The 72080-nt window shown below is 33.5% G+C and overlaps 2 protein-coding genes across 5 annotated transcripts; one reads left to right on the forward strand and one right to left on the reverse strand.

The window, feature by feature from the left end:
• Positions 1 to 13554: 13554 nt before the first annotated feature.
• On the reverse strand, positions 13555 to 32276 carry LOC149945469 (nose resistant to fluoxetine protein 6-like). 3 transcript variants are annotated; one of them, XM_090175673.1, is made up of 14 exons: positions 31898 to 32276; positions 25381 to 26447; positions 25232 to 25319; positions 18160 to 18254; positions 17909 to 18085; positions 17368 to 17461; positions 17210 to 17299; positions 16567 to 16732; positions 15801 to 15880; positions 15099 to 15221; positions 14917 to 15037; positions 14308 to 14494; positions 14109 to 14251; positions 13555 to 14040 (listed from the first exon to the last, which is right to left on the reverse strand). In XM_090175673.1, exons 2-14 carry the CDS (start codon positions 25490 to 25492, stop codon positions 13804 to 13806), a joined length of 1713 nt encoding a protein of 570 aa, XP_090031799.1. In that variant the 5' UTR covers positions 25493 to 26447; positions 31898 to 32276; the 3' UTR covers positions 13555 to 13803. The 3 variants fall into 3 exon arrangements, with proteins under 3 accessions (XP_090031799.1, XP_090031801.1, XP_090031802.1); XM_090175675.1 differs by lacking the exon at positions 25232 to 25319; XM_090175676.1 differs by lacking the exons at positions 25381 to 26447; positions 31898 to 32276 and adding an exon at positions 22076 to 22235 and having other exon boundaries at positions 25232 to 25320.
• Positions 32277 to 39168: 6892 nt separating this feature from the next.
• LOC149945470 (O-acyltransferase like protein-like) lies at positions 39169 to 47607 on the forward strand. Of its 2 annotated transcripts, XM_090174869.1 has the most exons (12): positions 39169 to 39381; positions 43338 to 43432; positions 43507 to 43683; positions 44085 to 44178; positions 44247 to 44336; positions 44825 to 44990; positions 45676 to 45755; positions 46130 to 46252; positions 46314 to 46434; positions 46857 to 47043; positions 47100 to 47242; positions 47311 to 47607. In XM_090174869.1, exons 3-12 carry the CDS (start codon positions 43641 to 43643, stop codon positions 47545 to 47547), a joined length of 1284 nt encoding a protein of 427 aa, XP_090030995.1. In that variant the 5' UTR covers positions 39169 to 39381; positions 43338 to 43432; positions 43507 to 43640; the 3' UTR covers positions 47548 to 47607. The 2 variants fall into 2 exon arrangements, with proteins under 2 accessions (XP_090030995.1, XP_090030996.1); XM_090174870.1 differs by lacking the exon at positions 39169 to 39381 and having other exon boundaries at positions 42948 to 43432.
• Positions 47608 to 72080: the final 24473 nt, after the last annotated feature.

The following is a 72080-nucleotide window of genomic DNA, read 5'->3' on the forward strand; positions in this document are numbered from 1 at the left end:
CTCTTATGGTGCCGCGAACCCGGGATAAGTACGGTCGGTTTACGCGGAGTGACTCGTCGAGTAACGCGTCGGACGCCCAATCGAAAATTTCTGAACTCTCGGTAGAGTCTGAACAATCAGCTAGTACCGGACTATCGGAAATATTAGAACTCTCGGATACAACGGAACAATCGGATAAAAATATCGGTAAAATGACAACTGCACTTGATTAACAAATTCGGAAACGCAGTGCGATCCGTAATTTAACGAACGTTATTATGAAATCTATAACCACGGAAATCGCTGAAGAAGATCCAGATACTGACATTCTGGAGGAAGCCATCATGCAGCTGAAAGCCAAAGAGAAACTTCTGCTTCAATCGGACGGAGAGATCGAAGATTTGGTCGATCCAGCGAATTTCGACGAAGAGATTCAGCATGCCCTAGAATTCCAAGAAAAGGTAATTCACGCCAAGGCTACAGCCAAGAGGTTCCTAGAAAAAGTCAAAGAGATGACACCAACGCCAGAGCCAAAGAAAACGGTTAAAGTAAACCTGCCGCAGCTGGAAATCGCCAAATACAATGGAGACCCGCAAGCCTGGCCTAAATTCTGGAGTTTGTTTGAGTCTACGATCCATAAAAATAATCAGCTCCGCAACGCGGATAAGTTCTTCTATCTACAATCGTACCTGGTAGGACCAGCCGCTCGAAGCATCGCTGGATTCAAGCTATCCGACGCCAACTATGAGCCCGCGATCAAGCGCCTCAAGGAACGCTACGGAGACAAGAAAGCTATCGTCAGCGCTCATCTCGATGCCCTCCTCGCCCTCGCTCCAGTGAGCCGCGCTACGGACCTCTCCGCGCTCCGGAACCTGTACGACACGTGCGAGGTGCAAATCAGCAGCTTAGAAGCGCTCGGGGTAGAAAGCGACACCTACGGAGGAGGACTCTTAATGTCGGTATTGACGAAAAGAATTCCGGAAGATTTGAACTTGCAGTTTTCGCGCCAGTATGAAGATGAAGCCGTATGGAAAGTCAAAGACTTCCTCGGATTCCTTCGTAAAGAAATTTAGAGCCGCGAAAAAGCACGTGCAATGAGCCGGAAAACTACGGATTCAGTCGCGGCCCCTTCGGCGAGTCAGTCAAGCTCGCGCACCGATCGTTGGAGAGACAGTCGGACGGATCATCGCCCCTCAAAAGGCAATCCCCCGTCGGCAGCCGCCCTTCAAACCGGGGTCGAAGTGTCTGGCCCTTAAGATGTTTTCAAAAGCATGTTTATTAAATTAATAAAGTATATAAGCTAATTTACTGATTTAATTTCTATTAATCTTGGAGGTCTACGAAATTTTACAATTAAATACAAATATTTTTTGGGCTCTGAAAGCTACATTCATTTAATTAGCGGAATCTCGATAATAAACTAATTATTGATACACGTTACATCTTTCGCAATTAGGTTGAGGCTTTGCAGCCACTCGATTAATATTAACGGATCCTTGGTAAAATCGTGGATTTCATAATGATTAAAAACTTTATTATTATACTATATATATTGCGTTAAATAACGCCTATAATCACTCTTCTCGTGGCCAGAATTCACAGAATTAGAATCTTCCGAACTTGTGGAACTACGCGTAGACCCGCTATCGGACATGGTTAGCGGAAAATGAATTCGGTTTATGAAATGTTTATTTCCTATCTGTATAGTAGCCCACCGTCATTATAATCCTTTAACAAAAGCTTTTTTTCGGACACCGTCATTTTAATCCTTAGACCCCACGTCTACTACAGCAGCGTATTTTGCGAATATTGTGGTCCTACTGGCGCCATTACCACTCCCAACAAATAAAGATAGGCTGATATTTAAATTAGTATATTTTTAAAATTAATTATTTGTCGCTAATAATTTTTGAACCATTAGGTCCCCTTTAATAAGTATGTTGGTAAGGTGGAACTAATAAGTGGAAAATATGTGGCGGGGATAATTGTTCAAAATAGCCATGTAAGTTTTAGAAAGTCTATTAAAATTATTTTGACTATACCAAATATGTTTTCTCGAGACACCAAAATATCACGTTATTATAACTGTTATTTATCATATTTATATCAATCGAATAAAACTCGCTTTATAATTAACAAAAAGATACGCTAAAATTTACGTTTGGTTAATTTTGTTGGAGAGCGAAAATCTTCAAGGAATTAAAAAAAAATAATTAAAAAAATCTTAAACGTGTTTATAATCCTCGGGAAAACTGAAATTAGCCTCTCTTACTTAGACTTCCAGCGCAACAAGCGATCTAAACAAAAACGATTCATACGGGGAACGTTGAGTGTAGATGCGGGGAAAATATTGTAGTGCTGTTTGATAACAAAAGCGTGTTTAAAGAATACAATTGAGCAAATAGAGAGGTTAAACAGAACGCTTACTAAGTTTGAACCAGGGCCGTTTTAACCTTTCCGTCGTTGGCCCTATTATATGGAATCGTAGGCCCTAATGTCTCTTAAAAGTTTCGTAGACACTAGGCACCTTGCCTAGTCTGCCTTATAGATAAGGCAGCCCTGGTTTGAACGACAACATCGGGAGCCACCTGATTATATCCTTCATGGCGTTCGTTTCGCGTTTCTACTTCGGACTTGAAACTCTTCATAACTTAATAGAACATGGGGCTTTGTATTAGCTAGACATTTTATTCTTTTCGTCGTGTACCCAAGTTTATAAAACCTTTCTTAAGTGTTTTAAAATTATATTGGTAATAAGATTTGATGAAGTTTAATCATTAAAGATCCAAGACAAGTTAAGTTAAAAAGAAACTGGTTTATTTAACTAAAACGCAAAATATTAAAACACATCAAAATTCATAGGACAATGATAATACAAGATTGAGATTGCGAGTGAGATTTATATATATATATATATATATATATATATATATATATATATATATATATATATATATATATATATATATATATATATATATATATATATATATATATATATATATATATATAGTTAAAAATTAAACGTTATCAGATAAAAAAAACTTCGTTACTATGTACAAACAATTAAAGCAGGAGCAGAAAAGAGAAAAGTGCAACACTTGTCCTCGATGAAGACTTTTTTCTGCGTGTGGAGATTTAATCTCTGGCGAACGCGTAAGACAATTTCGTTTCCAAGTGGCTTGGTGTAAAAATATAAGCCAACTGGTCTTCGGATGCTGATGTGCTTCGTGTGACGGTGGTAGAGCTCGGCATTTGGATAAGAAATAATCACTTTATTTATTTTTATCCACAAACGAAAATTATCCGAAAAAAACCCGATTATTTAACATGTCAAATTGCTATATAGCCGTGGATAATATCCATGGATAAACAGTTAATCGTAATTTTTATGGTTAATCAAAACTAAAGCGGTTAATTTATCTGTTTCGCCGAGCTCTAGAGGTTGGAACTCTGGATTACTGATTAGTATGATAGTTCCACCACCTTAGGCCTAAGTCATCCAGCGACTTTTCTAAAGCCATTCATTCAGGTGGCCGGCTTTCAATGCGTAGGAGGGTGGTGACAAGCCCTTCGCGCCACGCGAGCCAACAGCTCCCTACACTAACTATAACCGGTACGTCGATGTCTCTGTCTCCTTGAATGTCGTAGAGAATGCCTCAGAGCCAATAGGTATCTTTTGCCGCCTCTGTTGCTGCTACCAACTCGGCTTCTGTCGTAGAGAGAGCAAACCAAATGACATGTTGCTTCCTGCTGGCACTAATGACTGGCGTGGACCCCAAGAGACAAATCGATCCCGGATGTTGATAATCTAGTCTTTCCACAGCCTGCGTATTCTGCGTCGCTGAAAAGTACGATAGTCACACTGCAAATTTGAGGTACATTTAAAGAACACAATAAAAACACATTAAGATCACCTAGAACGGTATCGATTTAAGATCACATACATTTCAGGAATGTTTGAAGAACACCTACAAAGTGTCCTAAAAGAGCTTTAATCATGTTCTTAGCACTTTTCAACGTTCTTAAAACGTTAACATTATATGAACTAAAAATGTTCTTATGATCTAAAAGTGTGCTATTAAAGTGAACTTAATATGTTCTGAAAGTGTATGGTGCACTTAAATTCCCAATTTAAGAGCACCTAAAGTGTTCTACAGATGTTGTTTTTGGAAGTGTACTTAAAAGGTTCCAGGAAAAATAAAAATCAATTTAATGGAATTTTATTTACATTTAATTACAAATAAAATAAAAATCAATTCATACCGGAAGGGTCAAATTCTACTAAAACAAAAAAACTACAACTGGAAGCACAAACAGCCAACACACTGGTAACACACGAACACAATATCTGGAAACCACTAAAATAAAAATAAAATTCTAAAAATTTGAGCCAGAAATGTTAAATAACATCGTTAAAAACTTAACAGGCACTCCAATTTATTATATTAAAAGTACCCAACTTTGCAAGTTAAATATTAATCTACAGTTACAATATGCCTTATACGGTAGTTATGTTAACTAAATGATGTTAAGAGTATTTTATAAAAAAAATCACAATAAATATTGTTTTTTTAAACAGTGTAGAAACAATTAGTGTAAAATAAAAATTCACTTATGCAGAGACAGAATTGGTGTATGCGATGTAAAACCTGTGATGATAATATGCCTGAAGTTCATCCAAAACCAAAACATAAAGTTGGGTAAAACTTTAGATGATATTGCGTCAGGATTCAGAATATTAAATTTTTCATTTTAAATACTTAAAATTTAAACTACTGGCAGTTCTATTACTTAATTTTGGTGTTTTGCACTAAAATAAGTTGAGAAATAGCACCTAGTTGGCAGTTCTTGACCATTCGTAATGGTACAGTACTGCCACCAGGTGCTATTTCTCAACTACTCAGTGTGAGGCTGTGAGCGACCAAAATAATCTAATACTGCTGGCAGTGGATAACAAAAAGTATAGGAAAAAAACAATTTGTTTTGGAATGGTCAAGTACTACCACCAGGTGTTATTTCTCAACTATTAAAAATGCGAAACACCAAAATAATCTAATACAGCTGCCAGTGGATAACAAAAAGTATGGGAAAAAAACAATTCTGGTTTGTAATGGTCAAATACTGCCACCAGGTGTTATTTCTTAACTATTCAAAGTGCGAAACACCAAACTAATCTAATACAGCTGCCAGTGGATAACAAAAAGTATGGGGAAAAACCAATTCTGGTTTGTGATGGTCAAATACTGCCACCAGGTGTTATTTCTTAACTATTCAAAGTGCGAAACACCAAACTAATCTAATACAGCTGCCAGTGGATAACAAAAAGTAAAGGAAAAAAACACTTTGGTTTGTAATGGTCAAGTACTGCCACCAAGTGTTATTTCTCAACTACTCAAAGTGCGAAACACCAAAATAATCTCATACAGCTGGTTGCAGTACCTGATCATTACAAACCAGACTTTCTAGACTTTTATGTAATCCACTGGCAGCTGTATTAGATTATTTTGGTGGGTCTTTTTGGGTTAATTTGCTGTAACTTAGGTAACTTCTGTTTGACCCTGGGGAAGGGGGGGGGGTTATTATTTGAACCACATTGGGTAATTTTTCCTCTTTTGTTTCCAAATCTTTGGACTGGAACAATAAGGACCTAGATTTTGGTTCAAAATTTGACCTCACTTTTTTTAGAGTGTGTACCTCAGAATTGTGAGCGTGACCTAATTCCTACTAAAAACCCTTAAAAATGGCTATGGGAGGCCATTTCGCACATGTAGCTTCAAAAATTTAACTCTGGAAGAAGAATTTTCAATCAACTGTACCTCAGAATTTTTGGTGGAGTCTTATTTCCCACTAAAAACTTTTATTGTCAGTAACATCTGCTTAAACGCCACCTCTTACTATTAGCGCCTGCCGCCAAAAGAGGGCGTACTTAGAGATCGGTGGAGCAGATAAATTAACTGGCAAAATTTCAATTAATCATAAAAATTGCGGTTAACCGTTTATCCATGGATATTATCCATGGACACAAACGATTTAATATGGGAAAAAGCCAAAAATAACTGATTATTTTTTGGATAATTTTTGTTAATGGATATTATCTAAACAAACGGTTAATTGTTATCCAAACGCCGACCTCTAGGCGTACTCATTATTCTTACATGAACACAAACAAACTAATCATGTTAAAGTTTTGAACATTAAAATGTGTTCAAAACCTTAACCCGTTTTGCCTGTGTAATATGAAAAACTGGAGACATCTCAAGATCACTTTGAAAAAATAATGTTCTTGATATGCGAAACAAACGTTCTTGAAATGCAAAATGTTCTGAAAATTTTCATTCTACAATTTTAGAACACCTAAACACTTAAATACCACCATGATTTACAAGAAGAACACACAATGATTTTTAAGAACATTGTGAGTTCACATAGACACATTACAAGATCACATTGGAGCACATAAGTGTTCTCGACATGTTATCTAAATGTATATCAAATTTGCAGTGCACTGAGTTATCAAACACGGACAGTACACTGCAAAAAAAACTTTCACTAGTAAATCACTAAAAGCACGCTAAAAGTGCGCAACAAAATCGGATCACTATACACCAAGAGATCACATTTGGAACATAGTACTTCGTGTGTGTGTAACTAGTGTACTATAGTGATCTACAAGCGTGAATAATACGTTCTTTAAGCAATTCAAAAGTGTGTACAGGTGGATCACTAAAAGATCACCAGCGCAACAAAATTGGCTCACTTGCTCACTTTAAGCACACTTAGGAAACATATAAGAGAACACTACTGTTTAAGTGTTTTTTGGTGTGTTTTTAGTGTTCCTGAGTGATCTTGTAGTGTTTTTTGGCATTCTGAAAGTGTTTCAAAAACAGTTCAAAATAGAGCACTGCGCAACAAAATTGGCTCACTTGTTCACTTAAAGCACACTTAGGAAACACATAATAGAACACTACTGTTTAAGTGTTTTTTGGTGTGTTTTTAGTGTTCCTGAGTGATCTTGTAGTGTTTTTGGCATTCTGAACGTGTTTCAAAAACAGTTCAAAATAGAGCACTAAAAGATCACCTGCGCAACAAAATTGGCTCACTGATCAATTAAAGAACACACCGGAAACACAGTAGAAGACTTAAACAGTAGTGTTCCCTTATTTCTTTAAGTGAACAGGTGAGCCAATTTTGTTGCGCAGGTGATCAATTAGTGCTCTAATATTGAACGGCATTATTTTTGTTTGCAATTTATTAACGTGAATGATATAAGTATCTTTTTCTGCTACTACAGATATATCTAAAAAAATAATTTAGACACACTTTTGAATTGCTTAAAGAACGTATTATTCACGCTTGTAGATCACTATAGTACACTAGTTACACACACACGAAGTACTATGTTCCAAATGTGATATCTTGGTGTATAGTGATCCGATTTTGTTGCGCACTTTTAGCGTGCTTTTAGTGATTTACTAGTAAACCTTTTTTTGCAGTGTACGGAGTGACATTACCGCATTCCAGGGATCAGTCACTTCGAAAAATTGTGTACAAGATTCCAAATCAAGGAATCATGATCCATGATTCTTAGATTCTACTGGGATTCTGGAAAAACGATTTTCGAACTTTGAATCCGCGATTCCTATATACTCCTGGTTGATTCTCTATATTTCATTAGATTCCACTTCCTATTCCGTTATTTCCACTATAGATTCCACGATTCTTTAACTGACTCTTTGATTCTTAGATTCTACAACGTTCCAGTAGTAATATATATTATTTGAAATCGATTTTTAAACTATTAAATTAAAAGCAAACCGGCTTCATATTTTGGTATTTTGTAGTCGGTTTATCGTTTAGGAAAATTTTCTATTTTTGCTAATAATGTGAGCTTTTCAAAATTTAATCTAGAAACACTCTTTCTAAATTTGCAGTGTGGGGTAAGTGTAATCAATGTTAAATTTTCGTAAAATAATTTATGGTTTTTAAACAACTTTTTATAATTTTTATTTAAATTTACTAAATAAAGGTAATGTTAAGCTTTAGCTATCTTTATACGCATCTGGGTACTTTAGTTTAAAAACCTCGTAACATTAATAATTAAGATCCGAGAAAATCAACTTTGAAACTGATTTCTATATGATATATATTATAGCTCTAGTTCAGTATTATAAGTTTCATATTTATTATACGTTTATTGTTAAAATGCGCAATTAAATATAGAGGTCGGGGATGGTTAACTTTTATTCAATAGATAAAGCTCTCAAAATTATTCGGAAAATGTTTTGATCAAGTAATTTATATTTCTGTACTATCCGATTAATTTTTTGATAAATTTGTAAAATTAATCGGAAAAACGACGTTTTTTTCGATAAAAAGCTCAAATTTTACGAATAATACATGTTTTTTAATCATTTTCCGAAATATTAACCGGTAAATTTCTTTGTTTACATTTTTTTCCCGAAAAAAATCAATTTGAACATGGCTAATGATTAACCGTCCCCGACCTCTAATTAAATAGTTTAAAGATTTCATTTGTTTTGTTTTTTTAGTCTAGTCTGTATTGTCACAAAAAACACATTCGTGTCCATGGAATTTAAAAAGTGGACACTCGACGGAAATATGTTCTATATATGTCCTAGTAATTTTACAAGTTTACATTTTAAGGGGGGTGAAATGTGAATTTTTAAAACCTTTAACCTAAAAGTATCGCGGAATAATTTCAAATACATATTTTTATAGGTATTTGACTAAAGCACAACCCTCTAAGTTTTAAATGTAGTTAGTAATTAAGGAAATAGTTAATTTCAACTGGATACGTTAAGAAATATAGTCGAAATCAATTCGGACGTTCCTTCGTTTTTTTCATGTTGAAAGATGCGAAAAAGGCTTGAAACGATTTTAATGAAAGTTCCTCTTTGTTCAGATATTGAGGGTTCTTGAGCATTGCTTTTAGTATTAAACCGTGATAAGAACCGCGTAGGATCAAAAATGTAATTTGAACTAATTTCAACATTTTCCCCTCCCCTTTTACCCGCATTGTTTTCCCCTTTTACCCGCATTGTTCCACCCCGATTGTACGAGATTGTTCTTTAAACAACTGCCTATAAAACGATACCTTCAATTTCATCATGTGATGTTCCTTTTAAGAGATATGGCAACATTTTGGTTCAATAGGGGTGAAAATTCGAGAAAAAGCTGAGAGTTTTTAAATTTTTGCCACCTTTCCGCCCCTTTTGCCCAACTCTGAACATAATTGGTTGTTCCTAAGTCAAATACCTATAAAACGATATATTTGAAATTATTGTACATTGCTCCTTTCAAACGCTACGGAGACGTTTAGGTTAGAGGGGGTAAAATTCAAATTTCGACCCCCCTTGAAAACTCCACTGGTTTAAAATAAAATAGAAACCTCTGAAAAATAATACTAGGACACATAAAAATATATTTCCGTGGGTGGAGTTTCTACTTTTTGAATTAAATGTGACCACACGAAGATATTATTTTAGAGCTACGAAAAAAATATAGCTTGTTGGGACACCATATTTCACCTCTGGATGTAATTTCATAGTGATTGGTCAAGGATTTCACGTGATCACCATCCCCCCACATTTTGGGGGTAAGTGTGATCAGTAACAGAGTTAAATTAAATAATTAATATTTAAATAACTATTTACTCGATATTAATTTTTTTGCGTAGTTGTGTAGGATAAAGTGCCCATATTAATGGTGCCAATTCTTAAGAGTATGCTATTTTGTGTTTAGGAATAATTTCAAGTAAACTCCCAAAAAAAATATTTTGATCACACATACCTCCATTGACCCTATCTCAAAATATTTCAGATAAAAAAATAAAAATATTTCAATAGGGGTAAAACAACAATTACTTTCTATTTATATCTGGAGCCATTTTAAATATGTTTTAGTATAAATAAAGGTTAATGTATTCCGAGGGGCAGATCACTTTTTTACCAGATGTCCTAATAATCATGATTAAAAATTTAATCCTGGAAATTAAATTTTAAAAAAGTTTGATTGCCGATACCCAAAATACCTTATTTTTAAAAAAAATATTTTTTGGTCTCAAAAGACTGTACTTGATGTGGGCTTTTATTGTATTAAAATTTGTTCTTGTGTATTTTGGTTTTAAAGAAGTGACATCTACCCACTTTTTAAGCGTTAAAAACGAGTCTCTAAAAATTATTTTTCTATAATAATGGTCGTGAGGTAGTCTCTTAAAAAATATTACCTTGTGTTTTTCATTTGTAATAATTTTATAATCTCAAAAATATGATTATTTTGTTCGCAATATTTTTGTTTTATTATTTCTAGCTATTATTAGTTAACTTTTGGTCAAATTTTCCCTCAAAATTGACAGGAGGTAATATTCCCATGAAATTTGATTTTGAACTTTTTTTATTAGCGAAAGGCCCTTACCACATTTAGTGCTTCGTACGATCCCCTTCAGCTTTTAAAGATCATTCACGAATTAAGTACAAGTTTTTCCGTACTTTTAGTATTTTTATGGTTTCATAATGATTTTTATTGAAAGTTTGAAATATATCTTAATTATCAGACACTGTTTTTTAAGTTATTAGGTTAAATGAAAAATAAGCGACATCTTTTATATAACTATCTAAACAACTACTAAAGAGAATCTTTATTTTCGCGCTTTATTTTTCGAATCTCTAAAATAAATTCCACATTTTACTACGTGCCGGAAGCGATTTTCGTGCGCGCCGGAAACGAGTTTCTTGCACGCCGGAAGCGAGTTTTGACGCGCGGCTTCTGGAATTGGCGCGTTGTTTTTTTTTCAGCGCGTCGAAATATTTTGATGACCGCGATTTTTTTGCGCGTCGAAACGAAATATAACGCGTTAAATTTTGCTTTTGTCGCGTTATGAAATGCAAAATGTAAGATTTTGCACTCGCCAAAAATATTATTAACGGGTGAAAATTTAGCGCGTTAAAATCTTGCACACCTGCCAAAATTTTAATTTCAAAAATTGGGCGTGTCCTAAATAAGCCAATAGCGTGCTCGTTTACAAATATCAACCAATGGGAAAGTGCAAATGACATTGAAGAAATTAACCCGCAAGAAACCAATTTTGCGCGCTAAAAGTTTTGGCGTACTGAAATGTTTTCTACTATCGCTAAACTCCGCCTTTACGTTCAATTCAAACCTAATTGGTTGAATTTAAATTTTGATATGTAAAGTTAAAATTCATTGGCTTACAGGCCTTGCGCGTTAAAAAGACTCGGTATTTTTAAATAAACCTCCGAAATATTTTGACACGCATCGAAATATTTTTGCACGCAAAAATTTTACGCATTTGATTGGTTAAAAACTTGTTTTCTGTGCCCGGATTGGAGAACGCGATTTTGCGCGCCAAATTTTCCAACGCGCATAATTTGGGCAAATTGTGACACATTTGGCGTTCCATAACCGAGCACCACTGGGACTAGGCCACTTAGAACCAAAGGTTATGTATTTGACCCGATCGTAACAAGCATTCAGCTCCGAGAAGAAGTTAAGTTCCAAACAAGACTTAAAAGAAACTTAGGGTTATCGGCTCTGCAGCTTAGTTTTGTTCGAGCCTCCTGTGCATCAACGGAGCGAAACTATTCTCATCACCAAATCGTCGGCCACGAGCTAAATGGTTATACCTCTTTACGTATGATAAATAGCAACATCCGTATGGTTTTTGTTATTTTTGAAGTTGATAGATTATTTGAGAACACGTGACTCAGTAGTCTAGTCATAGATGCGGCTTGGAACGATTGTAGTCGCATTGTGCATCTAATTAATTTACTTTTTTATACTCTAGTTTTTGGTTTTGCATTGTCTACTCATTTGCATAGATCATCCCGATTTCTTAGAGTAGGGGCGCTGGTTCTTTTCGGGATCGAATTTATGGCGAATGTTCGAAATTTCCTGTTGGTATTTTGAAGTCCTGTACAATAAATGAAACCGGCTAAAATATAAATGATTAAATATGGAAGCGGTGGCTGTTACATTGGTTGAGGTTGGTCATCCTTCAGCGCAACTGCTTCCTCCAACACGCACTATTCGGGTAAGAGCGCCGTGATTAGGGAAATACAAAGTATCGTTGCTAGCATGGGTGGCATCCAGTGCGGATATCATGGTGTACAACTTACTAGTCAAAACATGTAAGTTTTTATTGTTTCATGGTCAGATGTCACCCCCAAACGTCCACAAACGGGTGGCACCCGGTGTGGGTTGCCCCCACTGCCCCCCCCCCTATTACAGCTGCGCCAATGGAAATACCACTATAAAAAATGAAATAAGTAATATCAAAAAATACCACGCAAATAAATAATCAAACTAAAGGAACACTATCTCGTCCTCCAGATGATAACTCCTTTCTCTGAAACTGGTAAATTCGAACTTGCGCTGTTAGCGCCCCCTTTTTCCGTGAACCATTTCGTTACTGGGTTTTCTAAGAACCAATAAGCCATTTCTTATGAGTTTTTTATGAATTGTATTTAATGTGTCATAATTTCATCGTTCATATTTATTAGAATTAGTAAATTAACGTAGTGGCTGTCACTGTTCAAAAGAAAATAATTTTTCCAAGAATACAAATCAATGACTGTTATTTATTCTTCTATTAATTTTCCAAATTTCTTACAGGAAAGAAAAGTTTAACGGAAAGCATTCCGAGGTTAGATTTTAATGCTCTTATTTATCCTCTATAGCATCAAATTATTCCTTTTGACGAGAAGTGAATAAATACTTATAGGGAACTAACACTCCGTAGCTTTGGCTGTGGCCGCCATGTTGGGTAGAATTTTTTTTTCAATAGGGTGACGTCGTGAGACGTAGAACTGTTAGCTCCCTATTCATTTCTAACAAAAAAAAATTTAACATTGCAATAAGCGATGTTTTATGTAAAAACTATAAAGAATAATTCAACCAAGAATTTAGTAATATTAGTAATATTAGTATTTGGTAATTAATTACAGGAATCATTCTGCAAATCCCCTCCGTACAAATGGGAAAAGGGGCGTGTGCTTCAATCCTGTTGGGAGTCTTTAGTTTTAGGGAACCAATGAGACACCGGGCTTCTTACACTTTATAGGGGAAGGATATTACATTTCGAGCATGACGGGGATTGGAAGCAACGCTAAAAAGTTTATCAATTAGGACGTCACAAAAGCGGAACCAGTATTTCTGACAAAGACTTGAGCAGAGCACGCGCCAAGAATTTTTTTCCAATTATTTTAGAATTAATGTTTCCATAAAATCCATTTGATAAACTTATGATCAGGTATTATAGAATTCATTTTTTCATACAATTATTTCATTTATTTATGGTCAGATATTATAGAATTAATTTTCTATGAAATTATATAAGTAATTTTTATCAGATAGTATAGAATTAATTTTTCCATAAAATTATTTCATTAATTTATGATCAGATATTATAAAATTAGTTTTTATATAAATTAATTTCAATAAGTTGTGTTTAGATATTTTAGAATAATTCTTTCGTATACTAATTATATAATTTTTTATTTCAATTGTGTTCAACGAAAAACAACTTTTGTACACACGGCGACAAACAAATTTTCTATCAACAAAACATTCTCTGGTTAAAATTTTATTTATTCCACATAAAAGGAGACCAAGTTTGGAAATAATTCGAAATTTCAGTCATAGCGTGATGGCTCCATTAACAAAAGCTTTATTTAATATTCCACCTATTATATGTGAATTTAATCTATTTGTAATATTTAACGTGTTCGTTTTGTAGGTTGTTTTGATGGCCAATCCCAATATTAATAATCAAGAAATTATAGTCTACAAGTGTATTTTGAAGGCACCATTTACAACCGCCTCTCGCTCACTAATAGAATTCTTCCTCATGTAAATGTCTTCGCTTTGGTCTTCCTTGACCTTCTTGGACTTGTTCTTGGTGCGACTTGAAAACCAAGAGAGAAATACGCGTTCAAGCTCGATGCAAGGTGCCTCATAGAACAGTCTCAAGAACACAGCCAAGATGTGGCTCGTGACCAACGTTCCGAAATAATTGAAGATCTTTGAAATATAAAAGGTTCGGTTGAAGGTAAAGGGTACTATTGTGCCAATTTAAAAAATCCTCTTACCAATGCGCTGTTCGAGAAATCTTGGTTTCCCAGTCTGGAGGCGTGGAAGACCTGGTAAACGGGTACGTGGACCAAGTACAGACCGTAGGATATTTTGACAAGAGGCTGGAAGCCGGGCCACGATAATATGCTGTTGATATACCCTGTCAATTTAATTAGTTTCATTGGCGTGTTTCTAACAACTTATTTTATGGCTAACCTCCTTTGCCGACGTAACAGGCGTACACGACCCAAGCTAAACAAAGAGCCCAAACTGTCCGTTGAGTCGCCGAGAAAAGCACGGCTTCCAACGTCGTATATTGGACATCCACGTTCCACGGATAGACGGCGTATACTACCGTAATTCCAACGCAAACGGACATTATCCAAGCAAGTGCGGCTTTACCCTGTACATTAAAGTAAGAATAAAAATTAGTAGCTTAACGGTCCCGGCTATCCCGAACATTTTACAGGTTGAAGAATTATTTGATCGTTCTCTTTAGTCATCCCTTTCTGAACGAAAAATATGCGCTGCAAAATTGAAAGCAATTCAGAATCGACTCATTATACCGAAATTAAAAATATTAACACAAAAATACACGATTTTGTTTTTATAAATGTTGCCAGGACAATTCATTGAAGCGGTAGACTAGAGTTTTATTTTTAGATAAATTTGTTAATCTGTTAATTTAGACCTTTTACAAATCTGATAATAATCTGATGTTTTCCCACAATTTTATCATTTAGATTTGTCACATGGTATGACTAAACTAATTGAAAACGTTTCCCCATTGTCGCTACAATCTTGGATTATAGCTTCTTTACGTACTCGTGTTACAGAGGTATTTTTGTGCCTTGCCAGGTACGTTCCCAGGAATAAACCGATGCTGTACACTCCCAGGTGAACGTGAGGTAGAGCGTACACGTTGCGGAAAAATTCTATAATAAATCTGTGTTGGACATAAAATAATGTAACACACTATCATTTAATTTTAACCTTAACGACTGTACCTTTCATCCACAGCGTTGACTAGGGTAGCTGGAGGATAGTCCATTAAATAAGTGACCAGTCCAGTGGAAACAGCTGATGTGGACATGCAAATTCCAAGGAACACCTTCCCATAGAGTGGCTTTCTGTAAATATTACGTTTCTTTAGATTCTTTAATATAAATCGTCTCGTAGTCACGTTTTTACAAAGACCCATGCACGTGAAATTTCTTAAATTAATGTTTTGCATTTTAATTTGACAATTCTGACCACTAGGCTCTCGTGTCTTGATTCTACAATAATAATAAGCAAGGCTAGGCTAATACCCAAGGCACCACTTTAGGCCCAAGTCATCTAGTGACTTTTAATGCCTTAAACTGGTGGCCGGTTACAATTCTGGGCACAAGGCTCTCTGGTATCTGGATCCTGTTGATTAGGCAACCAAAAATATGCCGTTTCAAAGTGCAAACTGTTGCATCATAACACATGTGTAATTGGCGTCAATTCTCAGAATTTTAGGAAAAGAAAGGTTAGGACACATATTGCATTAATATAAATGATTGTAATATAAACTGTTGTCTCAAAAAAGTAAAGACTAGGGTTTCGTACCCTTATTAGCTTCAGATTAGAGCCATCTTCAGTATATCAGACGGAAAGAAACAAGACAGGGCGTCGGGAGGCGTGCTTAGGCCTTTATAATAACGAAGACAACGATCGTACTGTACTTGAATAGAAGGTAGTAATAGACGATACTAAGTGGAAATAGTTGCATGTCAACGGAAACGTACCACAAGTGTTGCAGGCACTGCAAAAGCAACCACAAAACAAAGTTCATTATAGTTTGTATCATATGTTGCATTATCCTTTAAGAATGGCATTTCCTATTATTAAGTGCTTCTTTTATTTTTATTCAACACTGAGCCTCTCACCCAGCTCCAACTTGCGCTAGCAAACGAACTGAGTATTATATTATCGTCTTGGGTAGTAGTATATTTGGCCTTCAGCATATTTAGACACCAGGGGGCTTTGTGCTGAACTAAACCGCAATAAGGATATCTTCGGTTTCCCCTTCCATAAAAACTAATTGAGGTTAACAGTAATAGTTAGTGTAGGGAGCTGTTGGCTCGCATGGCTCGCAGGGCTTGTTACCACCCTCCTACGCATTGTAACCCGGCCACCTGATTTAAAGGGTTTAAAAAACGCTTGATGATTTAGGCCTATGGTGGTGCCTTGGGTATTAGCCTAGCTGATATGCAACTTTGAAAATCTGCTCAGTGTTTTTTTTTTTGTTAATTGCAATACTTATTCTACTTATCTTTGCATTTTAGACCCCAACAATATTAGCCCCGGATTACATCCGCAACAAAACCACTTATCAGGCCCGAAAATATCCAAAGCCACACGAGAAAGTGGAACCTTTTAGGTTGTGTTCCAGAGGTACTAGAGGTTTTTTCCCCTTTATAAATGATGGGTTTAAAAAAAGGTATTTACCCCAGAGCTAAAGGGCACAAAATTGGTGATGAAAATTATATTGGTCCACCATTTCATTTCGCAATTGTCGGCGATGTCTACCATGGTCTCTTTGAAGTGTGGTCCCGAAGATATTAACGGCAAAAGAATCATTACACCCGTCATCACCAGCACAATTGGCCAAAACCTTAAATGGTAATACCGGTATTGTTAGTATGAGCAAGAACAAATAGAGGCAACTGAGAACAAACCAACAGCTATCCCCACTCTTTTTGAATAGTTTTAATGTAGCTTAATTGAGAATATGCCAAGGTCGGCATTTGTAGGTCACTAAGCTAACCATATTTAACAATTTTTATTATATTTTAATAATATTTTAAAATATTAAAATGTTGAAATTTAAAAATGATAATTATAAGACAATGATTAAATAACGTATTCTAATGTTTAAAATATGTGTAAATATAATTCGATTATATAGTTGGTAAAAATATTATTTATATTAAACATATTAACATCAAAACAATTTATTTTTTTTAGTCAACAGAAATGTTTAGTAGACGAAGTCAGAAAAATAAGTAGGTCATCTCTCCACTAGATTTCATAGCTACGTTTGTTTGATTTCCGTTGCCGCGAATTTAGAATGATTAAATGTTTTTTGAACCTCCAAATCCTGTGTAAGAAGTTGATGATTGGAGTGTAAGATCGATTTTTGTCGAAATGCATGACGACGTTGTACGAAAGTAAGACTCCGCTGTGCGTATTAGAATGATGTTAGTCCAGTGTTTAGAGCGTCTTTGCGGGTATTAACTTGAGACTTACGTGATTAAGAGGAAAGATTCGACGGACACGAAACCACCCGTGATGGCCGTAAAGAAAAAGTCTTCCTTCATCGCTTTAAAATTGAGCGGTTCTCCTGAACGTTAAAAATCATTTTCATATACGCTCAAGCAGGAAATTATATATTTATTGACTTGGAATGTCCACAAGCTTGTAAAAATTGGTGTGGTTAAAACCACGTCATATTTTCATAATAGTTGGCTGTCCGCCATCGCTAATGGAAGACAATCACTTGGAAAATAGAATTACCAAAAATCTCTGAAGTTCTTGGTTAATTTATAATGTTTTTTACTCAGATTGTTTAAAAAGAGCACAGCAGGAAATGTAAGCTAGGTATTCGAGAGACAAGGCTTAATCTCGAATCGACGCAGATTTTAGCCAATCACATCATAAGCGAAGATCTCGGCTATAAACCACACCCGTTTCTATGGAAATCTTCGTTGCCTTAGACATTCCCAGTGTATAAATATATAATTTCCTTGTTCAAGGGGTAACAATCGTGTTTCGGTCCTAATAATCCTACTTGATAAATTTCTGTTTAAGATGAAATAACCGTGAATCAGCATCACCCAGGTGGCCGACAGGTATCGGATCCCATTCAAAGCATCCAAGGAACGTTTGGCGGATGGTTTAGTACCAAGGAATTTTCTAAAATTTTCAACTATCGAAAATGATTGCGTAATTCGTTGAGTGTAGCTTACTGCGAATATAAATGATGAAATATGAGAATTTAGAAACTGGGCCCGAGTTTTGGGAATCGAGTGGTCAACTTACTGTCCTTTTCCTTATCCACCCCGAGACTGTGTTGATGAACTTCGGATATCATGGTTGCCACCAGACATATCATTATAAAACTTAAAAGCAATGCCCTAAATGAAAAAGTTTAAATTTATATTTTAAATATTTCTACTATGTAATAATACTAGAAGTTAAGTAACTGAAGTTATTGAAATGGTCCGGAAAATGGCAGGCTACACTTTTAAAAATAAAGGCGTTATAAAGGTGTTTAAGGGTGTTATAATGGTTTGAAAGGGGTTTGAAAATGGTGTATAGTCTCTTGTTAAGGAATGAAAAAAGTCTCCAAAGGGTGCTATAAAGGAGTGAGATAGGTTTAAACACCATTATTACACCTTTTGTGGGAGTTACAATACACCCTTTAGGGCAAAAGTAAGGTGTTAAAAGAGCATATAATAAAGATGTTTTAACTTATAAAAAGCTGTTTTGGGACACCTTTAAAAGCGCCCTTGTAAAGGATTACCTCTACACCCTATACTACGAAAATTGAAACATAAATGGTATTAAAAGCACCTTTTAGGAAGGTGTAGTCACTCTTTTTATACTGTTAAAAACACCCTTTTGAAGATCGAAGTGACGCCCATAAATGATTAAATTAAACCGTTTAGGTTCTAATTAACACCTTTTAAGATCTGAATTAACACCTCTCGATATCCAACTTAACACCGATTTGTCAAAGTGTTAATACGCCTTTTTAAGAGTTAAATAGCATCTTTAAAGGTGTTAATAGGCCCTTTTGTTAGAGTTAAATAACACCTTTGAAAGTGTTAATACGCCCATTTTAAGAGTTAAATAGCATCTTTAAAGGTGTTAATAGGCCCTTTTGTTAGAGTTAAATAACACCTTTGAAAGTGTTAATACGCCCATTTTAAGAGTTAAATAGCATCTTTAAAGGTGTTAATAGGCCCTTTTGTTAGAGTTAAATAACACCTTTGAAAGTGTTAATACGCCCTTTTTAAGAGTTAAATAGCATCTTTAACGGTGTTAATAGACCCTTTAGTTAGAGTTAAATAACACCTTTAAAAGTGTTAATACGCCTTTTTAAGAGTTAAATAACACTTTTAAAAGTGTTAATACACCCTTTTTAAGAATTAAATCACACCTTTAAACGTGTTAATACGCCCATTTGTAGAGTTAAATCACACTATAATACTACACGTTTAAGCACAGCGTTAACTAGGGATTTTTCATATTTATTTATTAACTAAAACAAGGTGTAATTGTTACCATTTTACACGGTTAGGGGTAGTAAATCCCAATAAGGGTTTCCTAGAAAGATAACGTTTCTGTCAAAAATGGATTAAATGACAACCAAAAATCGAATAACTGCACTATCTAGTTTTATAATGTGCATATTCATTAACGCATACCGTGCCAAAATGTTTAATTGCATGTTTAAACTATATGTATTTTATTTAAATATATACATTTTGTAAATATTTGTGAATAATTATCTGTTTTTAAATGTTATTGGAATTTCAATTTATCGTATTGTTTAATTGGCTTATTCGTTTAAGCAAGAAGTGTTAAAAAGTTCTATAAAATGCGAATTCAAATAAAAATAATAATTAACTAATTAAATATGATGTTTTTGATTGATAGTGACACCTATTATCACGTTAAGTCGAAAGTTTCAGTCCAACCTGGGCCTTAGTGTCAATTTTTGAGTTCTACAACGCCTGGGCCAATGAAATGATCCACAACCCCAAATTTGCCCATTGCGCAAAGCATATCAACATCCGTGAATTCTATTTAACAGAGCTGGTCCGAGATGATAGAGGTGGTTAACTTTTATTCAATAGATAAAGCTCTCAAAATTATTCGTAAAACGTTTTGATCAAGTAATTTATATTTCTGTAATATCCGATTATTTTTTTGATAAATTTGTAAAATTAATCGGAAAAACGACGTTTTTTTCGATAAAAAGCTCAAATTTTACGAATAATACATGTTTTTTAATCATTTTCCGAAATATTAACCGGTAAATTTCTTTGTTTACATTTTTTTCCCGAAAAAAATCAATTTAAACATGGATAATGATTAACCGTCTCCGACTTCTATGTGATGATCAGCCATTACGCCTTAAGTAATATCTTCATCGAGGGTGATTAGTTAAATAAAATACGATAAAGATATTTTTTCGTGCTTAAGCTATCCATAAGTTTTTTATACATATTTTATCTCTCCGTCATTCGGTTTTTTAACAGATAAGAATACTTTTTTTACACGTTTGGTTTTCGGTGTAAAACACCCTTGTGTCGCAGTTTTATTAAAGTCTTAGGTGTAGCCGGTTCGTTGTCGTGTTGCTTTAGTAATACTGAACATTTTTAAAAATAGGCTCGATCACGGAAATAGCTGTAAACTTTAACACTTTCTTCATTGAAGAACAACTTCTTCGAATTAGTTTAATTGAAATCATGTGAAATGAAAATATATATATTAATTTAAAAACAAATATCAATTTGTATACAACTACACTAGTTTTTTGGGTTTTCACTGTTTCTATTGGTAAAATAGTATTTATTAGAAACACAATTCCTTTAACAATCTTTCAAGGGTGTTTTTCAAACCAACAAAAGGTGTTATTGAACACTTTAATATGGCATACTTAAACCATTACAATTGTTAGAAGTGCAAGGTACCTTTTAAAACGTCATTTAAACAGATTTATAGGTTAACTTATTTATTAAAGGTGTGATTTTACTCTGTAAGGGGCATATTTACACCTTTAAATCAGTGATTTTACTCCTTAAATGGGCATATTTACACCTTTAAAACATATTTATAAATCTAAAGGTGTGACTAAGCTCTTACCAGGTGCAACTAAACTGTTTTAAAGTGTGCATTAACACCATTGAAAGTGTGATTTTGCTCTTTAAAAAGGCGTATTTACACCTCTGTAGGTGTTATTTATCTCTTACCAAGTGCAATTTCTCTGTTTTAAAAAGAGCATTCAAAAGAGGGATTTTACTTTATAAAAGAACCTAATTACACCTCTGTAGGTGCGATTCAAATCTTATCAGGTGCAATGTTTATCTTTTAAAATGCGCATCTACACCTTTTAAAGTGTGATTGTACACTTTCAAATGGCGTATTTAAACCTCTAAAGGTGAGATGTAACTCTTACCCGGTGCAATTTACACCTTTAAAAGTGTAAATATATTATTTAAAGTTGTTCTATAACTGTTTAAAAGGGTTTTGAACTCCTTCACGGTTTGATTTTACTCTTTCATAGGCGTATTGCCACCTTTAAAGGCGTGATTTAATGCTTAAAGGTGCTAAATGACTCTTTAAAGGTGTATTTTCTGCCGCTAAAAGCTATACATTGTAATTGCATAATTTTAAAAGTGTATTTTCTGCCGCCAAAGGGTGCAATTGCATACATTTAAAGGTGTAATTTCTGTTGCAAACAGGAGTATTTTCGTTTCAAAAGGTGTACTTTGTATAACGAAAGGGTGTACATTAAGTATCTGGAAGGTGTCATATTTGTGGCGAAGAAAAAGGTGTTATGAAGCACCCGTTTTTTTAAGAGTGTATAATGTACTTCTCATTTTTTCTGGTGGGACGCTAAATCGAATTTAGGAAGCCTAAAAAGGGCCTCTTCGAGCTATATTGTAGAGCTCAAGGCAGGGCAGTTTACTTTGGTGATAATTGTTTATTAAAAGTGAAATTTAAAACTAGTTTACAATAATAAGAGGATTATTTACGAAAAGGAGCGCTTTCACAACCACCCTCTTCATGTAGAACAATATTTCAACTACCCTTTCCTAAAAAAGCACACTAAGCAATCACAAGTTCGCCAAGAAGGTTATAATATTATTTCGTGGCCCGTGTTACAGTTAAACATGGCTGACATAGACATAAGTGGAGCTTACTAAACGAAATTGATAGTTACGTGGTTTTAGCTTTAAGCAATCATTTTCCTGGTCTTAGCATGGTTGACTTTTGGAGGATTAGAAGGTGTTTCTGGAAGGGATAATACAATACATCTAGCAGAGGCGGTAAGCACTTAAGCGTGACAAAGGTGGAGTGGCCTTCAAGGCACAATGAAAAGCCTACATAAGTTTTATAGTGTGAATAACACTTTACTAGATAAAACTTAAAATTGAAACTATTAAACAGATCATATTGTACAGAACTACTCATGACAAAATAATACTTCAGAGTCCTGATTTGAACCCACGACTTTCCAATAGGCAAAAGGCCGGATGTTTGTTATAAAAATAAAAGTCAGGCTTAAGACATGAATCAAATAATTAATTAATTAAGGGTCAATTAAAAACTCTGATCAAAAATTGAAATAAAGGGTCCAATACTCCCTTTATGCTATTAAATTTATACACTATAAGAACTCTAATCAAATATTTATTTAAATAAGGCTAATTTTTTTTAAATAAGGCAAAATTTTCATTCAAATAAGGCAAAATTTTTGTTTAAATAGGGCTACTTTTTCATTTAAATAAGACTACTTCTTCATTTTAATAAAGCTACATACTTATGTAAATATGGCGAAATTTTTATTTAATTAAGTCAAAATTTTTATTTAAAAAAGGCTTAATTAAAATACGAAATATATCTACCATAACAACTCTGATGAAATAATTTAATAGATGCTTTAATATAACCTCTCTCCTTCTCTTCTGTGATCACGTGCTTTCATTTCGTCCTACCATAAACTAAAGGCGGACGCACACATAGCCTTCGCGAGCGAGATTTTCGCGTCGCTTAGCGTGATGTGAATGATAATGTGCTCAACATCACGCGAAGGGACACGAAGATTTCGCTCGCCAAGGCTGTGTACGTCACGCTCAAGGAAGGTGCTTATTTTTTCCAGAGATATATTTTATCCTAAAATATTATATTAATCAGGCGGCGCGTGTGCGTCCACCTTTAAGGCGTCGCTTCACGTGATTTAAATGGAATGGAAGCACGGCGCGTGGTCACGTGGGCGAAAAGTTGCAGACGAAATCGTTCGCAAACCCTATGCGTTTTGAGAGAAAATCGCGTCGCTTCGCGTGATCTTGGGCACATAATACGATTCTTCGAAGTCCCGTTTTTTCACACTAACTCCCCTTCTACGCATTTCACACCCGTTACAAGATTTAAAGGTTGGGACGTGCGCTACGAACTCAAAAAAGGAGATAAGGGAAGCAAAGAGTCTAAAAACTTTTAACTTTTAACTCAATGTTCCGGGCCTGATTTACAACTAATCGCACCTAATTAAAAATATCTGAGATGGTTATTAATCTAATTTATAAGAGTGATTTTAAATGCCTCCTCTTTTAGTTCCCTTATCTATTTTTTTCGGATACTCGGACTTACAACGAATCTCAACCATAATAGCGCATATTTTCCGTACCCGCCTCGACCTGCCCATGGACTAATTAATTAGTCCATGACCCGCCTGCCCTCACTCCACAGTTCGCGAACGTTAAAATACTATAAAAGCTACTCGCGGATCCTTGCTGATGGGGAAAGCGGCGGCGGCTCTCATGTCCCTTTTTCGATCGCAATATTTCGGTATACCCGCCCGCGTGGGGCTGGCCCCGAAATAAAAAGAAGAACTATATCTCTATCACCAAAAGCGACATAAGACACAAAAGTGTGTCAGTTCAGTATAATGTTTAATGACAGCTTGTCGCCAAGTAAAAAGAGGAAGGGGGAGAGGGGTTAATAAAAAGTCATTAACATTTTCTCCACTTCAGCGACTAAATATAAATATGCTAGTACTATTTCAAATAGTAGGCTATGTAGTCTATTGTGAGACTAGTACTCTGAAAATATTTAAAAGGGTGCCAAGATAGAGTTGACACACTTTGGGTCTTCTGTCGCTTTTGCTAACACCCTTTTTTCAAGAACAAAATCAGATTCGGTTGTTACTCACCCGGAAAGAAAAAAACACTTACAACGCTTTCTCAGTAAAAGCGTAAAAAGTAACAGAACAGTACTAAAACTAGCACCTAATTAAACCCATCCGATTTCAGACTTTGTCTGCCAACCGGAAAATATCCCCAAGCTCCAATACGCGGGAAACGTTAATAATATGATAAATCAAAAGATAGGCCATGGATGAAATGGAAAATGAACATTGCTCGAGTTTTGGGTTCGATCGCAGAAATTGATATAGTTTCCAAAAAGGTGGGGCATTTTCTATCGATTGAAACTTCATTTACTCTTTTTACTCATCGGTCGATGAGTTCAGTAGAAGAATGCCAAAATCACAGAAATGGACGCTATTAAAGTACTGAGCACACTGTCCCTAAAATCAATATTGGGCTATCAAGAAGGTGTTCTGCCCAATAAATTGACATATCATTAACCCTTCTAGACATAACTTTCAAAGATATATCGACGACACGGTGGCATCAGCTCCACTGTACGTGGAACCAGTACACAGATATCCCTAGGGATTAAGTGTGTAAACGATGACTCAATTACTGTATAATTGTATATCTTGGTTTTTGGCAAAACAACTAACAGGTTACATGTACTTTAGTGCTGTTAAGTAAGGGTGAAAATGCGGCTCTACTAGTCCTCTAGTCTCAAATTTACAAATAAATCATCACTAATTGGATGAAATCATAACTAATTGGATGAAATAATCACTAATTGGATGAAATCATAACTAATTGGATGAAATCATAACTAATTGGATGGAATCATAACTAATTGGATGGAATCATAACTAATTGGATGAAATCATAACTAATTGGATGAAATCATCGCTAATTAGATGAAATCATCACTAATTGGATGAAATCATCACTAATTGGATGAAACCATCACTAATTGGATGAAATCCTCACTAATTGGATGAAACCATCACTTATTGGATGAGAGCATCACTAATTGGATAAAAGAATCGTTAATTACATAAAATCATCTATAATTGGACGAAATCATGATTAAACGTTTACAATCACATTTAAATGACTAAATCGTGATTAGTCTGGTTAATCCCCCTCGGCTCTGGTCTGAAGATCAGTCTCCATTATTAGAACTATATCGTTCAAAGAACTTAGATAATTAACTTCTGATAACAACAGCTTACAAAATGACAATCTGTAACGTGCTGATGTGGAATGGCTGCGGTACTTCGCAACTTTCAACTTCGACGTTTGCCCCGATTTGACTTCCCGCTGCGTCAGGGAAAGGATCGTTAATTGGGAGTTAAGCTCACTGGAAGAGCCTTCAACGTACCATATTCCACAATCTGGTCCAGATCCTCTTTCTGACAAGCGGATGGAATGCACAAGCCAAACTTGATGGCGTTGTCGTACGCAGCGAATAACATCTCACCGAGATAGTTCATCAGCTAAACGGGTAGCTTATTAGTGTTAGCAAAAGTTACTAAGCACTTTTAAGTATAACACAGAAAAATATCGCTACAAGTTACGTCTACGCTCTAGAGAAAAATGATTCTGCAAAAATTGATATCAACTTGAAAATCTGGATATCTGTGCAAAAATCAGTTCAAAAGTTAATCATTTCCGAAATAACTTGAGATTCAAAATTCTATACGCAAAATTGCAAAGTCGGACTCCTCAATTTAGGTTAGTGATAGTCTGTTGGCTAATGTTAATTTTAGAAAAAGTCCGCACACTCTACTCTCAGCGTTGACAAAATAACTGCTATTGATAAATACGCGTTAAATGCTTTTGGCTCTAAATTCAAATATAACTACCTTCAGAAAGGAAGATATTTTTATTATAGTCAATTTAACCTCCCTTTTTATGAATTATTTTTTTTTGAAAAACGAAACTATTTTTTTGGTAAATTTTAGATTTTGAATGAGCTTGGCCTGATTTTTCAAATATCCTGACGACGGGGATTTCTCGGGCACCCTTACCTGACATTAACATATACTAATATCAAATCGTTAAGAGTTCACAATCCATAACCACGTTATGATTTATATGGTCACTTAAGAAATAACATAAATTAGGAAGTGTGAAACTTATTCGTATTATCTTACTTTTTGTGTTAGAATGCTCAGGATACGTGTAAATGTTCTTGACTTACCTCGGTTTTGAACGTGGCGTTAATCTGGAGAAATACCGATTTGAAGAAAACCATTCGGTGGGGCCTGGGGGGTAGTGGCTGGCCAACTGTGACGATGCAGAACTGACCTGTTTGAACTGGACGCTGCTGATTCGTGGAGCGACTTCCATCGGGAATCACCACTCTCAAGCACTGATGGTAAGATCCAAGTTGAGACGTAGTACCTGATAACAGCCCGGCTCCTGGTTTTCCACTCGCATCCAGTACTGTTTTGTTTGAATTATTACAATTATAATTTTATTAATATATTATATTATATTAGGGAGAGGTGGCGGAGTGGTAAGGGTGGGGTGGGGTGGCGGAGTGGTAAGGGTGGGGTGGGGTGGCGGAGTGGTAAGGGTGGGGTGGCGGAGTGGTAAGGGTGGGGTGGCGGAGTGGTAAGGGTGGGGTGGCGGAGTGGTAAGGGTGGGGTGGCGGAGTGGTAAGGATGGGGTGGCGGAGTGGTAAGGATGGGTTGGGGTGGGTTGGGGTGGGTTGGGGTGGTTTGGGGTGGGTTGGGGTGGTTTGGGGTGGGGTGGGGTGGGGTGGTTTGGGGTGGGGTGGGGTGGTTTGGGGTGGGGTGGGGTGGGGTGGCGGAGTGGTTAGCACTATCGCCTCGCAGCAATTGGACCCGGGTTCGATCCCAGCTTGTGGTACTGGGTGAAAACTGGGAACAACTCCTTCTGCGTTGAGTTTGAAAGTTCTTTCCCCACTGATTTAGGGGGTTTTCCCCCGAACTCTTCGGTTTCCCCTTCCATAAAAACTTGTTGAGGTTAACGGTAATAGTTAGTGTAGGGATATGTTGGCTCGCGTGCCATGCAGGGCTTGCCACTACCTTCCTAAGCATTGAAACCGGGCCATCTAAATTAAAGGCTCCAAAAGTCGCTTAATGACTTAGGCCTAAGGTGGTGCCTTGAGTATTAGCCTAGCTGATTATTATTATTATTATTTTTATATTATATTACTGGTCAAAAAGCCCGCCTAAGCTAGTTGTGTGTTTCTAGGCACTTTACCCCAGTACGCCCCCCAAACCCCTTTTTCCCATGTGATAATTTCCATGGTACCCTTTCCCCCAAAAGTAGAACCACCCCAGTAAGGCCTTTCCTCCCCTTTTTTCCCCAAGTGATAATTACCGGGATACCCACTTCCTTCTTTTCCCCATGTGATAATTACCGTGGTACCCCCTCCCCATTTTCCCCATGTGATAATTACCGTGGTACCCTCTCCCCCTTTCCTCCATGCGATAATTTCCGTAGTACTCCCCTCCGCCTTTACAATGCGAAAATTTCCGTGGTACCCTTTTTCCCCGCAAAAATAACTCAAACTCGCAGTCGTACCAAACCCCCCTGTACCCCTTTAAACCCCCTGTATGCAATGGCTGATGCATAAAGGCCGCCGAGAGAGCCACGGGACTTTCAAATCGGAAATAAATAAATAAAATAATTAATATTATTGTTCATTTAATTTATGTTAAATTTATGTTTGCATAGTAGGGCTTATGGCAGAATTGAGTTCTACGAATCTTCTTATGGGTTTCCAATACCCAAAAGTTTCACCAGTCATATATTTTTCATATAGAAATTGAAATTAAGAGTTAATTTCAGTATTTAATACTTTTAAAGGGAAAATCTCTTGCGTGATGTAATTTAAGATTTTATTGACCAAAGATTTACTAATAAGTAAGAATATTTCTTTAATTTGTTTTTTATATTTGCTTACATTAATTAAATAATTTTAATTGACCAAAAAGTTTTAATTTTTAAAGGTGCTGTACGAGTAAGCCCAGGAAACGGATATTGAAGAGATCATTAAAGAATGGTTGAAACAAGCGACCAAAAGAATGAAAAGCTCGAGCAAGGGCAAAGGTAAAAAACAAAACAAAACCCTAAACGCTGAACAACAAGTAGAAAATAACAAGGAAAACAACATGAACAATGAGAATTGGGATCTTGTTTAAATTTTGAATTTCATTTGACAAATCGTCGGTAAAGTTTATTTGGCTTAGTTTTAATCAAAAGGAAAACTGATTCGTCATTAATTGTACCACTATCCCCGAGACTAACCCACTACAATAAATTTTTTATTATATGATTTTTCGTTATGAATTTGGTTATTTGAACTTGTTTCTTAAACAGTAGAAAAATTATTAATAAGGCCTAACGGTATCGTTTATTTTCGATGTCAAATAATTACCGCAAAATATTTGTCAGCAACTATTAGACAAGTGTTTGATTGGTGTTATGCAAGTGTTTCTTTTACGTGTTAAGGAAGTGTACGTATGGTGTTGGGGAAGTGTAAGTCTGGTGTTGAGGAGGTGTAAGTGGGGTGTTGAGGAAGTGTAAGTAGGGTGTTGAGGAAGTGTATAATAAGTGTTGGGGTGGTGTTATTTAAGTGTAAGGATCGTGTTCGAAGGATGTTATTCTAGTGTTAACTAGTGTAACATTGGTTGTTAAAAGGTGTTAAGATAGTGTAAAGTCAGTATTTGAAAGGTGTTTAATAGGTGTTGGAACTCGTGTTGTATGGTGTTGAGGAAGTGTAAGAAGGGTGTTGAGGAAGTGTAAGTAGGGTGTAGAGGGAGTGTAAGAAGGGTGTTGAGGAAGTGTATAATAAGTGTTTAGGTGGTATTAATTAAGGTTAAGGTTGGTGTTCGAAGGGTGTTATTCTAGTGTTAACGAGTGTAACATTGGTGGTTAAAGGATGTTAAGATAGTGTAAAGTCAGTATTTGAAAGGTGTTGAATTGGTGTTTTTACTCGTTTAACTCACGTGGATAATAAATGCGTACACACGTAATTTAGGCGGACATGATAAATCGTGGACACACGTGGATGTAACACGTGAAATAAATTATTTCAAAACTCGTGAAAAACACGTGATTTTGCTACCTGGGTAGCCTTTATATTTGATCATGACATTGGTTTTAAACAAATCTACATATAAATTACTCCTAGTATGTCAAATATTTTGATTTGCACCTAACGTTACTGAATATTTGATTTATCATTTTAAAAGCACCTACTACTTTCGAAATAAACCTTTTTAAAGGTAAACTTACACTGTGTTCATTCTAGAAATGGCTCCCAGTGAAAACGAGACCTTAGTCACTGAAACGTATGTGAAAGATCGTTAAAGTTATTAGGGATGCAACGGATAACCGGAACCGGAACCGAGAAGAACCGAGAATTCTAGGAACCGGAACCGATAATATAAAAATTTGATAACCGTATCCGGAACCGGAACCAATATTTGTAAAAAAATGATAACCGAAACCGGAACCGAGTTTTTGATTGTGTTAAACGGTTTTTAAACGGTTCTATAACTTTATTTACCAACATTTAGCGCATGTTGAAATTCAGTAACTATACTTACTAATTTACTATTAGTTTTCATATAAGCTCATTTTATCCTATCTCAGATAACTCTATGTGGTTTCTACGGAACTGTCAACTGACACAGCCTTACGTATTCTCAATTGAAAATGGGCTCGTCCTCCAAATGTTTACTTTCAAAACTGTTATCATCCGGAAATCCGCGATAGTTTTAGTTTTATTTTCTTCAGTCGGAAAACTCGACACAATTTCACAAATGTAGCAAAGGCCACAAAAATATTTGTCGTCTACTGCTACTAGTGTACCTTCCCAGCAAATATTTAGTGGGGCAATGGGAAAGCGTAATTTTCGATCCCCTTCGCAACCGACTTAGAGGAGAAACGGCAGAAAAGCCAGTGGCCTAAATAACGCCCCGGCAGACTCCGCAATGCGGGAGGGGGCCCCCAAATTCAAATTTCCTATGGGGCTGTGTACAGTCCAACCGCGCGAGGCCTCGTCTTGTTTTTTCTCTTGCCAGCTCAAGTTAATGTTTTACTTGCTTCAAATATTTCTTTATATTTCAACAGGCGCGCCCAAAACCACAAAAACCGTCGCATAAATATCCAAACAACGTACATAATGAAAGTAACATACTGAAGTTTGAAAAGTACCGAGACACGTGTTTTATAGCAGATCGTTAAACCTTGTAAATTAATAACTAAGTTGTTTTTCTTTCTTTTTTTAAGGTAAGGCTAATTCGTTTGCATAATATAATCGCTGGCCTGGGTAGTTTTGTCTAGAAAATCTAAAATTTCAACTTATGCATTTGCTTACATTTCAAAATGACAATGCTAATTGAACGAAATAATATGGACTCCATTTAGAACGATATACTCAACTAAAATCAAAACGAACCATAGAAATCCCGTCTTTATATTTTTTAATATAACTTATTAATTTTTAATATAACTTATTATTATTTAGTTTAACTTATTATTATTTAATTTAACTTATTATTTTTCAATTTAATTTAATTTAATTACCCAAGTAATCAAAACCTTTAAATTTCGGCCAACCATGTTTAAAACTTATAAAATAGAGAAATTAAATTAATAAAATTAAATTTATATCCACTTTCGCCCAAACACGTACCAAATTCTGAACAAGTAGCAACTTAAAACAAGTACAAATTAAAACATTTTTCATCGCAATAAACAGCAATACGTTAATAAATTGATGTAGATTTTCAATTCTTAATATTGACGTGTCTTTTATAATAGACAAAAAGCTACCTGTAGGCTTCGAACTGGGTCATCTGCCTTAATATCCGTCAAGAAGAAATAGCAGACAAATTTTGAATTTCTAGGTTTTAGGGTTGAACTTTCAGCTGTTGCGCAGAGATAATTTTAACCAGCAGACGGCTTTCATATATTGTATTTAAAACTCTGTCGGTAGGCGGCGATACTGATGACCAAAATTTAAACAACGCACGAAGCCTATTACAATTAGGAATAAATAAAAAGTAGACCCACCCTACGCGTTAAAACTAATCTTTAAAACATGAAAACGACCACTATTGCGTAGTGAAAAGACAATATTTATTTATTAATACGCGTATTCATAAATAAATAATGGTCGTTTATTATGTATTAAAGATCACTACAATTATCACAATATTTTCTAAATCTATCACATTTAACACTAAAGCCAAGTTCCCACTTAACGAAATTTCGAGACTTTCGCGACGAATTTAATTTTCGTCGTAGCTTTGAGCTTCACTAAATTTCACTCGCACGCGTCAATTCGGTTTGCGAAAACTGCATTTTTCACTAAATGGGAACTAGCCTTTAAGGCAGTGTTGCCAATGTGTCGGATAAATCCCACATTGTGGGTTTTTTAACGATTTTTTGGGCTATGTGGGATAAAGGGATTTTTAAGCGAAATTCATTGATTTTGTGGGATTTTTGACCTTAAATGTTTTATTATTGTTTTTGAAAAACCACTTATTTTTCTACGCTGACAGCCGCCCCTTAGACTAGTGCTAGCCTAGCCTAGTACACGTAGTGATGCAGCTCATAAACATAGAATTACACAAATTAGCAATGTATTCGAAATCTTCGAATATTAACTGACTATTAGCTTTTTTGGGAATCAAATTGAATTAAAATAAAATTGTAAATTCTAAAAGTAGTCTACGAAACTCAAAAATATTTGGCAAGTTTTGCTCTGAATTTTGGGAGGGGGTGTGGCTAAAAACGTTTTGGGGCCCTTTGGGGGTTTGGCTGAAAATTTTGTAACTGGGCTGTGGGATTTTCGCTCCTCAAACATTGGCAACACTGCTTTAAGGGGAAAATCTAATTGAATTTCTTACGTTGCATCGCCCAAAGCTTCAGTTCTCTGATGGCGATTATCGTTTTCATGAGAGATGCCACGCATTCATCGCTCAGGTCCACCTCGGAACTGAAGCGCAGCGCCATTGGTAGCGTCCACTTGATCAGAGATTCAATTCCTGATTTCAAATCGCGCTCCATTTTCGATAGTTTGTCGAAAGCCACCTGTTCCGAAACTTCCGTTTTCGGATTCTTAAAAACACTCAATTTGTCCGCGATAGTTGGACACAGGCACAAGAAGAAAATTAGGAGAAAGCACCCCGCAACCGCGTGAAACCACCTCATGATAGAACACTAAATTTACCCGCGTCGCTTCTTCGGAAGAGTCCCGAGGTACACTTTGTCTCGTTCTTTCTCTTCGGAGAAGATATCGGAAATTTTAAATAAATACTCTTCAAAACAACAATGACGTTTCTATTCTTACCTATCATTGGCTGCTCTCCCCGACGTTAGACAGGGTAAACTCGCGTTATAAAACGCGTAGGCGGAACGTTTAGGAATGTAGCTTTATTGCGCGTACACTGCTGCCCTTTACGAATCTCCGTAGAACGAACAAAATCTGTCTTGTATAAATGTCTATAGTCGTTAAATATTTTCTAAGGAAATTCAGCTATGTTGGAAATTAACTGGTCAGCTTATATTGAAAGAAGTAATTTAATTTGCACCTAGAATTCAATATTACTTGTTAGCCCTGACAAAGGCATAGAATTTTCGTTCGCTATAAGAATTATTAGATTAAATATATCAGCTTATAATAAATTGGTTTCTGACACTCATTCATTCTAAAAGCGTAACATTTATTTTGGTTATTTTTTAGTTCGAATATAATCATTTTTATTATGTGAAACACAATATGTATTTATGAACACTCGGGGGAATGCTTATATTAGTAGATTTGTAACGTTGCTAACCTTCCCCCTCATGATCTAAAAGCTCCTTCCCCCTAAAATAAATAAAATCAACCCAGTGTCTTTTGGTGTCGAGCATGGTGCCCACGGATTATCGCTAAGGATAAATAAACACATTGTTGCTAAAATATGACTACATGTAAGACTTTTAAATAGTCTTTGAAACAAAAAATCATTCATAGCCGGTTATAGAGTTTGTGCTGCTGCAACTGGACATTTAAACGGTTGGTTTTTGGTTTCTCTTTATTCTGCCAAAGCTGAGAATTTTCAATGCATAGATCTAGTAGCATTATTAAACAGGGGGGCAAGGCAGTGAGATAGGGGTTTATTTAAGTGTCTATTAGATATAAAAACTACCCCATCTACTGTGTAATGAAAGAAGTTTCGTGGATGTTTGTCATTGATAAATTCCAATCCCTTTAGTAGGGTGCTCGAAATCATCCTTTTTAAAATTAAATTTTCATTAATCGTAATTTGTATCTCGAAGATACGAAATTCGATTTAATATATTAGAATATTTACCACCATAAAGCAGAATGTATTCATGTGAACAGAGAATACTCAAGCGGCACCCTGTTTGAATCGTGACTTCTCGGGAAAAAAACCACGCCCATGCGCCTTTCTGCGTGTAATACCTCCCCATTTTATGCCGTTAATGGGGAAGACACACATATTTGTAACGCGTAAAAATATAAAAAGCTGTTTTTTCAATTAAGAAAACTGCAATGTTTTCTTACAATTCTTCCCGAAATAGTAAAACTTAAAGTCAGGCTTTAAAAATTATTATATAAAAAACCATAGGAACGAAAAACATGGATTTAATAAATATAAATATAAAAAATACTTCACCATAAAAAAATCTATTAAAATAATTTACAAAAGAATAAAACATAGCATTACGCAATGCAAAATTATAAAAAATTAAAAATCTAAAAATAATAAAACCTTGATGAAGAGAGGTAAATCCAGCAGCAGAAAATGAATAGAATGCAGGTGGTGCAGGCTGTACAGTCACAAGTATTCGGCCGTTGCGATTTTTCCAATCTATTTAATTTTTCTCAAATCTATAAAAGGTAGAGCGATGAAGACAATGGCATTTTTATTATTAAATAATTTTCTATTATAATCAAAAGGTGTTTTTCACCAAACATAGAAATTTTCGCGGGCAACTGAAAAAGTAATTTTCGTCAATTCATATTTATAAAGTATTATTTGTGGCTCTCTAGGACCAATGGTTGAAAAGATATCGCCTTTCGAAACAATTCGGAACAACAGTAGTTAAAAAAAATTTACCTTATAATGTTAATGGCAGATGTTACTTAACGTTATGAACCATAAAGAAAATTAAGTTAGGGCCCGTTCCCGAGACATTTTCAAAGATTCGTTGAAAAACGAAAAACGCCTACTTTTTCGTTATTTAACGAAACTTTTTCGAATTTGAACGATATTACCTCCATTCGAATTTAAACGAAATTACCTCCATTCGAATTTAAACGAAATTATTTCCATTCGAATTTTAACGAAATTACCTCCATTCGAATTTAAACGAAATTATTTCCATTCGAATTTTAACGGAATTACCTGCATTCGAATTTGAACGAAATTACCTCCATTCGAATTTAAACGAAATTATTTACATTCGAATTTGAACGAAATTACCTCCATTCGAATTTGAACGAAATTACCTCCAATCGAATTTGAACGAAATTACCTCCATTCGAATTTGAACGAAATTATTTCCAATCGAATTTGAACGAAATTACCTCCATTCGAATTTGAACGAAATTATTTCCATTTGAATTTTAACGAAATTACCTCCATTCGAATTTTAACGAAATAACCTCCATTCGAATTTCAACGAAATTATTTCCATTCGAATTTTAACGAAATTATTTCCATTCGAATTTTAACGAAATTACCTTCATTCGAATTTGTACGAAATTACCTTCATTCGAATTTGTACGAAATTACCTTCATTCGAATTTAAACGAAATTACCTCTATTCGAATTAAAACGAAATTATTTCCATTCGAATTTGAACGAAATTACCTCCATTCGAATTTGAACGAAATTACCTCCATTCGAAATTGAACGAAATTATTTCCAATCGAATTTGAACGAAGTTACCACCATTCGAATTTGAACGAAATTACCTCCATTCGAATTTTAACGAAATTATTTCCATTCGAATTTTAACGAAATTACCTCCATTCGAATTTTAACGAAATTACCTCCATTCGAATTTGAACGAAATTATTTCCATTCGAATTTTAACGAAATTATTTCCATTCGAATTTGAACGAAATTACCTCCATTCGAATTTAAACGAAATTATTTCCATTCGAATTTAAACTAAATTATTTCCATTCGAATTTGAACGAAATTACCTTCATTCGAATTTTAACGAAATTATTTCCAATCGAATTTGAACGAAATTACCTCCATTCGAATTTTAACGAAATTATTTCCATTCAAATTTTAACGAAATTACCTCCATTCGAATTTTAACGAAATTACCTCCATTCGAATTTCAACGAAATTATTTCCATTCGAATTTTATCGAAATTATTTCCATTCGAATTTTAACGAAATTACCTCCATTCGAATTTGAACAAAATTACCTCTATTTGAATTGAAACGAAATTATTTCCATTCGAATTTGAACGAAATTACCTCCATTCGAATTTGAACGAAATTATCTACATACGAACTTGAACGGAATTTTATAATTTCAAATTTGAATGCTACAACCTATAAATATAAACGTTTTTTCACGCTTATTCATTCCATTCATTAATTTATGCTATATCATTCAAATTTGAAGGAAAGAATCTCTTTTCAAATATCTATGCTCTAACATTCAAATGTGAACGGCTCTTTATTCAAATTCGAATGTTATAACCTTCAAAATTTAACGTTTTATCACGCTTATATAAATCATTCATTTTTATCTAATGTATATTTGAAATTTGAATGAAATATTCTGCTCATTTTTTCTAAGCTTCACCCTTCAAAATTGGTTGTTTTATCGTGAATCTATAAACCATTTAAAATAAGTGTTCAGCCACTCAATTTTCAGCGAAAAGTCTGCATTAAATTAATATAGGAATAATCCATCTAGGCTAGCAAAATTATTTTTGTACTTCCGACTCAGTGGGAAGTTCGAGCTCTGGTTTTTGACCTGAGGAAATGGAGAATGGCGGCTGCAGCGTATTATACACCAGAACTTGAAATGGTATCAACAGAAAGTTTATCGCGTTTCAAGCAAATGAGAATTGCCATGGTAAACATTTTTGCTGCTTCCACAAAATGCGAATGACCGTCTTTAAAATGCAACCCATTAAAACTCTATAAGGAAGTTTATCGTCAGTGGCTCATAAAATAAGTAAAAACACAATGTGGTTGCGCAAAATTTCCTTGAAAATGATTTTGTTTTTAAGTTATTCACAGATATATATATTTTACATACAATCCCTACGAATTTGTACATATAAGTTTGCCGTAGAATGAAGCCGATGCCACCGATACCACCGTCAATTTCTTCGTAAGGCTCCAACAGTTTAGAAAGACCAATGAGGGGTCAAACGATTGGAAATGTTATGCCCTCGGTATCTCACTAATAGTTTTTTCACTCTGATATCGTACCTCAATCGCCAGACGGTAACAGCAAAATTATCTCTGCTTCGTATTCCCCCCTACCCCCCTCCCCAATCGCTAGAATTTGTTAGCGATTCCAATCGCTATAATTTTCATTCTCTACAATTTGTATTCCCCAGCGCTGCTATCTTATCTCAATAGCCAGACATATCTGCTCCCCCACAGACTCTGACTTCCTCCCACCCCAATCGCTATAATTTTCATTCTCTAGAATTTGTATTCCCCAGCGCTGCTATCTTATCTCAATAGCCAGACATATCTGCTCCCCCACAGACTCTGACTTCCTCCCACCCCAATTTCGTTAAAATTCGAATGGAAATAATTTCGTTCAAATTCGAATGGAGGTAATTTCGTTCAAATTCGATTGGAAATAATTTCGTTAAAATTCGAATGGAAATAATTTCGTTAAAATTCGAATGGAGGTAATTTCGTTCAAATTCGAATGGAGGTAATTTCGTTCAAATTCGATTGGAAATAATTTCGTTCAAATTCGAATGGAGGTAATTTCGTTCAAATTCGAATGGAGGTAATTTCGTTCAAATTCGAATGGAAATAATTTCCATCAAATTCGAATGGAGGTAATTTCGTTCAAATTTGAAAAATTTTCGTTAAATAACGAAAAAGTAGGCGTTTTTCGTTTTTCAACGAATCTTTGAAAATGTCTCGGGAACGGGACCTAACTTAATTTTCTTTATGGTTCATAACGTTAAGTAACATCTGCCATTAACATTATAAGGTAATTTTTTTTAACTACTGTTGTTCCGAATTGTTTCGAAAGGCGATATCTTTTCAACCATTGGTCCTAGAGAGCCACAAATAATACTTAATAATAATCAGCTAGGCTAATACCCAAGGCACCACCTTAGGCCTAAGTCATCAAGCGACTTTTGAAGCCTTTAATTCAGGTGGCCGGGTTACAATGCGTAGGAGGGTGGTGGCAAGCCCTGCATGCCACACGATCGAGCCAACAGCTCCCTACACTAACTATTACCGTTAACCTTGACAAGTTTTTATGGAAGGGGAAACCGAAGAGCTCGGGGGAAAACCCCTTAAACCAGTGAGGAGAGAACTTGCAAACTCAACGCAGAAGGAGTTGTTCCGAGCTTTCACCAAGTGCCACAAGCTGGGATCGAACCCGGCTCCTCTTGCTGCGAGGCGAAAGTGCTAACCACTCAATATGAATTGACGAAAATTACTTTTTCAGTTGCCCGCGAAAATTTCTATGTTTGGTGAAAAACACCTTTTGATTATAATAGAAAATTATTTAATAATAAAAATGCCATTGTCTTCATCGCTCTACCTTTTATAGATTTGAGAAAAATTAAATAGATTGGAAAAATCGCAACGGCCGAATACTTGTGACTGTACAGCCTGCACCACCTGCATTCTATTCATTTTCTGCTGCTGGATTTACCTCTCTTCATCAAGGTTTTATTATTTTTAGATTTTTAATTTTTTATAATTTTGCATTGGGTAATGCTATGTTTTATTCTTTTTTAAATTATTTTAATAAATTTTTTTATGGTTAAGTATTTTTTATATTTATATTTATTAAATCCATGTTTTTCGTTCCTATGGTTTTTTATATAATAATTTTTAAAGCCTGACTTTAAGTTTTACTATTTCGTAGCGCCCGTCCCAACCTTTAAGTCTTGTAACGGGTGTGAAATGCGTAGAAGGGGAGTTAGTGTGAAAAAACGGGACTTCGAAGAATCGTATAATGTGCCCAAGATCACGCGAAGCGACGCGATTTTCTCTCAAAACGCATAGGGTTTGCGAACGATTTCGTTGGCAACTTTTCGCCCACGTGACCACGCGCCGTGATTCCATTCCATTTAAATCACGTGAAGCGACGCCTTAAAGGTGGACGCACACGCGCCGCCTGATTAATATAATATTTTAGGATAAAATATATCTCTGGAAAAAATAAGCACCTTTCTTGAGCGTCACGTACACAGCCTTGGCGAGCGAAATCTTCGTGTCCCTTCGCGTGATGTTGAGCACATTATCATTCACATCACGCTAAGCGACGCGAAAATCTCGCTCGCGAAGGCTATGTGTGCGTCCGCCTTTAGTTTATGGTAGGACGAAATGAAAGCACGTGATCACAGAAGAGAAGGAGAGAGGTTATATTAAAGCATCTATTAAATTATTTCATCAGAGTTGTTATGGTAGATATATTTCGTATTTTAATTTAGCCTTTTTAAATAAAAATTTAGACTTAATTAAATAAAAATTTAGACTTAATTAAATAAAAATTTCGCCATATTTACATAAGTATGTAGCTTTATTAAAATGAAGAAGTAGTCTTATTTAAATGAAAAAGTAGCCCTATTTAAACAAAAATTTTGCCTTATTTGAATGAAAATTTTGCCTTATATAAAAAAAATTAGCCTTATTTAAATAAATATTTGATTAGAGTTCTTATAGTGTATAAATTTAATAGCATAAAGGGAGTATTGGACCCTTTATTTCAATTTTTGATCAGAGTTTTTATGCTATTTAAATTTCGTAAATGAATTGACCCTTAATTAATTAAATATTTGATTCATGTCTTAAGCCTGACTTTTATTTTTATAACAAACATCCGGCCTTTTGCCTATTGGAAAGTCGTGGGTTCAAATCCGGACTCTGAAGTATTATTTTGTCATGAGTAGTTCTGTACAATATGATCTGTTTAATAGTTTCAATTTTAAGTTTTATCTAGTAAAGTGTTATTCACACTATAAAACTTATGTAGGCTTTTCATTGTGCCTTGAAGGCCACTCCACCTTTGTCACGCTTAAGTGCTTACCGCCTCTGCTAGATGTATTGTATTATCCCTTCCAGAAACACCTTCTAATCCTCCAAAAGTCAACCATGCTAAGACCAGGAAAATGATTGCTTAAAGCTAAAACCACGTAACTATCAATTTCGTTTAGTAAGCTCCACTTATGTCTATGTCAGCCATGTTTAACTGTAACACGGGCCACGAAATAATATTATAACCTTCTTGGCGAACTTGTGATTGCTTAGTGTGCTTTTTTAGGAAAGGGTAGTTGAAATATTGTTCTACATGAAGAGGGTGGTTGTGAAAGCGCTCCTTTTCGTAAATAATCCTCTTATTATTGTAAACTAGTTTTAAATTTCACTTTTAATAAACAATTATCACGAAAGTAAACTGCCCTGCCTTGAGCTCTACAATATAGCTCGAAGAGGCCCTTTTTAGGCTTCCTAAATTCGATTTAGCGTCCCACCAGAAAAAATGAGAAGTACATTATACACTCTTAAAAAAACGGGTGCTTCATAACACCTTTTTCTTCGCCACAAATATGACACCTTCCAGATACTTAATGTACACCCTTTCGTTATACAAAGTACACCTTTTGAAACGAAAATACTCCTGTTTGCAACAGAAATTACACCTTTAAATGTATGCAATTGCACCCTTTGGCGGCAGAAACTACACTTTTAAAATTATGCAATTACAATGTATAGCTTTTAGCGGCAGAAAATACACCTTTAAAGAGTCATTTAGCACCTTTAAGCATTAAATCACGCCTTTAAAGGTGGCAATACGCCTATGAAAGAGTAAAATCAAACCCGTGAAGGAGTTCAAAACCCTTTTAAACAGTTATAGAACATCTTTAAATAATATATTTACACTTTTAAAGGTGTAAATTGCACCGGGTAAGAGTTACATCTCACCTTTAGAGGTTTAAATACGCCATTTGAAAGTGTACAATCACACTTTAAAAGGTGTAGATGCGCATTTTAAAAGATAAACATTGCACCTGATAAGATTTGAATCGCACCTACAGAGGTGTAATTAGGTTCTTTTATAAAGTAAAATCCCTCTTTTGAATGCTCTTTTTAAAACAGAGAAATTGCACTTGGTAAGAGATAAATAACACCTACAGAGGTGTAAATACGCCTTTTTAAAGAGCAAAATCACACTTTCAATGGTGTTAATGCACACTTTAAAACAGTTTAGTTGCACCTGGTAAGAGCTTAGTCACACCTTTAGATTTATGAATATGTTTTAAAGGTGTAAATATGCCCATTTAAGGAGTAAAATCACTGATTTAAAGGTGTAAATATGCCCCTTACAGAGTAAAATCACACCTTTAATAAATAAGTTAACCTATAAATCTGTTTAAATGACGTTTTAAAAGGTACCTTGCACTTCTAACAATTGTAATGGTTTAAGTATGCCATATTAAAGTGTTCAATAACACCTTTTGTTGGTTTGAAAAACACCCTTGAAAGATTGTTAAAGGAATTGTGTTTCTAATAAATACTATTTTACCAATAGAAACAGTGAAAACCCAAAAAACTAGTGTAGTTGTATACAAATTGATATTTGTTTTTAAATTAATATGTATATTTTCATTTCACATGATTTCTATTAAACTAATTCGAAGAAGTTGTTCTTCAATGAAGAAAGTGTTAAAGTTTACAGCTATTTCCGTGATCGAGCCTATTTTTAAAAATGTTCAGTATTACTAAAGCAACACGACAACGAACCGGCTACACCTAAGACGTTAATAAAACTGCGACACAAGGGTGTTTTACACCGAAAACCAAACGTGTAAAAAAAGTATTCTTATTTGTTAAAAAACCGAATGACGGAGAGATAAAATATGTATAAAAAACTTATGGATAGCTTAAGCACGAAAAAATATCTTTATCGTATTTTATTTAACTAATCACCCTCGATGAAGATATTACTTAAGGCGTAATGGCTGATCATCACATAGAGGTGGGGGACGGTTAATCATTATCCATGTTTAAATTGATTTTTTTCGGGAAAAAAATGTAAGCAAATAAATTTACCGGTTAATATTTCGGAAAATGATTAAAAAACATGTATTATTCGTAAAATTTGAGCTTTTTATCGAAAAAAACGTCGTTTTTCCGATTAATTTTACAAATTTATCAAAAAAATAATCGGATATTACAGAAATATAAATTACTTGATCAAAACGTTTTACGAATAATTTTGAGAGCTTTATCTATTGAATAAACGTTAACCACCTCTATCATCTCGGACCAGCTCTGTTATATAGAATTCACGGATGTTGATATGCTTTGCGCAATGGGCAAATTTGGGGTTGTGGATCATTTCATTGGCCCAGGCGTTGTAGAACTCAAAAATTGACACTAAGGCCCAGGTTGGACTGAAACTTTCGACTTAACGTGATAATAGGTGTCACTATCAATCAAAAACATCATATTTAATTAGTTAATTATTATTTTTTCTTGAATTCGCATTTTATAGAACTTTTAACACTTCTTGCTTAAACGAGTAAGCCAATTAAACAATACGATAAATTGAAATTCCAATAACATTTAAAAACAGATAATTATTCACAAATATTTACAAAATGTATATATTTAAATAAAATACATATAGTTTAAACATGCAATTAAACATTTTGGCACGGTATGCGTTAATGAATATGCACATTATAAAACTAGATAGTTATATGTGCAGTTATTCGATTTTTGGTTGTCATTTAATCCATTTTTGACAGAAACGTTATCTTTCTAGGAAACCCTTATTGGGATTAACTACCCCTAACCGTGTAAAATGGTAACAATTACACCTTGTTTTAGTTAATAAAGAAATATGAAAAATCCCTAGTTAACGCTGTGCTTAAACGTGTAGTATTATAGTGTGATTTAACTCTACAAATGGGCGTATTAACACGTTTAAAGGTGTGATTTAATTCTTAAAAAGGGTGTATTAACACTTTTAAAAGTGTTATTTAACTCTTAAAAAGGCGTATTAACACTTTTAAAGGTGTTATTTAACTCTAACTAAAGGGTCTATTAACACCGTTAAAGATGCTATTTAACTCTTAAAAAGGGCGTATTAACACTTTCAAAGGTGTTATTTAACTCTAACAAAGGGCCTATTAACACCTTTAAAGATGCTATTTAACTCTTAAAATGGGCGTATTAACACTTTCAAAGGTGTTATTTAACTCTAACAAAAGGGCCTATTAACACCTTTAAAGATGCTATTTAACTCTTAAAAAGGGCCTATTAACACCTTTAACTATGCTATTTAACTCTTAAAAAGGCGTATTAACACTTTCAAAGGTGTTATTTAACTCTAATAAAAGGGCCTATTAACACCTTTAAAGATGCTATTTAACTCTTAAAAAGGGCATATTAACACTTTTAAAGGTGTTATTTAACTCTAACCAAAGGGCCTATTAACACCTTTAAAGATGCTATTTAACTCTTAAAAAGGCGTATTAACACTTTGACAAATCGGTGTTAAGTTGGATATCGGGAGGTGTTAATTCAGATCTTAAAAGGTGTTAATTAGAACCTAAACGGTTTAATTTAATCATTTATGGGCGTCACTTCGATCTTCAAAAGGGTGTTTTTAACAGTATAAAAAGAGTGACTACACCTTCCTAAAAGGTGCTTTTAATACCATTTATGTTTCAATTTTCGTAGTATAGGGTGTAGAGGTAATCCTTTACAAGGGCGCTTTTAAAGGTGTCCCAAAACAGCTTTTTATAAGTTAAAACATCTTTATTATATGCTCTTTTAACACCTTACTTTTGCCCTAAAGGGTGTATTGTAACTCCCACAAAAGGTGTAATAATGGTGTTTAAACCTATCTCACTCCTTTATAGCACCCTTTGGAGACTTTTTTCATTCCTTAACAAGAGACTATACACCATTTTCAAACCCCTTTCAAACCATTATAACACCCTTAAACACCTTTATAACGCCTTTATTTTTAAAAGTGTAGCCTGCCATTTTCCGGACCATTTCAATAACTTCAGTTACTTAACTTCTAGTATTATTACATAGTAGAAATATTTAAAATATAAATTTAAACTTTTTCATTTAGGGCATTGCTTTTAAGTTTTATAATGATATGTCTGGTGGCAACCATGATATCCGAAGTTCATCAACACAGTCTCGGGGTGGATAAGGAAAAGGACAGTAAGTTGACCGCTCGATTCCCAAAACTCGGGCGCAGTTTCTAAATTCTCATATTTCATCATTTATATTCGCAGTAAGCTACACTCAACGAATTACGCAATCATTTTCGATAGTTGAAAATTTTAGAAAATTCCTTGGTACTTAACCATCCGCCAAACGTTCCTTGGATGCTTTGAATGGGATCCGATACCTGTCGGCCACCTGGGTGATGCTGATTCACGGTTATTTCATTTTAAACAGAAATTTATCAAGTAGGATTATTAGGACCGAAACACGATTGTTACCCCTTGAACAAGGAAATTATATATTTATACACTGGGAATGTCTAAGGCAACGAAGATTTCCATAGAAACGGGTGTGGTTTATAGCCGAGATCTACGCTCATGGTGTGATTGGCTAAAATCTGCGTCGATTCGAGATTAAGCCTTGTCTCTCGAATACCTAGCTTACATTTCCTGCTGCGCTCTTTTTAAACAATCTGAGTAAAAAACATTATAAATTAACCAAGAACTTCAGAGATTTTTGGTAATTCTATTATGAAAATATGACGTGGTTTTAACCACACCAATTTTTACAAGCTTGTGGACATTCCAAGTGAATAAATATATAATTTCCTGCTTGAGCGTATATGAAAATGATTTTTAACTTTCAGGAGAACCGCTCAATTTTAAAGCGATGAAGGAAGACTTTTTCTTTACGGCCATCACGGGTGGTTTCGTGTCCGTCGAATCTTTCCTCTTAATCACGTAAGTCTCAAGTTAATACCCGCAAAGACGCTCTAAACACTGGACTAACATCATTCTAATACGCACAGCGGAGTCTTACTTTCGTACAACGTCGTCATGCATTTCGACAAAAATCGATCTTACACTCCAATCATCAACTTCTTACACAGGATTTGGAGGTTGAAAAAACATTTAATCATTCTAAATTCGCGGCAACGGTAATCAAACAAACGTAGCTATGAAATCTAGTGGAGAGATGACCTACTTATTTTTCTGACTTCGTCTACTAAACATTTCGTAGCGCATTCTGTTGACTAAAAAAAATAAATTGTTTTGATGTTAATATGTTTAATATAAATAATATTTTTACCAACTATATAATCGAATTATATTTACACATATTTTAAACATTAGAATACGTTATTTAATCATTGTCTTATAATTATCATTTTTAAATTTCAACATTTTAATATTTTAAAATATTATTAAAATATAATAAAAATTGTTAAATATGGTTAGCTTAGTGACCTACAAATGCCGACCTTGGCATATTCTCAATTAAGCTACATTAAAACTATTCAAAAAGAGTGGGGATAGCTGTTGGTTTGTTCTCAGTTGCCTCTATTTGTTCTTGCTCATACTAACAATACCGGTATTACCATTTAAGGTTTTGGCCAATTGTGCTGGTGATGACGGGTGTAATGATTCTTTTGCCGTTAATATCTTCGGGACCACACTTCAAAGAGACCATGGTAGACATCGCCGACAATTGCGAAATGAAATGGTGGACCAATATAATTTTCATCACCAATTTTGTGCCCTTTAGCTCTGGGGTAAATACCTTTTTTTAAACCCATCATTTATAAAGGGGAAAAAACCTCTAGTACCTCTGGAACACAACCTAAAAGGTTCCACTTTCTCGTGTGGCTTTGGATATTTTCGGGCCTGATAAGTGGTTTTGTTGCGGATGTAATCCGGGGCTAATATTGTTGGGGTCTAAAATGCAAAGATAAGTAGAATAAGTATTGCAATTAACAAAAAAAAAACACTGAGCAGATTTTCAAAGTTGCATATCAGCTAGGCTAATACCCAAGGCACCACCATAGGCCTAAATCATCAAGCGTTTTTTAAACCCTTTAAATCAGGTGGCCGGGTTACAATGCGTAGGAGGGTGGTAACAAGCCCTGCGAGCTATGCGAGCCAACAGCTCCCTACACTAACTATTACTGTTAACCTCAATTAATTTTTATGGAAATGGAAACCGAAGATATCCTTATTGCGGTTTAGTTTAGCACAAAGCCCCCTGGTGTCTAAATATGCTGAAGGCCAAATATACTACTACCCAAGACGATAATATAATACTCAGTTCGTTTGCAAGCGCAAGTTGGAGCTGGGTGAGAGGCTCAGTGTTGAATAAAAATAAAAGAAGCACTTAATAATAGGAATTGCCATTCTTAAAGGATAATGCAACATATGATACAAACTATAATGAACTTTGTTTTGTGGTTGCTTTTGCAGTGCCTGCAACACTTGTGGTACGTTTCCGTTGACATGCAACTATTTCCACTTAGTATCATCTATTACTACCTTCTATTCAAGTACAGTACTTGTTTCTTTCCGTCTGATATACTGAAGATGGCTCTAATCTGAAGCTAATAAGGGTACGAAACCCTAGTCTTTACTTTTTTGAGACAACAGTTTATATTACAATCATATATATTAATGAAATATAATCCTTACCTTTCTTTTCCTAAAATTCTGAGAATTAACGCCAATTACACATGAATGTGTTATGATGCAACAGTTTGCACTTTGAAACGCCTAAAGTGGTGCCTTGGGTATTAGCCAAGCCTTGCTTATTATTATTGTAGAAATAAAATGCAAAAAGAAATTTCACGTGCATGGGTCTTTGTAAAAACGTGACTACGAGACGATTTATATTAAAGAATCTAAAGAAACGTAATATTTACAGAAAGCCAATCTATGGGAAGGTGTTCCTTGGAATTTGCACGTCCACATCAGCTGTTTCCACTGGACTGGTCACTTATTTAATGGACTATCCTCCAGCTACCCTAGTCAACGCTGTGGATGAAAGGTAGAGTCGTTAAGGTTAAAATTAAATGATAGTGTGTTACATTATTTTATGTCCAACACAGATTTATTATAGAATTTTTCCGCAACGTGTACGCTCTACCTCACGTTCACCTGGGAGTGTACAGCATCGGTTTATTCCTGGGAACGTACCTGGCAAGGCACAAAGATACCTCTGTAACACGAGTACGTAAAGAAGCTATAATCCAAGATTGTAGCGACAATGGGGAAACGTTTTCAATTAGTTTAGTCATACCATGTGACAAATCTAAATGATAAAATTGTGGGAAAACATCAGATTATTATCAGATTTGTAAAAGGTCTAAATTAACAGATTAACAAATTTATCTAAAAATAAAACTCTAGTCTACCGCTTCAATGAATTGTCCTGGCAACATTTATAAAAACAAAATCGTGTATTTTTGTGTTAATATTTTTAATTTCGGTATAATGAGTCGATTCTGAATTGCTTTCAATTTTGCAGCGCATATTTTTCGTTCAGAAAGGGATGACTAAAGAGAACGATCAAATAATTCTTCAACCTGTAAAATGTTCGGGATAGCCGGGACCCTTACGCTTTTAAATTTTATTCTTACTTTAATGTACAGGGTAAAGCCGCACTAGCTTGGATAATGTCCGTTTGCGTTGGAATTACGGTAGTTTACGCCGTCTATCCGTGGAACGTGGATGTCCAATATACGACGTTGGAAGCCGTGCTTTTCTCGGCGACTCAACGGACAGTTTGGGCTCTTTGTTTAGCTTGGGTCGTGTACGCCTGTTACGTCGGCAAAGGAGGTTAGCCATAAAATAAGTTGTTAGAAACACGCCAATGAAACTAATTAAATTGACAGGGTATATCAACAGCATATTATCGTGGCCCGGCTTCCAGCCTCTTGTCAAAATATCCTACGGTCTGTACTTGGTCCACGTACCCGTTTACCAGGTCTTCCACGCCTCCAGACTGGGAAACCAAGATTTCTCGAACAGCGCATTGGTAAGAGGATTTTTTAAATTGGCACAATAGTACCCTTTACCTTCAACCGAACCTTTTATATTTCAAAGATCTTCAATTATTTCGGAACGTTGGTCACGAGCCACATCTTGGCTGTGTTCTTGAGACTGTTCTATGAGGCACCTTGCATCGAGCTTGAACGCGTATTTCTCTCTTGGTTTTCAAGTCGCACCAAGAACAAGTCCAAGAAGGTCAAGGAAGACCAAAGCGAAGACATTTACATGAGGAAGAATTCTATTAGTGAGCGAGAGGCGGTTGTAAATGGTGCCTTTAAAATACACTTGTAGACTATAATTTCTTGATTATTAATATTGGGATTGGCTATCAAAACAACCTACAAAACGAACACGTTAAATATAACAAATAGATTAAATTTACATATAATAGGTGGAATATTAAATAAAGCTTTTGTTAATGGAGCCATCACGCTATGACTGAAATTTCGAATTATTTCCAAACTGGGTCTCCTTTTATGTGGAATAAATAAAATTTTAACCAGATAATGTTTTGTTGATAGGTTGTCGCCGTGTGTACAAAAGTTGTTTTTCGTTGAACACAATTGAAATAAAAAATTATATAATTAGTATACGAAAGAATTATTCTAAAATATCTAAAAAAAACTTATTGAAATTAATTTATATAAAAATTAATTTTATAATACCTGATCATAAATTAATGAAATAATTTTATGGAAAAATTAATTCTATACTATCTGATAAAAATTACTTATATAATTTTATAGAAAATTAATTCTATAATATCTGACCATAAATTAATGAAATAATTGTATGAAAAAATTAATTCTATAATACCTGATCATAAGTTAATCAAATGGATTTTATGGAAACATTAATTCTAAAATAATTGGAAAAAAATTTCTTGGCGCGTGCTCTGCTCAAGTCTTTGTCAGAAATACTGGTTCCCGCTTTTGTGACGTCCTAATTGATAAAATTTTTAGCGTTGCTTCCAATCCCCGTCATGCTCGAAATGTAATATCTTTCCCCTATAAAGTGTAAGAAGCCCGGTGTCTCATTGGTTCCCTAAAACTGAAGACTCCCAACAGGATTGAAGCACACGCCCCTTTTCCCATTTGTACGGGGGGGATTTGCAGAATGATTCCTGTAATTAATTACCAAATACTAATTTTACTAATATTACTAAATTCTTGGTTGAATTATTCTTTATAGTTTTTACATAAAACATCGCTTATTGCAATGTTAAAAAAAATTTTGTTAGAAATGAATAGGGAACTAACAGTTCTACGTCTCACGACGTCACCCATGCTTTTTCCTATTGAAAAAAAAATTCTACCCAACATGGCGGCCACAGCCAAAGCTACGGAGTGTTAGTTCCCTATAAGTATTTATTCACTTCTCGTCAAAAGGAATAATTTGATGCTATAGAGGATAAATAAGAGCATTAAAATCTAACCTCGGAATGCTTTCCATTAAACTTTTCTTTCCTGTAAGAAATTTGGAAAATTAATAGAAGAATAAATAACAGTCATTGATTTGTATTCTTGGAAAAATTATTTTCTTTTGAACAGTGACAGCCACTACGTTAATTTACTAATCCTAATAAATATGAACGATGAAATTATGACACATTAAATACAATTCATAAAAAACTCATAAGAAATGGCTTATTGGTTCTTAGAAAACCCAGTAACGAAATGGTTCACGGAAAAAGGAGGCGCTAACAGCGCAAGTTCGAATTTACCAGTTTCAGAGAAATGAGTAACTATCCGGAGGACGAGATAATGTTCCTTTGGTTTGATTATTTATTTGCGTGGTATGTTTTGATATTACTTATTTCATTTTTTATAGTGGTATTTCCATTGGCGCAGCTGTAATAGGGGGGGGGGCAGTGGGGGCAGCCCACACCGGGTGCCACCCGTTTGTGGACGTTTGGGGTTGACATCTGACCATGAAACAATAAAAACTTACATGTTTTGACTAGTAAGTTGTACACCATGATATCCGCACTGGATGCCATCCATGCTAGCAACGATACTTTGTATTTCCCTAATCACGGCGCTCTTACCCGAATAGTGCGTGTTGGAGGAAGCAGTTGCGCTGAAGGATGACCAACCTCAACCAATGTAACAGCCACCGCTTACATATTTAATCAATTATGTTTTAGCCGGTTTCATTTATTGTACAGGACTATAAAATACCAACAGGAAATTTCGAACATTCGCCATAAATTCGATCCCCAAAAGAACCAGCGCCCCTACTCTAAGAAATCGGGATGATCTATGCAAATGAGTAGACAAAGTAAAACCAAAAACTAGAGTTTAAAAAAGTAAATAAATTAGATGCACAATGCGACTACAATCGTTCCAAGCCGCATCTATGACTAGACTACTGAGTCACGTGTTCTCAAATAATCTATCAACTTCAAAAATAACAAAAACCATACGGATGTTGCTATTTATCATACGTAAAGAGGTATAACCATCTAGCTCGTGGCCGACGATTTGGTGATGAGAATAGTTTCGCTCCGTTGATGCACAGGAGGCTCGAACAAAACTAAGCTGCAGAGCCGATAACCCTAAGTGTCTCCTAAGTCTTGTTTGGAACTTAACTTCTACTCGGAGCTGAATGCTTGTTACGATCGGGTCAAATACATAACCTTTGGTTCAAAGTGGCCTAGTCCCAGTGGTGCTCGGTATCCGACTTAACTTAGCCTCGGGCTCACTCTCGAAAGCTAACTCGCTGAGTCAGTCGATCCGACCGTGCGTCGGCCCAAGCTATTTTGCGGGCATTTGTCGCTGGTGCGTGAGCAAGTGAACCATTTGTTGCCAACAAAAATTCCATTGAAAGCGTTGCCGCAGTTTAAAGACCGAGAACAGGGCGAATTTCTACCCCTCTAATCCTGTACTCAATGTTTTGACGAGTGACAGCTTAACTGACATCTCAGACAGCATGAGTGACCGCTTGGTACGCAGCCATGGGTGTACGACCTGACATTGAGTTAGCAATAGCTACATCTCCTAAATCTGATTGGAATGCGGTCAAGCATATCTTCCGTTACCTGAGAGGGACAACAACACTGGGACTATTTTCCATGCTGATAACTCAGTGCACTGCAAATTTGATATACATTTAGATAACATGTCGAGAACACTTATGTGCTCCAATGTGATCTTGTAATGTGTCTATGTGAACCCACAATGTTCTTAAAAATCATTATGTGTTCTTCTTGTAAACCATGGTGTTATTTAAGTGTTTAAGTGTTCTAAAATTGTAGAATGAAAATTTTCAGAACATTTTGCATTTCAAGAACGTTTGGTTCGCATATCAAGAACATTATTTTTTCAAAGTGATCTTGAGATGTCTCCAGTTTTTCATATTACACAGGCAAAACGGGTTAAGGTTTTGAACACATTTTAATGTTCAACACTTTAACATGATTAGTTCGTTTTTGTTCATGTAAGAATAATTAGTACGCCTAGAGGTCGGCGTTTGGATAACAACTAACCGTTTGTTTAGATAATATCCATTAACAAAAATTATCCAAAAAATAATCAGTTATTTTTGGCTTTTTCCCATATTAAATCGTTTGTGTCCATGGATAATATCAATGGATAAACGGTTAACCGCAATTTTTATGATTAATTGAAATTTTGCCAGTTAATTTATCTGCTCCACCGATCTCTAAGTACGCCCTCTTTTGGCGGCAGGCGCTAATAATAAGAGGTGGCGTTTAAGCAGATGTTACTGACAATAAAAGTTTTTAGTGGGAAATAAGACTCCACCAAAAATTCTGAGGTACAGTTGATTGAAAATTTTTCTTCCCGAGTTAAATTTTTGAAGCTACATGTGCGAAATGGCCTCCCATAGCCACTTTTAAGGGTTTTTAGTAGGAATTAGGTCACGCTCAGAATTCTGAGGTACACACTCTAAAAAAAGTGAGGTAAAATTTTGAACCAAAATCTAGGTCCTTATTGTTCCAGTCCAAAGATTTGGAAACAAAAGAGGAAAAATTACCCAATTTGGTTCAAATAATAACCCCCCCCCCCTCCCCAGGGTCAAACAGAAGTTACCCAAGTTACAGCAAATTAACCCAAAAAGACCCACCAAAATAATCTAATACAGCTGCCAATTAACCGTTTGTTTAGATAATATCCATTAACAAAAATTATCCAAAAAAGAATCAGTTATTTTTGGCTCTTTCCCATATTAAATCGTTTGTGTCCATGGATAATATCCATGGATAAACGGTTAACCGCAATTTTTATGATTAATTGAAATTTTGCCAGTTAATTTATCTGCTCCACCGATCTCTAAGTACGCCCTCTTTTGGCGGCAGGCGCTAATAGTAAGAGGTGGCGTTTAAGCAGATGTTACTGACAATAAAAGTTTTTAGTGGGAAATAAGACTCCACCAAAAATTCTGAGGTACAGTTGATTGAAAATTCTTCTTCCAGAGTTAAATTTTTGAAGCTACATGTGCGAAATGGCCTCCCATAGCCACTTATAAGGGTTTTTAGTAGGAATTAGGTCACGCTCAGAATTCTGAGGTACACACTCTAAAAAAAATTAGGTCAAATTTTGAACCAAAATCTAGGTCCTTATTGTTCCAGTCCAAAGATTTGGAAACAAAAGAGGAAAATTTACCCAATTTGGTTGAAATAATAACCCCCCCCCCTCCCCAGGGTCAAACAGAAGTTACCCAAGTTACAGCAAATTAACCCAAAAAGACCCACCAAAATAATCTAATACAGCTGCCAGTGGATTACATAAAAGTCTAGAAAGTCTGGTTTGTAATGATCAGGTACTGCAACCAGCTGTATGAGATTATTTTGGTGTTTCGCACTTTGAGTAGTTGAGAAATAACACTTGGTGGCAGTATTTGACCATTACAAACCAGAATTGTTTTTTTCCCATACTTTTTGTTATCCATTGGCAGCTGTATTAGATTATTTTGGTGTTTCGCATTTTTAATAGTTGAGAAATAACACCTGGTGGTAGTACTTGACCATTCCAAAACAAATTGTTTTTTTCCTATACTTTTTGTTATCCACTGGCAGCAGTATTAGATTATTTTGGTCGCTCACAGCCTCACACTGAGTAGTTGAGAAATAGCACCTGGTGGAAGTACTTTACCATTACGAATGGTCAAGAACTGCCAACTAGGTGCTATTTCTCAACTAATTTTAGTGCAAAATACCAAAATTATGTAATAGAACTGCCAGTAGTTTAAATTTTAAGTATTTAAAATGAAAAATTTAATATTCTGAATCCTGACACAATATCATCTAAAGTTTTACCCAACTTTATGTTTTGGTTTTGGATGAACTTCAGGCATATTATCATCACAGGTTTTACATCGCATACACCAATTCTGTCTCTGCATAAGTGAATTTTTATTTTCCACTAATTGTTTCTACACTGTTTAAAAAAACAATATTTATTGTGATTTTTTTTATAAAATACTCTTAACTTTACCATCATTTAGTTAACATAACTACCGTATAAGGCATATTGTAACTGTAGATTAATATTTAACTTGCAAAGTTGGGTACTTTTAATGTAATAAATTGGAGTGCCTGTTAAGTTTTTAACCATGTTATTTAACATTTCTGGCTCAAATTTTTAGAATTTTATTTTTATTTTAGTGGTTTCCAGTTATTGTGTTCGTGTGTTACCAGTGTGTTGGCTGTTTGTGCTTTCAGAACATATTAAGTTCACTTTAATAGCACACTTTTAGATCATAAGAACATTTTTAGTTCATATAATGTTAACGTTTTAAGAACGTTGAAAAGTGCTAAGAACATGATTAGAGTTCTTTTAGGACACTTTGTAGGTGTTCTTCAAACATTCCTGAAATGTATGTGATCTTAAATCGATACCGTTCTAGGTGATCTTAATGTGTTTTTATTGTGTTCTTTAAATGTACCTCAAATTTGCAGTGTGACTATCGTACTTTTCAGCGACGCAGAATACGCAGGCTGTGGAAAGACTAGATTATCAACATCCGGGATCGATTTGTCTCTTGGGGTCCACGCCAGTCATTTGTGCCAGCAGGAAGCAACATGTCATTTGATTTGCTCTCTCTACGACAGAAGCTGAGTTGGTAGCAGCCAGCGGCGGCGATCGGAAAACATTTCTGTGGGGGCAAGAGCAATTAATTTTTTATCCAAAAATCCATATACTTAAAACTTAAGCAAGAAAATTTACAGCTCGAAATTTTTCTTACTAGATATATATTTTTTAAAGTGTTCTTTCTAATATCTCATCCGTCCACGAATACATTGATAACAAAAGTTAAGTCGATATCTTTAGAAAAATATCTGTGTACATGGATAGATAATTAGGCCTTTCTTGACCAAATACATTACGAAGGTATTTTAGGTAAAAGAGGGTACACGACGGAGTGATTTTTTGTTTGGACGAAAATATCGAAATCAATTTTACGGTTATATCATCTTGATCAGGGTTTAAAAAAACCCGGGTTTTTTTAAAAACACCCAGCCCATTGGGCTTTTTTGGGTTTTATTGGGTTTTTTAGGGTTTTTTACCTAAAATGATACCCTAAATCGATGATTTACTTTATTTTTTATTTTCAATTTAGCACTACTTATTTATCGCTCTTATTCTTATCTTTCGTAGACGTAAAGTATCGTCTGCTCCATGTTCTGCTAAATATTTATTGAAAGTTGCAGAAGTTTAAAACTTACTGTTTAGTTAACACTGTTAACTTGCTACTGTTAGATTAGTGTTTACCAAAACACTGGTAATGTATTTTGTGTAAATACGTTTTATAAAAAAGCAATATTTTTGTATTACTATAGAATTTAAAGAATTAAAGTTTAATTTTTTAAATTCTTTAATATAGTTTAATTATTAAACAATAAATTTAAACTTTTTTCGTCATTTTTGAAACTATTTAAGGTGGGTTTTTTTAAGTGGGCTTTATTGTGGGTTTTTTAAGGTGGGTCCAACCCAAAATAACCCCTGGGTTTTTTTGGGTGGGTTTTATAAATTCGAACCCTGATCTTGATGCTACTCGCATCTGCAATCTCAAAATAACTTCTGTAAAAAGACTGAATTCGGACCTAAATAAAGGCTGTGAGATTATAAATTTTTCCCTGATTGCTATTGTTTTCAATTTTATTTCTATGGGGGCTCTGCCCCAGTTTGTTTTTCCCTGTGGGGGCTCGAGCCCCAGAGCCCCCATGGGATCGCCGTCGCTGGTAGCAGCAACAGAGGCGGCAAAAGATACCTATTGGCTCTGAGGCATTCTCTACGACATTCAAGGAGACAGAGACATCGACGTACCGGTTATAGTTAGTGTAGGGAGCTGTTGGCTCGCGTGGCGCGAAGGGCTTGTCACCACCCTCCTACGCATTGAAAGCCGGCCACCTGAATGAATGGCTTTAGAAAAGTCGCTGGATGACTTAGGCCTAAGGTGGTGGAACTATCATACTAATCAGTAATCCAGAGTTCCAACCTCTAGAGCTCGGCGAAACAGATAAATTAACCGCTTTAGTTTTGATTAACCATAAAAATTACGATTAACTGTTTATCCATGGATATTATCCACGGCTATATAGCAATTTGACATGTAAAATAATCGGTTTTTTTCGGATAATAAAGTGATTATTTCTTATCCAAATGCCGAGCTCTACCACCGTCACACGAAGCACATCAGCATCCGAAGACCAGTTGCCTTATATTTTCACCAAGCCTCTTGGAAACGAAATTGTCTTACGCCTTCGCCAGAGATTAAATCTCCACACGCAGGAAAAAGTCTTCATCGAGGACAAGTGTTGCACTTTTCTCTTTTCTGCTCCTGCTTTAATTGTTTCTACATAGTAACGAAGTTTTTTTTATCTGATAACGTTAAATTTTTAACAATGTGTATATGTGTATATATATAAATATATATATATATAATCACTCGCACACGCAAATCTCACTCGCAATCTCAATCTTGTATTATCATTGTCCTATTAATTTTGATGTGTTTTAATATTTTGCGTTTTAATTAAATAAACCAGTTTCTTTTTAACTTAACTTGTCTTGGATCTTCATCAAATCTTATTTCCAATATAATTTTAAAACCCTTAAGAAAGGTTTTATAAACTTGGGTACAGGACGAAAAGAATAAAATGTCTAGCTAATACAAAGCCCCATGTTATATTAAGTTATAAAGAGTTTCAAGTCCGAAGTAGAAACGCGAAACGATCGCCATGGAGGATATAATCAGGTGGCTCCCGATGTTGTCGTTCAAACCAGGGCTGCCTTATCTATAAGGCAGACTAGGCAAAGTGCCTAGGGTCTACGAAAATTTTAGGAGACATTAGGGCCTACGATTCCATATAATAGGGCCTACGACGGAAAGGTTAAAACGGCCCTGGTTCAAACTTAGTAAGCGCTCTGTTTAACCTCTCTATTTGCTCAATTGTATTCTTTAAACACGCTTTTGTTATCAAACAGCACTACAATATTTTCCCCGCATCTACACTCAACGTTCCCCGTATGAATCGTTTTTGTTTAGATCGCTTGTTGCGCTGGAAGTCTAAGTAAGAGAGGCTAATTTCAGTTTTCCCGAGGATTATAAACACGTTTAAGATTTTTTTAATTATTATTTTTTAATTCCTTGAAGATTATCGCACTCCAACAAAATTAACCAAACGTAAATTTTTGCGTATCTTTTTGTTAATTATAAAGCGAGTTTTATTCGATCGATATAAATATGATAAATAACAGTTGAATGAAATCTATCGAAAGAAGTTTTTTCACGTGACGTGATATTTTGGTGTCTCGAGAAAACATATTTGGTATAGTCAAAATAATTTTAATAGACTTTCTAAAACTTACATGGCTATTTTGAACATTTATCCCCGCCACATATTTTCCTCTTATTAGTTCCACCTTACCAACATACTTATTAAAGGGGACCTAATGGTGCAAAAATTATTAGCGACAAATAATTAATTTTAAAAATATACTAATTTAAATATCAGCCTTTCTTTATTTGTTGGGAGTGGAAATGGCGCCAGTAGGACCACAATATTCGCAAAATACGCTGCTGTAGTAGACGTGGGGTCTAAGGATTAAAATGACGGTGTCCGAAAAAAAGCTTTTGTTAAAGGATTATAATGACGGTGGGCTACTATAGAGATAGGAAATAAACATTTCATAAACCGAATTCATTTTCCGCTAACCATGTCCGATAGCGGGTCTACGCGTAGTTCCACAAGTTCGGAAGATTCTAATTCTGTGAATTCTGGCCACGAGAAGAAAGATTATAGGCGTTATTTAACGCAATATATATAGTATAATAAAAAAGTTTTTAATCATTATGAAATCCACGATTTTACCAAGGATCCGTTAATATTAATCGAGTGGCTGCAAAGCCTCAACCTAATTGCGAAAGATGTAACGTGTATCAATAATTAGTTTATTATCGAGATTCCGCTAATTAAATGAATGTAGCTTTCAGAGCCAAAAAAATATTTGTATTTAATTGTAAAATTTCGTAGACCCCCAAGATTAATAGAAATTAAATCAGTAAATTAGCTTATATACTTTATTAATTTAAAAAACATGGTTTTGAAAACATCTGAGTAGTATAAAACTAAATATGAACATGTAAAAATCCAAGATGGCCGCCAAGATGCCCACCAAAACAACCCCCCATCCCCCCAAAAAATATTTTCAAAAACAAAAAATTTTTGTCCTTGGAAAATATACTCAAAGGTTTTTAATTTAAATCTCAAATTTCACCTTGAAGATGATCCTTGACCTCGACGCCTGACACCTGTCCACCACCCCTAAGCCTCGGTCTATCACCCCAACAAGTTTGGTCACGATCGGACAAGGTCGAACCGAGATATCGGCGGTAATATGTAACCCCACCAAACACTTTCACTTATTTACTTTTGATATCGTTTTTTCGTTTTTTTCGTTTTTTCGCCGTTTAAAATGCTAATTAGTTATTTGCGAGATGGGGAAACGAATTCGCGACCTTCGCTTTATATCCTTGGCGAGTTTGGCCCCACCCAAAATACTTTAAATAATTAAACTAATATAAATAAGTTTTCATTTTTCGCAAATATTTTATTATTTTAAAAACAATGCTAGTTTAAGTAATCAAAAAAAACACAATTAGTTATTGTAATATTTAATAACTATGATATTTCAATATATTTTTTAAACACTTAACAACAATCCAAGATGGCCGCCAAGATGGCCACCAAAACAACCCCCCACCCCCCCAAAAAATATTTTCAAAAACAAAAATTTTTGTCCTTGGAAAAAGCAAAAAAAATATTTTAAATAAAATCTCAAATTTCACCTTGAAGATGATCCTTGACCTCGATGTCTGACAACTGTCCACAACCACTAAGCCTCGGTCTATCAAATCAACAAGTTTGGTCACGATCGGACAAGGTCGAACCGAGATATCGGCGGTAATATGTGACCCCACCAAATACTTCCACTTATTTACTTTTGATATCGTGTTTTCGTTTTTTTCGTTTTTTCACCGTTTAAAATGCTAATTAGTTATTTGCGAGATGGGGAAACCTTCGTTTTATATCCTTGGCAACGTTTGGCCACACCCAATCACGTGATATCCAACTTACCCCTGTTGAAAATTAAACTTTATTTACTTTTTGGAAATAAATAAATATACAATCAATACATAGTTTGCATCCCTACGTCATCAATGACGCAGTTCCAAGTATAGATATAAGAACCAAGAATAAATATTTAATTTGAGCTAGAATGAACTATGCCGCCATTTTGCCGGTGTAGATTTCTTAGTAAAACGGGAGGGTTAACAGTTTCAATCGTCTGTTTGCGGATTTTAATTATTTTCAAATGATTAAGAAATTAGTTTCACGTTAAAAATGGTTATCTGCCTGGTTAAAAATTGTTCGAGTAGTTCAATTACCAAGGGAGAGCGAAAATTGTTTATTTTATTCGATAGCGGAGGTAATTGTAAAAAGGATGACCGCAAAGGCCTAACTTTGATAAGCTTTGTCAACTTCTTTTCGTAGATATTTCTGTCGTAATTTGATATTTTATTTAAATAACCCGGCCTTAGAATCTTATCTGACTTTGTTTAGGGCCCATTTAAAATTTGAAAGCATAAATCTAATTAGTTTTGTCGCTTTGACGAGATTACCAACAAAATGGCTACCTATTTAGTAGCTACGCGCGAAATGGTTTGAATTTTTGATCGCCCTCCCAGTTTCCTTGGAGACCATAGGCCCCTCCCTTCGGTGCAAACTATGTATACACATTTTAAAACAAATTACAATGGGGCTGGTCAATATCCGCCCGAGATATAGCCCCTTATGTATAACCCCGGTCGAAATAAAATACAATTTAACTTACCCTGTCGAAATAAAATACATATTTTAAAACACAACAAATTGCAATAGGCCTGATTGGTCAATATCCGCCCAATAACTTATGTTTTACCCCTGTTGAAATGAAACTTTATTTACTTTTGGAGATAAATAAATAATACAATAACGACATAATAAACAATCAATACATATTTTAAAAACACAACAAATTACAATGAATAAAAGCGGTATTTATTTAAGTAATTGTTTGTTTTATTTAAATAATAGTCTTATTCACTTTCAATTATTTAAACATTTTGCAATTTTTATTAAACTATTGGTTATTTAAATAAATATTGAAATGTAGCCGAGCTTATTTTATTCATGGATTAATCGATTGCCGAGCACTAACTTTTGCAACTCGAAAGACTATAATTTTACACAAATGGATGGCTGGTTAATTTTTAATAGTAAAATAATATATTCTAAAGTTGGAAAAACATTTTTAAGTTACGTAATCAATAAGAATTCCAAAACCCATTTATTTAAAATAAATAAAAAATAATTAACTTTTTAAATTAAAAATAGCAACATTGTAGATAGAATTTTCTCTGACTATACACAGTAAACGAACGGGTATTTATTGGTGGCTAAATTAAAACAAAATTAAGTTTAATAATTTTAATTATTTTCAAAATTAAACATTACTTACATTGATTGATAATTTTAACTTTATGTTGATCAGCATTACCAGAAGCAAGCTCTATGAAACTCTGCCGCATTGTGAACTATAAAAAATATCTATATATCTTTAAATTCATAAATTAAAAAATTACCTCTAGGATAGAACAGGTTCAATTGCATTAGCCTTGTAATTTGATACCCACCCTTAATTATCGTCACGTGTAAACGTTATCAACTACAGTTACAGCCTTGTAAAACAAGTTTGGATTTTTCAACAATTGACTAATTATATCAATTAAACGCAAAAATGTTTATTAACATCTGGTATTATTGATCCTACTCTATTTTTTCCCAACTTTCGCATCTCCGCGCCAGATTGAATTAATCAATAAAATTATAAACGCAGATCACGTTTTGCCAGGAGACATTCAACAGAGCCCCGTTATAAAGAGAAAAAAAAACTGGTTGCTCTAACAAACGTTGTATATATTTAATGTGAATTAAAAAACGGTTTATTTTCAAAAAATTCAATTTTATTTTGTATTGCTCTGTTGTTTATGTAACTTTTCTCTATATAATACAAGGAGGCTTATTCACTTTCAATTATTTAAACATTTTGCAATTTTTATTAAACTATTGGTTATTTAAATAAATATTGAAATGTAGCCGAGCTTATTTTATTCATGGATTAATCGATTGCCGAGCACTAACTTTTGCAACTCGAAAGACTATAATTTTACACAAATGGATGGCTGGTTAATTTTTAATAGTAAAATAATATATTCTAAAGTTGGAAAAACATTTTAAATTACATAATCAATAAGAATTCCAAAACCATTTATTTAAAATAAATAAAAAATAATTAACTTTTATTTAAAATTAAAAATAGCAACATTGTAGATAGAATTTTCTCTGACTATACACAGTGAACGAACGGCCGATTATTGGTGACTATATTAAAACAAAATTAAGTTTATTAATTTGAATTATTTTCAAAATTAAACATTACTTACATTGATTGATAATTTTAACTTTATGTTGATCAGCATTACCAGAAACACGGTCTATGAAATTCTGCCGGATTGCGAGCTATATCTTTAAATTCATAAATAAAAAACTACCTCTAGGATATAACTGGTTCAACATTGTAACCTTGTAGAAGTAATTTGATAACCACCCCTTAATTATTTTTACGTGTAAATGTTATCAACTACAATTACAGCCTTCTAAAACTAGTTTGGATTTTTCAGCAATTTTCTATCACACTTTCAAACGCAAAAATCTTTATTAAAATCGATTTTACCATTATCTTGTTACATACATTATAACACATATCCGCGGTAAAACGATAAAATTATAAAACCAGATCACGTTTCGCCAGGAGACATTCAACAGAGCCAGTGAGAAGAAAATGGTTTTTACAAACAACCGCTAGATATTAACAAAATATAAATTAATAAATCCTCTAATTTGAAAAAAATTGTAAATAAAAATGAATGTTTTTAAAAACAAAGCTTATTGACAATTTACTTTTTGAAGATACAATCGTTTATAATACTTAACAACTATTGATAATAATAGTAATAATAATAATAATACTTCTTTCGCCAAACACTAAATGTATTGGCTACCCGGATATTGCAATAAATAAGATAAAAAAAATTACACCAATAAAATTATTTTTTAAACAATTGCAAATTAAATAATATAAACAATAAAGATTAACAAAACAATCTCAAAATATGTACAAAATAGCCTATTTAATTAAGAGATAATTAGTAATATGAAAAAATTAAAGGTTGTAAAAATAGAACATTAAAGAAATTTATATATATTGTAAGTACACAAATAAATATAGTTATATTTACCTGAATTCGTAGAAGATATTTCTTTACTACGAAATTAGGTATCAGGTTTGAAATTCGAGCTAAATCTTGTAATTGTTAATAAGTATAATTAAATAAATATAATGATAAATATTAACTAACAAATTATTTGATTTTATGCTGTTGTAATGTGTTTACGTTGTTAAAAGAGCGGTTTTTATGCTGAATTCCCCTACACATTTGAACAACAGCATCATTGCTAATAATGGAATGGATTTGGTTTTGAATATAAAAATGTTTTTAAATTTAATTATTAAAAAACGTAAAAATAAATAAAAAACAGTATCATTTTTGTATTTTTATATTGTAAGCGTAGTTTCTATAAATCAATTATCTGTAAAAGCTTTTATTATAAATTAAGATAAAAAATATAAGAATCATTATTAAGATTTCACTAGAATAAAGTGAATTTTCTCAAAAATACTTTTATCTTATATTAATAAATAATAAGTGTAACCTTGTACACAAATATCGAGGGTTAATTATCAAACAATTTAATTTTATCGTATATGTTTTTATATAGAGGGAATTATTTACGTGTTTAAACAGGCAACGTAATTTGTTGAACTTGTGTGCTTTTTCGAACGTACGGGCGCAACGGTCTTAGATTTTGTTATTCTATTAAAAAGAAAACTAAACATTAATTAACACAAATTATATTCTGTTTTCAATCCAAGGTATCAGATTATGAACAATTTAGGTTAAATTATTATTTACTAATTATACGACATGTTCTACAACCTGTATCATAAAACCGTTTGATTTATGGATTTCAGTTTTAAAAGCAGATTCTTTATCGTATTTCCAATCACAAAGACATTTCAACTGTTAAGTACACGTTTTTTAATTTTACATTAACTGTGGAATTCAAAATATAAATATTAATTGCAGAAGCATGTTCTTTAAAAGAGGATATTTAAATCGATTATTTTTTTATTTTAAAGCTTAATTACCGTTTCATTATTAATTCTGTTAAATTCACAATGCGCTTCTGATTTCATCTGTTAGTTATTAAAATTTAAATATTCGGTTTTTTATGTTTGCAGAGCGAATTTTACATTTTCAACTAATGTTAAATATGTTAGGAATTCTATTTATAAAAATATTTTAAAAATTAATTTAAATTTTATTTTTAATATTTGTTAAAAAAAATTCAAAACAACCATTTACTTTCATTGAAGATATTCAATAATAATTATAATTTATATTAACCAAAACGAACTTTGCAGATAAAAAAAGGATGTTTATATATGTTGGTAAACAAGACAGCACAAACAAATATACTAAATTAATATTGAGTTAATTAAAAAATAAAATAAAATTAAACCAAAAACAAAAATAAGAATAATAATTTAATAGAAAAAATAATCAAAAGATTCATTAAAAATAAGTTTGAGCTCTAATTAAAGAAAAATTAATTAGTTTATGACAATTTAAATAACAATGTTATAAATTCCTCTATCCGTAAATAATATTTGTATCTGTTGTCAAATAGTTGAGATTGAAATTTAAAAAAATATGTTTGATATTTTGAAACAAATGTTAGGTTGATGTTCTAAATAAAATAGCCTTTGTTGAATATTTCAATTTGAATTGATTATGATTTTGTTGTTTTTGATGTATAAAAATCATTGAACAATCGCTTATAAACCCAATATCATTTTTCTTTATATGTGCACGGTAACTTTCCACCAACTATTTTAATTTCTATTACAAACATTGAAGATTTAAACAACATTAGCAAATTGACGGTTCAAGGTTTTAACATATACTATATTACAACCATTTTCGTTCCGAATACAAGATCTTTACGACGTTCTAGTTCTATAATATAGAAAATCTACAATTAACGTGGAAATTGTAGATATCCTTTCCAGTACCAAGATCCACATTTGGAAAAATAATAATTTTATTTAAAAATCTATTTTTTTTGGACAAATATTTCCGTCATAGTCCTACAAAACTGTACACATAAGACAAGAAAATTTACACTTATACGAAATGTTTATTATATTTTCTACAAAAGCATGTTTGGATGTATTATGTAATAATCGTATGATTAAATCTTATAAGAATTATCGCGATGTTTAGTGTTATTTAAAACTTTGAATGCTTGAATTAGTAAAATATTTGAAACCAGGCAAGAATAAGTTCCACTTAACCGAGCGAAGAGTATATGAATCGCAAAACACATTCTAGCCGGGGGCCACACTATTAATGGATAGGTAATTAACTTCTAGTCGTTTTACCTGTGGGTAAAAGTGATGAAAATGGAGTCAATCGAACCTGTAGTAAAACTGGGGTGTTATCATGTTGCCGAGCTTGTTCACCTTGGTATTAGGTATTATTTTTACGGTCTGTTATTGAACGTTCACAATTCACTTCTCTGTGATTCAATAGGATTTATTGAACATCACCTTGATTAATGTGTATTGTATGTTACAATTATTACAATCAGTTTAATTTATTCCGATAGTTGGATTTACCACATACTATACAAATAATCCTTTAAAGTTGATCATAGCAAATTTAACATATTAATAATGATGTCCTAGGTAAAATATTTACATGCCAAAAGAACATTATTAGATAAATAGACCAAGCTTAAAGACCATTTTCAATATAATAATATATCAAATGGGCTTTGAATTTTAAAATGTAAAATATATTATAACAGATTTGACATACTATGAATTACATTATTTTTGCGGTATTTATGAAGATTATAGTAGAATATCGCATTAGGAAACATTTCCATAATTTTAGTTTTAATGTAGTATGCAATTGTCAATTTAAAAGTAACAGTCCATCAGTTTGATATTTAAGAACATTTTGCAAATTATGTGATTATTAAATTTTTGAGTCATTCCAGGTGAGATAATATTAAATTATTTTAGAATAAAGTCTTTATCTTTCAAGATTTACTGGTTCTATTAAATAACATGGAACAATGACAACATTTTTATCATCAGAGTAAATCAATCCTATTTCTTTTGAAAGAAATTGTGCACCGTTTTTTCAAAATAGCGCAAATTAATGTATCTTTTGTTGCGATAAATTCTATATTATTAGTGATTTGAAGAAAAAACCCATGGGCAATTTCATATAAAATGGGTAAATTTGAATACATTTCGGCTAAATCAAATTAAATTGGGTAAGTTCTTATATTATTGGATTAACTGAAATTATTATGATTGACTTGATAATAAATTGAAAACATACATTTTGGTAAATGCTTGTATCTTGGGTTAATTGAAATAAATAAATTTAGTAGAAACAACATTGTCTACATTTATATAAATTTTAAGAAATTCAAATGTTATTTTTTATTTGAATAATTTTTGGTAAATTCCAATGATATGGCGTAATTGATATCATTTTGTTTAGTTTTTTAATTTTGACTAAGTTCAATTTACTAAGTGTAAGTTCATTTACCATTGGGTGGTGCCTCAGGTATTAACTTAGGTGATTATTATTATTAATGGGAATAATATCGATACATTTATTATCTAATTAAAATAAATATTGGGTAAATTTATGTAATGTTTTTGTAAATAGATGAGTGCTTGCAACGAACAAATAGACCGAATTATTGAAGAATAACTACGGATTTTATCGGAACATGAGGTATTTGGTGGCAGGTGTTTTGAAAACAAATGGCATAATTAAGAACTAGCTCAAAAACAGGTAGCTGATTTAAACAGCCCTATAATATTACAAATCTTTGTAAAACTTTAGTTTTGGGAAATACCGCTAGAAGACGCCAGTCACATTTAACCATCATGTGATACGAGTGACTACAGCAACTTTTTCTTGATTTTTATAATCATCCAGCATTTATCAACGAATCTTTTCCGATGACTGACAGTCAGTAAAATACGTAAAAAATGCATTTCGAAAGTAAAAGGATAAAGAGTTTCAACTCAAATTTTAAGGCAACCCTTTTTAAATGTAAACGAGTTGGCAGTTGTAGAAAGGGTGATCATCCTTTATTAATTCATATACAGCGGTATCCGAATTGCAAATTTGTTCAGGATGAATCTACAGAAAATGTTCCCGTGCTACGCATAACGAACAATCCTTGGAATTTAAGCCCAATGCGATCTGAATTGGTACGAATACAATCGTTTAAAAATTTCCCGATCGATCACATAGACGTAAGAGATTTGGCACAAGCCGGTTTTTACTACACAGCTTTCAAAGACTGTGTGAAATGTTTCTCCTGCAATGGAAAGCTGCTATGCTGGAAAAAGAACGATATTCCTTTCGAAGAACATGCAAAATATTACCCGAGATGTAAATTTGTTTTAAAGCAGAACTGTGGTAATATACCGTGCGAGTATCGTTCAAATCAAAAACCCTATTCTAGCTTAAACGAGAAGGTTTTGGTCTATTGTTTAATTAATAATTTAATTAACAGTCTAGATCGAAAGAAATCTAAACCATTTTGTAGCATTTTATAATTAATTTTTTACCAAAATATCGGTCGATCGAGTACTATAAAAATATTATTTAGTTAACATTTAAATTAAAACAAAAGATAAAATAAATATTAAATTGTTTGTAATTTAAACTAAAAATATTACGTTGAATAATAAAAAGGTAGTATGAGTTTGAAAGACTTTTATTTTTGAACATGTTTTCAATACTTATAATTGTGTCTAAAAGAAAAGTTAACTACCGAAAAACTCCTAAAATTAAAACAGTAAAAATGTTTCAAAGTTAAAAAACCAATGTTACAAACTTTAAAAAAATGTGTGTGGAATATATAAACCTTACGAACCACCATACAAGTTACAAGCAAGTGTTTTGATAGGTCACAAAACGTCAAACATCAAAGAAATTGGTAAATTATATAAACGGCAAAACTGACAATCAAATATACAATTATACAAATAATTTCAATCCTTATGTGCAAAGATTTATTGAAAAGTTACTCCATCGGATGATATTACTGAAAGCACCCGAATCCAATTTCTACAGGATTAACATCCAAGGAAAAATTGAACGAATTTTTTACACAACGCTATCAACATAATGAAAAATTGAAATTATTTAGAAGTTTGTAAACATTTGAAATTACTTTGAATAAATTTTTTTTTAAACCTTATCAAGCTGGCTTATTTCATATTTACTAAACATTTTGGCTGAGGCAAGGAAGTTTGTACTTTTTTACAGACAAAAATTCATTTAAAAAATCGAGATTGTTAATTTTGTGCGACATTATCATTCGTCTAACTTGTTTTCCTCGAGAACGGTGTAAATGACTAAAATCTATGCAAAATTGGTAGTTTGAAATGTTTTTCGTGACAGTGTGCTCAATTCGTGTACGACTGTTTTATAAAGCTTGAAACTATTGCGAAAATATAAAATTTGTTAAGTAGTAAATTTATGAAATTTTGTTTTAATAAATATTTATTTAAATGTGATGACAGAGAATATATTATTTATTTACAAGCTGAAAACACTTTTTAAATATTGTACGTCATTTAAACAATGATCCATTAATTCCCTTACGTCAAATGGGCAATAACCTATAAATTGATCCAAAAAATCTTCTTCCACTTGATAATCCTGTGAAATACAAAAGGCAGCGTAGATTTCTACGAAATCACAGAGTGCGTCTCGCTTTTCCAGTGGTTTATAAAACTCTTGAAATTTCGAAAAATTATCAACCAATACAGAAAACATTTGATTTACAGAAAACATGCTATTTCTTAACAGATTTAACTGTTCATCTATACGCAGTTTAAATTCGTCTAAAGCTATCACTTGCACTCTACTAAGTGAAAAACTGGTTGAATAGTTCATTTCGTATTCAAGATACTTTTGCGTAAAAGGTAATAATGACCACATAAATTTTCCACCATCGGAAGACACTTCAAAACTATGATGGAAAGTACAATCGGAATAAGGATCAACGATCGGAATTGGCTAGCTTAGATTATCAATAATTGAAGACCATGATTTTGTGAGGGCGTCCCATGTTTGCAAGGAAATGATAGTGCTTTGGTTCCCATTGGAAATGTAAATTCCGGGCTCTTTCCGAAAAATTGATACTGTTACAACTAGTCGACTGTCCGACCTAAATTTTAAAGATACTACAACAACAAAAAACAATTTTAAAACAATATAAGTTATTTTAAAAATACAAGTTTTAACGTACCCTTTTTAAAAACCATTGTGTATTTAATGAATTCTTCAAGAGAAATAGTACCAAAAATCCACTTTTTTGTGATCAAAATACACAATTTTTGCCGAGTTAATTAGAAATTCCACGTAACGGTTATAAAACACAGTAAATTTAGTTCTAGCTAGATCGAATAAAACGTGCAGGAATGTTTTAATAGAGAGCGTTTCTCACCGTTCTTCCTTATCGTAAGGCTTTTTCTCCCGGTATACCCTGGAGTTGGTGCGCGTAACGTTTTCCCTCACGCTAAGATAGCCCGCCGGCTAAGACAGTTGGGGAAACTCCGCCTTGATGAGGGTTGTTTTATCTGATTGTTTAGTATGTAATAGTATTATGTAAATTTATAACATAAAACTCAAAAATGAATAATACAATGTTATAAAATAATTTTCAACTCTGAACCTGAAATTAAATATGTTTGTAAAAAATTGTTATAATTTGTTTTTAAATTATCTTACATCCTTCTAGCTGTCACACTCTAAAATAAAAACTCTGATTTAAAATTTAAAACTTTTATTAATATTTTACAACATTTTTTGTTGACACAAAGGAACTATCGTTAATAACATTTAACACGCTATCTATAAAAACCACTAAATCGTCTATCGCCTTTAAGAACCCAGTTTTTGGGGCTCCTTCCAAAAGCATTTCGTGAGAATTATGCTCTTTTTGAAAATATCTCATTCTTTGTGCAATTAAATCCATTTCAAGATTTCGATTCAGTTTTTTCAATTCTTTATTTAAATGTTTAATCAGTTCATAGTCCTTAAACGGTTCCTTATTTTCTTTATAAGTCATTATTCGCCAACAAAAATCAAAGCGAAACTAGTTTGTATAGAAAGCGATGTGGTTTGTTTTTTCTAACAGACCACGTAATATAAACTACATTAACAACCCGATTTTAAACAGGTTACACAAAAATATTTTATCGTTACACCTTGAAATAAAAATTATAAATAAAAATTTTTTGGCAAGAATAAATGGACACAAATGAATCTGATTACCGCGAACTATTAACGGTACATCACAATCTTTCCGTCTTTCAACAATTAAACCGTAGAAAGGGCGAAAAAAGCCCCAGGTGGATAATTCATCTTAACTCAATAATCTTTTTCCTTCCGAAATCCTTTGCAAATATTCGTTAGATAGGTTCCTTTCGTATGAAAGGTAACAAACTTTCAAGGAGTATTCTCTCTGCTATATATTCCGCTTGAAGTTTTCGTTTCTGTTTTTTCAATTCTATAATTGTATGCTGTAGTGACAACAATTCATTCTCCTTACACAATTCTTTATTTTGTTCAGCACTCATTTTGTTCGACTGTCGTCAACAGATTTTATTCTGTTATGTGTCAAAAGTAATGAAATAGGCAAAAATCCATAAAAATCAAAATTTTTGGTATTTGTTCATAGAGTGCCGGTTTGAAATAAAATTCTTTTTTTAATCATCACACTAACATCATTATGGAAAGCACGTGCCAGTTCTATTATTCCCGCCCATTATTTCGTTTTCCATGAAACCTAACGATCGTTTTGTCGTTATAAAATACCAACGTGCTTGTGAAAATGATAAATTGACTAATCTAAGTTATATATATTATATTTGCTGTTGCCAATAACTAAGTCTTTAATCCAATCTTGTGACGTATACGCTAAAATGTAAAATAATAATAGATGGCTGTATGTATTAAAAAATACAATATACCTACATAAATTTTTGTAACGAAATTTTCCATTATTTAATATTTGTACCCAATTAAATTAATTATAAATATAATTAAAATGAAGCATAAGCAAGCAACAATAAAAACCATTGACTGTACGCTTAATAAAGAAACCATTCAAATTAAAAATACAGCCCTCTAGAAATTATAATAGTGGTAATAATAAATGTAATTATAAATGTATTTCATAGTTTACACATAATATAGGTTGTTTACATTAAAAGACGGGAGATAAATAACTCCATATGTCATCTTCAAAACTTATTGTAGCCTATTGAACCAGAAAACGTACAAATACAATAAACAGACCAAGATACAATAAGAACGATTTATTCTTAATTTGTTACGTTTATTCAATACACGAAGAGAAACGTTCACGAATGCAAATTTTTTCACGCGGACAAATACATGAAATTAAGTTTTAATACGCTTATAGTAGTTAAGATGCCTAAAAATTCCAGATAATAAGACGTACGTAAATTCTGGTACCTTACAATATTCATTTACCTAATTTTAAGTTTAATTTACGCTTAGATTTATCTTTGTTGTCAACTTATTTCAGAAAATTCAAACTGATCCCAGTTTTTACAAACTCAGTGAAATATTTCATGCTTCACATTTATAATTTTTAAAGCTTTTAAATAATTTTGTGTGGGGTCGATGCTATCAATTGTTAATAAAAAAATTATGCGTTATTGAGTTTTTTTTATTACTAAACTTGGAGAGACCTATTTTATCAATAATTATATTCATCAAACAATCATAGAAGGGATGATCTGATTTAGAAAGAATTGGTCATATATACCCAGTTAATTTTTTAATCGGAATTGTATTTATACATTGTTGTTTTCTTGTAATAAAATTATATTAACTCTATTTTAACAAATTCTATATATAATCATATATACCAACATTTTTTAACTGTTGGTTAAATATTTATTTAATTATTTTACATAAATTAAATTATAAACATTAAGTTGTGTTAGTTGGTTGAACCGAACCCATGACACCCTTTTTCCGTTTCTTTAAATTTCTGTTTAATAACAAGAAATAGTATATTATGTCAAAACTTTAGGTAAAGTCTTGGTTAAACATACTTCACACTCTACTACTGATGGATAAAATATTCTCTCACAAATCAATTGCGCTATTTTATCATCTCTTATGGAAAATAATAACAGTGTATTTTATAGAAAAAAGATTTATTTACATGTTTTAAATCATTTTACAAGTTTTTTCAAGATTTTGCAATACTTCAATAGAAGTTTCCGCATTGTTGGGGATTAAAATTTGATTATTTTTACAATATTCTTCAAAATAAATAAGTGCTTCCAGCTGATTATCGCTCGGCATTTTCAAATCGTTTGTAAGCACAGGGTTAGACTCCATTAAAGAATTCAACGTTTCTTCAGCCATGTTAAGAATATTCGAATCTATACTTTCTTCTTTACTAGTTGGTTCAACATTTGAGTTCGAAGGTTGAATCTTACCGTCGATTACTAAATCATCGTACCATTCTTGATTTTTTACGTTAAACTCGTTCAAATAATCAATAATTTGGTCGTCTAATATTTCTTCTTCGCTTGTGTATTTCGGTTGATTTGAATGAAGACAATCGCAAACATCAATATGAAGAAGTGTTTTATTAGAATAACTAGATGTCAAATGGTTCATCAGATGCATCTTAAAAACTCTTCGTTCCAGAAATAAAGCTTGACAAACCCAGCATTTAACACTAAATTTAAAACTATCTATAAAATCAAACGCGTGTTTTCGACATGGCTGGTCAAAATAACATTCATTATCAACTAGTGAATCGCATTTAAATTCTGGTTTCCCCATAAATAACTTCATTTTTTTAACTTTTAAAGAGGGCGATTTTTGAGACATCTTGCGTTTTCCCATTTCAACTGTGATATAATATAAAAAATTTACTCGCAATTAGGTTTTACAGTGATATTATACAACTCAACAAATAACTTATATTTTGAAAAATATTAAATTCCTCAAGGTTAGCAGGTTTGTGTATTGATGGGGGAAAGCACATTCCAACGATACGAACACCCTTTTTAATATATAAAAAGTACATGTATTTACGATAAATTTGTATTATAATTATCGTTTAATAAGGTTGAAAATAATTACAAAATATAAATTATTTTTGAAACAATTATTTGATTAATTATTTCTAAAGGTGATTTTAAATATACTCTATTATGAAAAAAGATTTTACCTTGACTTATTTTTATATAACCTGAAATCTTCGGGGTTTTTAATTTATGATAATATTAATATCTACACATACATAATTTGTATAAAAACTTGAATTATACCTTTAATCATTAGAAATATATTCGCCGTGTAAACGAGAGAGTTGAATATTAAGAAATACAATTTTTCTTCAATTTTGGAGATAAAAGTATGTTATTTAGTAATTTTAATATTCTTTAATTATATTCTTTAATTATTTCTTCATTTTATACAGTGGACGAGAGTTCTTGCAAAAATTTGTTAGAAAGAGGTTCTGTTAAAGTACAAAAAGATGGTTTTATTTGTTGTCCTTATTGTTTTGGATATACTGAGTCGTTAGAAACATATGGTGGACTCCTGTATTATTGTTGGAATAAACAATGTCGATTTTACTACCAACCTGTTGTTTTTAGAAAAGGCAATTGTTTATCAATGAGTATTCCATCGGATGCATTATTAATCTTTCCTCAACATTTAATTTGTATAATATGTGGTGTAAGAGGAAATAGAAGACGTTCGAGAGATACAGATTGTATAGAATCCGAATATAGTTCGGTATGTATTTATCCTCAATCTAAGAAAAACACTGTGTATAAAATGAAATAAATCTTTTTTTATAAATATTTCTTGTATTATATAGAGAAAAGTTACATAAACAACAGAGCAATACAAAATAAAATTGAATTTTTTGAAAAAAAAACGTTTTTTAATTCACATTAAATATATACAACGTTTGTTAGAGCAACCAGTTTATTTTTCTCTTTATAACGGGGCTCTGT

Source organism: Leiobunum rupestre, chromosome 5, assembly GCF_980474605.1.
Source record: "Leiobunum rupestre chromosome 5, qqLeiRupe1.1.hap1, whole genome shotgun sequence".
Classification (NCBI taxonomy): domain Eukaryota; kingdom Metazoa; phylum Arthropoda; class Arachnida; order Opiliones; family Sclerosomatidae; genus Leiobunum; species Leiobunum rupestre.

Bases quoted from the DNA above. Each gene is read 5' to 3' on its own strand.
- LOC149945469 (XM_090175673.1), bottom strand. From the start codon at position 25,492: ATGAACTATCTCGGTGAGATGTTATTCGCTGCGTACGACAACGCCATC. The intron at 18,255-25,231 runs GTAAGCTGTTGT...TTTTTCATTTAG, and splicing joins ACGTTACAGATTGTCATTTT to GGCATTGCTTTTAAGTTTTA. The intron at 17,462-17,908 runs GTAGGATTATTA...TTTAACGTTCAG, and splicing joins CTTAAACAGAAATTTATCAA to GAGAACCGCTCAATTTTAAA.
- LOC149945470 (XM_090174869.1), top strand. From the start codon at position 43,641: ATGCTGATTCACGGTTATTTCATTTTAAACAGAAATTTATCAA. The intron at 44,179-44,246 runs GTAAGTCTCAAG...TAATACGCACAG, and splicing joins GAATCTTTCCTCTTAATCAC to CGGAGTCTTACTTTCGTACA. The intron at 47,243-47,310 runs GTAAGAGGATTT...TATATTTCAAAG, and splicing joins ATTTCTCGAACAGCGCATTG to ATCTTCAATTATTTCGGAAC.